This window comes from Hevea brasiliensis, chromosome 7 (assembly GCF_030052815.1).
Source record: "Hevea brasiliensis isolate MT/VB/25A 57/8 chromosome 7, ASM3005281v1, whole genome shotgun sequence".
Classification (NCBI taxonomy): domain Eukaryota; kingdom Viridiplantae; phylum Streptophyta; class Magnoliopsida; order Malpighiales; family Euphorbiaceae; genus Hevea; species Hevea brasiliensis.
In genome coordinates, this window is record NC_079499.1 from 55,104,631 (window position 1) to 55,176,719 (window position 72,089).

Below are 72,089 nucleotides of genomic sequence, written 5' to 3' on the forward strand. Positions count from 1 at the left end.
AAATATAAAATTTGTAATTACATAAGTAGACTCTTGAATGTATAAATGAGAAAGGAAAAATGTTTTGAATACAATGGTACATGTGAACCATTGTTTAGAATTGGGATCAATATGAATAACATAATGAATGGATAAATAAACCATATTAATGTATGAATGAGACATTAGTTCTCATTATTGTAAAGAGGAGAAGTATTTTGAGTACAATGGTATAAAAGGATAATTGATGTGAATTGTGATCATATAAATGATCAAATGAATGTATGAATTATGATTGAAATTTATCATGAAATAATGAAGTCATAAAGCACAATATATTAATATTTTAAAGTATCAAATGCCCTAGTATACCTAACAAGATTGGTTTTGATAGTTTGGCATGCCAATAGGGTATTGTTTTAGCAGTGCTGCGAAAGGCTTTATGCCTGTATCCATGGCTTTATGCCCGTATTCATGGCTTTTATGCCCGTATGCATGGCTTTTATGCCCGATTATGTGATATCATGGCTTTTTAGCCATACTGACTGCATACATGGTTGGCGTTCTGCGTCCCATGGTATGACGGCCCGAGGCACCGCGGTGTCCAGTGCCACCGTTATCGATCCGATCGTCTAGTATAGGTTACTTGGGCGATCAATTAAAGTATTATTCAATTCAGCTAAGTTAAGTTAAGTATAATGAAAATCGGTACAATTAAATTAAGTATTGAATGAATAAGCAAAAGAGATTAGCAAAAGAAACATAACAAAAATATAAATTGCCGAACCGCATGCACTTGAAATACAATAAAGATAGAATAAATTATATACCAGCTAGTATTAATGAAAATTTATAAACTAACCACTTCCAAAGAGTAACAAACTAGTATATAATATCGTTGATACTAGAAATACCATACCAAATTAAATTGATTCTTGAGTATCTGAATTATCATTTATTTCTTTCTTTACTTGTATATATTATTTCTGGTTATATTATTGCACCACTAAGCAGAAATGCTTAGCGCGATGGAATTGCTTCCTCGCGCAGTCTTCAAGGTAAAACCAGAGATGTCGATCGAGATTTTTGGAGTCCGGATCTGCGAAGTGTCGAAGAGTTCAAGATTGTCACCTCTCAAGAATGCATGTAGATAGGGCTCATTTTATACATGTTATGTATATTGTTCATTCCTAGCACATTGTAAATTATTTGTATATCTTGTACAAAATAAACTCATGTAATTAACCTATGAATTATGGAATCTATTCAAAGCAAGTATTTTAGTACGTGAATTGAATTTGAGTTATAATGAGATTATACTTGTGAATATTGAGATATTGAAAATCTAATGAGATTTCTGAGAAATCTGGATACTGCATTGAGATACATTATGTTTGAAAATTTTTGAGACTATTAAGTTTGAGAAATTGAGTATATATTGAAATTGTCTTTGGCGAGTTCGGAAGAATCGTTAGTCCAAATTACAGCCGACACTTTGTCGGATTATCGTTAAAATTTTTGAAATTTCCAACTTAGTTAGATTTTGATAAAAGTAAAAATAGCCTAAATCTTCAATAAAGTTTTTGAATAAATAAATCAAGGACTGTAATGAAATCAGATAAAATAGAGTGCTCCGGCACACTAAGTGGCATAACTTGCTCGGCTACACTGTAGTCGGGTAAGGGGTGTCACAGCAGTACTGCTAACAGAACCCTATTGGCATGCCAACCTATCCAAACTAATCTTGCTAGGTGTACTAGGGCATGTTACACTCTTAAATTATATAATTCTTGAAATTCAAGTTTAGATGTTACTATTCAATTCATTAGTCAACAAAAATGTTGACTTTTACATGGACAATAGGTACATTAGTTTTAATACTCCCAACATACCACATTTTGCATTCTAAAATTGTTGGTATTGGATGCCAATACCATTTCTAAGTTTAATGTTAATTGTTCAAAATTTTCAGATTTCAAGCTTTGTCTTTACTATTCCATTAGTCAATTTTGCAGCAGGAATTTGGCAAAGTGGTCAACATGAAAGTTGTTTCTTATTTTGTCTAGTTACATTTATTTTTTTGAATCACTCAATTTGGAGTTTTTTAGTTCAAGTTATGGCCCAAAAACCACAACTGGCCGGATTACAAATTTTCCAGATTTTCTAGACTGATCAAATCTATAGTATTTTGAGCAGTGACTGCAGGTCACTTTTTGAATATATTATGGTCATAATTTGGGTTAGGTTTCTTCATGAAAGTTGTAGGTCTATATCTCAACTTATTGCTGGTAAAAGTTCAGGTCAATTTGACCTTTATACACTGAGTTATGGCCAAATGACTAAATACTGTTCATTTGGTCATTTTGCCCAGGTAGAATACAGGTCACTGGGATTTGGGCAATTTTTATATCAACTTGTTTTGGTTTTATGAGCATGGTTTCTTCACCAAAGTTGTGCCATTATGTGTCTAGTTTCATGTCTGATTGGCCTTGCACCAATTGAACCTCTACAACTCTAGTTATTGCTGCCCAAACCTACTGGACTCATGCCCAGTCCTGCAGGTCACCAAGGGCAGCCTCACTAACTTTAATTCCCACTATACAAACCACTTCATTTCTGATTCACACACAGCCAAATGGTCAATAATTGACCATTAAAACTCTCTTTCACCAAATACATGAACAAGTCTCAATTTGGGTCCAAACCCTAGCTCCACCATTCTAGATTGTTGCATTACTTGCACTTCACCTTCCTAATCAATATATTAGTGTTAAGGGTAGCCACAATATCATTTTTCTAACATCTCCATTGTACGTGTTCTGTACGTTCTATTCTCCAGTGGCCAAATATCAGTCCAGGCAAGTTAGGATATCTGGAACTACACTTCGGTGATAGTGAATAGACATATAATGATGAAATAAATAAAAAGAAAATATAAGAAAAATCAAAGAAAAGTGAATGAGAGAAAATGAAGCTAAGTTAAATGAGCCGGCACTACAACGATGGGTGACCGCACCGGGAAGGCTGTTAGCAACCCAGGACCGCGAGGAACCCTCGGAATTAAATTTTAAGACATAAATAAAGGTTTATTGAAATGTAAATGATGCTAGAAATATATAAAAAAAATTAATAAATTAGTACAAAGAAAAACGAAAAATCGAGAAACAGACAAAAATCGGTGTTACCGAAAAATCGAGAATATAACCCGAAGTGGGGTATTTTGGTCAGTTGACACCTAGAGTTGCCTTTTGACCTCAATGTCAATTAAAAATAAATGATATTGCACTTAGAAAATGTTATAAAAAATTAAATTGTGACACATTATGTAAATAGTGAAAAAGGGAAGATAAATGTGTAAATAATGGAACTTGAAATAATTAAACATTTAACTTAAAGTTAGTGCTCCACTAACTCAAACCTTTGGACACCTATCTAAGCCATTTGTGGGTAGAATCACCATCTTCAACATTGAGAGAAAAACCAGCTGAAATGAAGTTCACCATGGCCGCCCCACATGCAACCTCCATGGGTGCATGATCAAGCCACCATTTTCACTTGGTTCCTTCATTAAAGCTTGCCTATTCACCTTGGAGAAGATATTGGCAACAAGAAAAACAAGATTTGGTGAAGTTTTGATAAGCTTCAAAAGTGGTAAGTGTCCAAAACCTCTCCCTTGCTTTAGTAAACCTTGTGTTTAGGTTGAGTTTAGTGAAGAGAAATGAAGAAAATCTTGAGAAATGAAATGGTCCATTTTCGGCAGCCATGATTATGTGTTGTATTTGAGTTTTTCTTACCTCTAATGGATGGAAATTATGGTTGATTAACTCAAATGGAGGATGTAGTAAGTTAAAATCTAAGTACATACATGTAGTGCTTGAATTAAGGGTGTGAAATGGAACCTTAATGCTTTGGGCAAACTGCCATGTTTGGCAGCCTATTAAACCATGAATTTGTGTGTGAATATGTAGTTATTAATAAAATATGATAATGTTAAATTGTGGGCAGCATGTGTAAGTGATATTGAAGTATGATTAAGTTGAAGTGTATATGTAATATTGACATTGAGATATGTTGAATTTTGGTGGAAGTGAATGTTGAACTTAATGGTGAATTGTGTGCATTGAGCACTTAAATGTTCTGCTCAAAATTGTTGCTGGAATTGTGTACAATATATATATGGAAGTGTCATTGATTGAATATTGAAGTAATGGGAAGGAGAAGGAATATCAAATTGGAAGTGTATGTGTTTTGTGCAGGTTGTGTATTGATGGCAGTACCTAAATTAGGTCATAAGTGCCAAACTGTAAACCCAATTGGTATGAGGCCAATGGGGGGTGAAACTAGACACTAAATAGGCCAACTTTCATGTAGAAATGTTGCAAAAATTCTGCCTAGAAACTGACCTTAAAAATGACCAAATCTGGAATAGTAACCTTGCAACTCAGATTTTTGACCATATAAACAGTAATCATTAGGATGACCATAACTCACTCAAAACAGGTCCAATTGACCTGAAATGTTTACCATGGATAGCTTAGATATAGAGCTACATTTATTATGAAGACACCAAAGCCCATATATGACCAGAACCAAGTCCAATAGCTTGCACAAGTTCGGGTACCAAAACTGTCAGGACTAAAAGTGACCTAAAATTGACCAAATTTTGCACTAAAGGTGCAATCTGTCCAGCTTTAGTAAATTGACCATATCTTGGTCTATACAACTCGGAATGACCTGAAATTTTGCCCCGCATGCAATAAGACATAGAGCTACAATTTTACTTCTTTGACCAGAAGCTAAAAACCAAAAGAAATAGGACTTTAAGCTAGACCAATCTAGCACACCAAAAATTGAGAATTTGACATTTACATACAATGATACTTGAAGCAATTTGGCAATGAATGCCAACTTATAAAAATGGTAAATTGCACTATATTGGCAGCATATTGAATTACAATATGTGACATGTTGATGCTAGAAATAACTTATTCATAGTACCTAAAAAGGTCAACATATGCATTGACTTATGAATTACATAATAGCTAGTAAACTCAAAAAAAAAATTGATGAATTAAACAATTAATTTATAATGTGCCCTAGTTTGCCTAGTTGACTAGTTTGGATAGATTGGTATGCCAATAGGATTCTGACAGCTGTTCTGTAAATGGCTTCATGCCATACTATGTTTTTACAGCTTATTATGCCGCACTATGACTTTAATAGCCTACGGCTGTACATATTGTGTATTTATTATTGGCTTATCACCAGATTGACTATATGGCTTTTTAGCCACGCTATTTGCACACCGGGAGACACTTTGTGACTGATGGTGTGATGGGCCGAGGTACTAGGTACCCAGTGCCAGTATATCTGTTTCTCCAGTCTGGTCAGTATATAGGCTACACGGGTAGTAATTAAAGTACTATTAAATTTAAATAGCTAAATCCAATCTACTGACGACAGCACCACCAAAAATTCGTAAACACTTTATTTACTTTATTTTAGTGTATATTTCTTTATATTTGGCACCACTAAGGAAAATTGCTTAGCGCGTTGCTTTTGTAACGCGTAGGTATCAGAGACACAGCTGGGGAGCCCCGCAGACCTATGACCAGGTGAGACATCAGATGTGCACAGGAGATCAGAGTCATCTGCACTGCATTGCATACATGGTAGGAGTTAGGATATCTTGTATTTTGTACTTTTATTGTGTTTTTGAAATTCGGTCTTGTATTTTGTAATATTATGAAAGCTCTAAAGTTTGTAATATCTTGTACATATTAAATAACATGGAGATTTTCTTGATATATTTAAATTATTATGGATTGTATCATTGAACTATTTAATGAATGTAAAAGTCTATTGAGTTTACTGAGAAATAGAGACTGTGAAATATTTGAGATTTTGATATTATCATATTAAATTGTTTTCAACAGGTTTGGAAGGACAGTTTGTCCGAAATATAGATGGCACCTTGCCAAATTTTTATTACCAATCTTGAAACACTGATTTTATCAAAGTATGAAAATAGTATCAGTATGATATGAATATTACATAAAAGACTTCTTAAATTCAAATTGAGCTCAGGAAATGAAACAATCACAGACTAAGTGTTCTAACACGTCGTGTAGCATGCCTTGCTTGGCTATACTGTAGACGGGTGAGGGGTGTTACATTTAGTGGTATCAGAGCACGGTTTAGGCGTTTCTGGACCTAGATAGTTTGCATATCATGCATTGCATTGTAAGTGTTAAGATAACTCTAATGCAAATCTTTTGATTTGTTATTTTGATCAGAATATGGGCTCCACATTGCAGAGAGCGGTCGATGAGGAAGTGGAAAGTCATGCTCCATCTATGACTGAACCACGAGACAGGAGGGAACCTGCTCCACCAGTACGAGGTGCACCAGCCACATTTCAGCAAATGGCTGAGTTCTTTAGACAGATGGCAGGAGTTATGCCACTACCACCACCTCCACATCAAAAATCTCATATGGAGAGACTCAGGAAGTTCGGAGCAGTGGATTTTCTAGGAAAAAGGGAAGATGATTCTGTCACAGCTGAAAACTAGTTGGACAGAACTGGAAGAGTTTTGAAAAAACTTCATTGTACTCCAGAGCAGAATTTAGAAGCTGCTGTATCACTACTGCAAGATGATGCATACCAATGGTGGGATACAGTAACTAGTGAGGTGCCACCAGAATAAATAATTTGGGATTTCTTTCTCATTGAGTTCAGAAAGAAGTATGTGGGCAGTGTATACCTGGAAGAGAAGAGAAGGGAGTTTATTACCCTACGCCAGAGATAGCTGACAGTGGCTAAATATGAAAGAGAATTTGACAGACTGAGCCGCTATGAGCTGGAAATAATCCCTAATGAGGCTGAAAGATGCAGGAGATTTGAGGAAGGACTCAATGATAACATTAAAGTAATAATTACAGCCTTGGGGATTACAGAGTTTGCCAAGTTAGTGGAAGCTGCACTGAAGGTTGAAAAAGTTAGAATGAATGAGCAGAACAGAAGGGACAGACAGTAGAAAAGAGGTCAGGGTCAGACTGGTACATCTTTTGCCCCTAGTAAGAAATTCAGAGGTTCACCTACTCAGAGTTTCAATAAAGCACCAAGTTAGGGTCCTTCACAGAGGCCCAAATCTCAGTTTGCACCAAGGAGAGGCTAGTCCACCCCTTCAATGGCTAGCTCTCCAGGACAGGGTACAAGAGACCAGCCCCAACAGTATCTGTTGCTTACCCAAATTGCCAAAAATGGCATAAAGGTGAATGTTGGAGGATGATAGGTGCTTGTTTATGATGTGGATCTACAGACCACCTAGTTTGAGATTGTCCTCGCAGAACTGCTACATCCACTCCAGTATCAACTGATAGGCCTACCCCTCCAGCTCTAAGGGGTAGAAAGTCGGGTAAGGCTGAGGCAGCTGGTACTTCACAGAAACCTGTGTCAGAATATGTGGAGAGAGCAGAAGGCAAAAAACTAGCCAGAGCCTATGCTATAAGGGCACAGAAGGAACGGGATGCTCCAGATGTCATCAAGGGTACGTTCCTCCTTTATAATACTTTTGTGCATGCATTAGTGGATTCTAGATCTACTCATTCATATATTTGTATCAAGCTACCAGTAGAAAAGGGAATACTAGTAGAGGAAAGTGACCAAAGATATCCTGGTCACAAATCCGCTAGGCCACAGTATGGTAGTAAATAAGGTGTATAAGGGTTGTCCATTGAAGATTGAAGAGAAAGAATTCTCAGCAGACTTAATCGAACTGCCTTTCTGAGTTTGATGTGATTTTGGGAATGGACTGGTTATCCCATCATCAGGCAATAGTAGATTGTAAATTGAAGAGAATCTCTCTGAAAACTACTGAGAATGAAGAAATAACAATTGTAGGTGAAAGGATAGATTTCTTGTCCAATGTCATCTCAGCTACAGTTGCAAGGAAATGGTTGAAAAAAGGGTGTGAAGCCTATTTGGCACGTGGTTAACACTAGGCAGGGTAAACTTAAGTTGTCTGATATACCCACAGTAAGGGATTTCTCTGAGGTATTTCCTGAGGAATTGCCTAGTTTGCCATCAGAAAGGGAAGTTGAATTTGCTATTGAGATTATGCCGGGTATAGCTCCGATTTCAATTGCTCCGTATAGGATGGCACCTGCTGAATTAAAAGAGTTGAAAATACAGCTACAAGAATTGCTAGACAAGGGGTTCATACGCCCCAGTATGTCACCGTAGGGAGCTCTGGTACTGTTTGTAAAGAAGAAAGATGGGACACTGAGGTTGTGTGCTGACTACCGGCAGTTAAACAAAGTAACAGTGAAGAATAAGTATCCGTTGCCTAGAATTGATGATCTGTTTGATCAGTTGAAGGGAGCCGGTGTGTTTTCTAAGATTGATCTCAGATTAGGGTATCATCAGCTAAGGGTATATTCCAAGGATAAAGCAAAAAATGATGAGTATTTGAGAATTGTTCTGCAGACTCTAAAAGAGTAGAAACTGTATGCTAAATTGTCCAAGTGTGAGTTCTGGTTGAACGAAATTGCATTCTTTAGACATGTAGTATTAGCTGAAGGGATTAGAGTGGATCCCAAAAAGATTGAAGCAGTGATGGAATGGAAGCCTCCCAAAAATACAACTGAGATGATAAGTCTTTTAGGGTTAGCTGGATATTATAGAAGATTTGTAAAGGGATTTTCCCTGATAGCTGCTCCAATGACCAAATTACTACACAAGAATATGAAATTTGACTAGAATGACCAGTGTCAAGCCAATTTTGAGAAGCTGAAGGCTATGTTGACAGAGGCACCAGTGTTAACACAGCCAATGTCTAGAAAAGACTTTGTAGTCTACAGTGATGCCTCACACAATGGGTTAGGGTGTGTACTCATACAAGAAGGGAAAGTGGTCGCATATGCTTCCAGGCAGTTAAGGCCACATGAAAGGAATTACCCTATTCATGATTTAGAGTTAGCAGCAATTATCTTCACATTGAAGATATGGAGGCATTACTTGTATGGAGAAAAATGCTACATATACACAGACCACAAGAGTCTGAAGTATCTGCCAACCCAGAAGGAACTTAATTTGAGACAAAGGCGATGGATTGAATTCCTGAAAGATTGATTGTGTGATTGACTATCACCTTGGGAAGGCAAACATAGTCGCTGATGCTTTAAGCAGAAAATCTATTGTAGCATTAAGATCTTTGAATGCCCAACTGTCCTTAACTCATGATGGAGTTATTTTGGCTGAGTTGCAAGTGAAGCCAAATCTGTTACAACAGATACAGGATGGGCAGAAGACAGATGAGAAATTAATGGCTATTATGGGCAAAATCACTGAGGGGAAGGAAACTGAATATGAAGTGAAAGAAAATGGGTGCCTGTACTATAAAGAAAGAGTGTGTGTTCCAAATGATAAAGAATTGAAAACCAGTATTCTGAGAGAAGCACATAATAGTGTGTATGCTATGCACCCAGGAAGCACAAAAATGTACCATGACCTGAAACTCCGATATTGGTGGCCAGGTATGAAGAAGGACATAGTTGACTATGTAACTAGATGCTTGACATGTCAGCAAGTCAAAGCAGAACATCAAGTTCCATCAGGTTTGTTATAGCCCATAAACATACCTGAATGGAAATGGGACCGAGTCACTATGGATTTTGTCAGTGGTCTACCTCTCACTCAGAAAAAGCATGATACAGTATGGGTGATTGTGGATAGGTTAACCAAATCAGCACATTTTCTGCCAGTCATAACTGAGTCATCAGATCTGCACAGGAGTCTAGAGTCATCTGCACTGCATTGCATACATGGTAGGACTTAGGATATCTTATATTTTATACTTTTGTTGTATTTTTGAAATTCGGTCTTGTATTTTGTAACATTATGAAAGCTCTAAAGTTTGTAATATCTTATACATATTAAATAATATGGAGATTTTCTGAATATATTTAAATTATTATGGATTATATCATGGAACTATTTAATAACTGTAAAAGTCTATTGACTTTATTGAGAAATAGAGACTGTGAAACATTTGAGATTTTGATATTATCATATTAAACTACTTTTAACAGGTTTGGAAGGATAGTTTGTCCGAAATATAGATGGCACCTTGCCAAATTTTTATTACCAATCTTGAAATACTGATTTTATCAAAGTATGAAATTAGTATCAGTATAATATGAATATTACATAAAAGACTTCTTAAAATCAAATTGAGCTCAAAAATGAAATAATCACAGACTAGGTGTTCCGACACGCCGTGTAGCACGCCTTGCTCGGCTATACTGTAGACGGGTGAGGGGTATTACAATTTTAATTCTAAGAAATCGTTCAAACTCAACCATGTTCAAGGCTACTGGAATTTTAAGCAAGAGATACACATGATGTTTACTCAATTTTCTTGTAAATTTGCATCAAATACCACTCCTTCAACATGAATTGAAAGATAAAAATCAAGTTTAGTCACTAACCTCTAATGGAGTGAATTTCAGCCTTGCAAGAGTTCTTCTTTTACACTTCTTTTTGCTCCCAAAAGATTCACTAAGATGAAATATCAATGTTTTGTATTGACACTTAGGGTTTTTGTTGAAAGAAAACTAGGGAAAATGAAGGTTTGGAAGCCTGTTAATGGAGGAGTGAGGGAGAGTATGGGTGACATTTTGAAGAAGGGAGAGGGCTGCTGGTTTGTTCTAGATTTCTGCCCTCTTTTATGTATTTTAATTGTGTTTCATAAATTTGATTGGCCAAAAGAATTAATTACCTCATGCCTACATAGGCATTAGGTAATAAATCCAATTTACTTTCTTTTTCTTTCCTTTTCTTTCCTATTCATTTTTAAATAATTTTTCATCAATATTTGTTTATATTTTATGTCATATAATTCACTTACATAAATGGACAAGTTGGTCAAAAATCATCTCTGAAGACGAAATGACCAAAATGCCCCCCGTTTGGCTTAACGAGCCAAAATTGTGTGCACCGATTGATTATATTTTCCTTGTATTTTCTTAACATTCTATTGTCATGGGAACCCCAATAATCCTTCCCTGAGCTCCCAAAAATTATTTTATGAAGTTTTCCCCGGGTTTAGGGTTGCTAACGGCCTTCACCGTCACTTCCTCTTCAGGTTACTCATCATTGGGGTTTCGGCTCGTTTAACCTTAGTGTATTTCATTTCTAAATATTTTCCTTGATTTTTATGAGCATTATTTGGTTTCTTTATAACTCCCCACTCTAGTCTAATTATAATTTCAAATATTTTAGCTGCCTAGACTGACATTAGTCGCCTGAACAGTAGACTGTACGGACTAGCTAAAGTGAGGATGTTACAACTCTTTCCCTCTAATAAAAATTTCATCCTCAAAATTTACCTGATGCAAACAGTTGAGGGAACTCTTGCCTCATCATCTCTTCACTTTCCCAAGTTGCCTTCTCAGTATTGCGGTGCCTCCAAAGCAGTTTCACCAGTGGAATCTGCTTATTCCCCAATTCTTTCATTTCTCGAGCCAAGATCCGTATGGGTTCTTCTGCATATGTCAAGTCCGGTTGGATTTCAATCTCCTCCATGGAGATGACATGTGAAGGGTCTGAGCGATACCATCTTAACATAGAAACATGGAATACATTATGGATTTTATCTAGTTCTGGTGGTATAGCTAGTCGATTGGCCACTGGTCCCACACGTTCAATGACTTCATATGGGCTAATGAACCTAGGGCTTAACTTACCCTTTCTTCCAAACCTCAGTACTTTCTTCCATGGTGAGACTTTGAGAAACACTTTGTCGCCAACTGCATACTCTATCTCTTTTCTCTTTAAGTGGGCATAAGATTTTTATCTATCTGAGGCAACCTTCATGTTAGCTTTGATTATCTTCACTTTCTCCTCAGTCTATTTCACCAGGTCTAGTCCTACCAGCTTATCTTCGCCCAATTCAGTCCAACATACTGGGGTTCTACACTTCCTCCCATATAGTGCTTCATACAAGGCCATTTGAATGCTAGTTTGGTAGCTATTGTTATATGCAAATTCTGCCTGTGGGAGGTATCTATCCCAACTTCCCTCAAACTCAATGACACAACTCCTCAGCATATCCTCCAAGATCTATCACATAATTCATATTGTTACTATCATTTCAATTTATTAATTGTGAAAATTCAATTACTTTTTAGGTTTACCTAGATTGCTCATTCCGACTGTCCATCCGTCTGAGGATGAAAAGCCGTGCTAAAGCGGAGTTGTGTGCCCAAGGCTTCTTGCAACTTTTTCCAAAATCTCGATGTAAACCTTGGGTTTCGATCAGATATGATGGAAAGTGGGATTCCATGCAGTCTAACTATCTCGCTGATATACAATTCTGCTAGCTTCTCCAGTGAATAGTCAATCCTAACTGGCAGAAAATGTGTTGACTTTGTCAATCTATCCACTATCACCCACACTGCATCATGCTTCTTTTGGGTTAGAGGTAGACCACTAACAAATCTATAGTGACCTGGTCCCATTTTCATTCAGGTATGCTTATAGGCTGTAGCAATCCTGATGGAACTTGATGTTCTGCTTTAACTTGCTGACATGTCAAACACTTAGTCACATAGTCAGCTATATCCCTCTTCATACCAGGCCACCAACAATGAAGCTTCAAATCATTATATATTTTTGCACTTTCTGAGTGCATAGCATAAACACTAGTGTGTGCTTCTTTCAGAATACTAGTCTTCAGTTCCCCATCATCTGGTACACACACTCTTCCTTTGTAGTACAGACACCCATCTACCTTCACCTCATAATCAGTTTCCTTTCCCTCTGGATTTTACCCATAATAGCCATTAATTTTTCATTTGCCTTCTGCCCATCTTGTATCTATTGTAACAGGTTTGGTCTCACTTGTAACTCAGTCAAAATAGCTCCATCTTGAGCTAAGGACAGACGGGCATTTAGTGATCTTAAAGTTGTGATGGACTTCCTAATCAAGGCATCAGCAACTACATTTGCCTTCCCAAGATGATAATCTATCACACAATCATAGTCCTTTAGGAACTCAATCCATCGCCTCTGTCTAAGATTGAGCTCCTTCTGGATTGGCAAATATTTTAGACTCTTATGGTTTGTATAGATGTAACATTTTTCACCATACAAATAATGCCTCCATATCTTTAATGCGAAGATAATTGTTGCTAACTCCAAGTCATGAGTAGGGTAGATCTGTTCATGTGGCCTTAACTTCCTGGAAGTATAGGCGACCACTTTCCCCTCTTGCATCAATACATACCGTAACCCATTATGCGAGGCATCACTGTAGACCACAAAGTCTTTTCCCAACACTGGCTGTGTTAAAACTGGTGCTTCTATTAACATAGCTTTTAGCTTCTCAAAACTAGCTTGGCACTTGTCGTTCCAGCCAAATTTCACGTTCTTGTGTAACAACTTGGTCATTGGAGCAGCTATAAGAGAAAACCCCTTGACAAATCTTCCATAATACCTAGCTAGCCCCAAGAAACTTCTGACCTCAGTCGTATTTTTTAGAGGCTTCCATTCCATCATTGCTTCTATCTTTTTGGGATCCACTCTAATCCCTTCTGTTGATACTATGTGTCCAAGGAAAGAGATTTCACTCATCCAGAAGTCACACTTGGACAACTTAGCATATAGCTTCTTTTCTCGCAGGGTTTGCAAAACAATCCTAACATGTTCATCATGTTCTTCCCTGGTCTTGGAATACACCAGAATATCATCAATAGAGACCACTACAAACCGATCTAAATATGGATAGAAGATACGGTTCATAAGGTCCATAAATACTGTTGGTGCATTTGTTAACCCAAACGGTATCACCAGAAATTCATAATGCCCATACCGGGTTCTGAATGCAGTTTTTGACATATCTGCATCCTTTACCCTTAACTGATGATACCCTTATCTGAGATCAATTTTTCAAAATACACCGGCTCCCTTTAACTGATCAAATAGATCGTCAATTCTGGGCAACGAAAATTTATTCTTCACAGTTACTTTGTTCAACTGCCGGTAATCAATACACAATCTCAAGGTTCCATCCTTCTTCTTCACAAACAGCACCAGAGCTCCCTATGGTGACACACTGGGGCGTATGAACCCTTTATCAAGTAACTCCTTCAACTGAATTTTCAACTCCCTCAATTCAGTGGGTGCCATCCTATAAGGGGTAATAAAAATTGGTGCTGTACCCGGCATTACCTCAATAGCAAACTCGACTTCCCGTTCTGGTGGTAAACCAGGCAATTCTTCAGGAATTACATCTAGGAAGTCTCTTACTGTGGGTATATCACACAGGTTTAGCTTAGCCTGCCTAGTATCAACCACGTGTGCTAAGTAAGCTTCACAGCCTTTTCTCATCAATCTTCTTGCAACTGTGGCTGAGATAACATTGGACAAGAAATCTATCCTTTCACCCACAACAGTAATCTCATTACCCTCAGAAGTTTTCAGAGAAATCCTCTTCAATTTACAATCAACTATTGCCTGATCACGTGACAACCAGTCCATTCTCAAAATCATGTCAAACTCGTGGAAGAGCAATTCAATTAGTTTTGTTGAGAATTCATGCCCCTGAATCCTCAACGGGTAGCCTTTGTACACTTTATTCACTACCACACTGTGGCCTAGTGAATTTGTGACCAGAATATCTTGATCACTCTCCTCTACTGAAACTTCCCTCTCTACGGGTAGTTTGATGAAGATGTATGAATGAGTGGATCCTGGATCCACCAATGCATGCACAAAAGTGTTGAAGAGAGAGAATATACCCCTGATGACGTCCGGGGCATCTTGCTCCTCCTGAGCTTTGATGGCATAGGCTCTGACAGGTACTCTAGCCTCTGGCCTCTCAACTAACTCGGGTGCAGGCCTCAGTGATGGACCAGCTGCCTCAGATTTACCAGGCTTCCTACCCCTTTGAGGTGTAGGAGCAGGTTTATCTGCTTGTGTTGGAGCAGCTGTAGTAGTCCTCTTTGGACAATTTTTGATCTGATGTTCTGTAGATCCACACTGTAAGCATGCACCAGTCACTCGCCAACAGTCCCCCTTATGCCACTTCTGATAGTACAGACAGGCAGAAGATGCTGGGGCTGGTCCCCTAAACACCGTCCCTAGAAAGCTGCCCACTGATGGTGTGGACTGGCCTCTCCTAGGTGTGAACTATGGTCTGGGCCCCTGGGACTGACCCTGACCTTGTGGTTGTCTTAAACCCTGAGTAGGAGGACCCTTGCTCTTCTTACTGGGAGTAGAAAATGAATTGGATTGACCTGGACTCCTCTTCTGCTGTCTTTCCCTTCTAGTTTGCTCATTTATTCGGACCCTTTCTACTTTCGATGCAGCATCTACTAATTTGGCAAAATCTGTGATCTCCAATGCTATTATTGAGCCCTTCTTCAAACCTTCTGCACCTCTCTGCCTCTGTAGGGACTATCTCCCTCCCATACCAACTCAGTCTGATGAATTCTCACTCATATTCTACCACTGATAGTTGCCTATATCTCAGACTGATAAATTCTCTTCTTCTCTCTTCTAAATACACCTTACTAACATACTTCTTCCTAAACTCTGTTAGGAAGTAATCCTAGGTAATCTGATCTGGTTGCACCTCACTGGTTACTGTGTCCCACCATTGGTATGCATCATCTTGAAGTAGGGACACAGCACCCTCCAGATTCTGCTTGGGGGTGCAATGAAGCTATTTCAGCACTTTGATTGTTCTATCCAACCAGTTTTCCACTATCATAGGGTCATCCTCCTTCTTTCCGAAGAAATCCACAGCCCCATGTTTTCGCAGTTTCTTTAAATGGGACTTCTGTGGTGCTAGTGGAGGTTGTGGCTGTGGTTGTGGTGGTGGAATTGCCCCCATTATTTGCCGGTAAAACTCACTCATTTGTTGAAATAATGCAAACTGAGGTTGGGCAGGTGCCTTAGCTGCTGGAGGAGCAGATTCTCCTCTGCCTCCAGATTCAGCCCTTGGTGGAGCACAACTCTCCACTTTGAGAAGCAGGATCCATATCCTAATCAAAATAAGAAAACAAACAGATCTGCATCAGTGTCACCTCAACACTTACAAATGCAATGCAATGGTATGCACTCTATCTAGGCCTAGAAACTCCTAAACCGATGCTTTGATACCACTAAATGTGACACCCCTTACCCGTCTACAGTGTAGCCGAGCAAGATATGCCACACAGTGTACTGGAGCACTAATTCACATTTCCATTACAATTTACCCTTTTTAATTCATTAATTTACAATTTTGATTAATCTGAATTTTTTTTGCAAATTTTATAGAAAATCCAACAGAGTGCCAGTTATAAATTGGAAAAACAGTTCTTCTGAACCTGTTTAAATGACACTTCCAATAAAATTTTCAAATCCAAAACTCTATTATACACACATCTCAACTCAATCTCAAAATCTCAACACTATTTTCAGAATTTTTCTATTCACATCATCACTTGAAGCACATTCATGAATATTTCTCAACATTTCATTTTTCAACATAATATACAGAAAATTTCAATAACATGAAATTTCATATCTTTACTTTATCACATAAGTTCAAGAGTTTGTAATTACAATAAAAACTAATACAAAATGCAAAATACAAAATGCCACCCAAAGTCCTAATGTCCTACTAAGTGCACTACAGATGTGAGGTGACTCTGGACTCAGTATGTAGCTCTGAAAGTTCACCCAGTCTGATGTTTGCTGGGCTCCCTAGCTATGTCTCCAGTACCTGCACGTGGCAAAAGTGACGCACTAAGCAATTCTGCTTAGTGGTGACAATATAAAATGAAATAACTAAAATAAAGTAAATATGCAGAATGTATGTTTACATCTTTGGTAGACTTAATTTCTGATATTTGTTACAGTATTATTCGATTAAAATTTGATAAGATTTATTATCATTGCCTGAGTAACCCCTACTAGTTGATTGGACTGGATAAACGGGTAAACTGGCACTGGGTACTAAGTACCTTGGACCATCACACCATCGCTCACATTGTGTCTCTCGGTGTGCAACAGAATAGCTAATAAGCTGTAATAATTATCAGGGATAAAAACCCGAGTATAACAACTCAATCAACATAGCCAAAGGCTATTATGTCATAGAATGGCACGTGAGGCCATAAAACACAGAATGGCATGAAGCCATATGCAGTACTGCTAACAGAACCCTATTGGCATGCCAACCTATCCAAACCAATCTTGCTAGGTGTACTAGGGCATGTTATACTCTTAAATTATACAATTCTTGAAATTCAAGTTTAGGTGTTACTATTTATTTCATTAGTCAACAAAAATGTTGACTTTTGCATGGACAATAGGTACATTGGTTTTAATACTCCCAACGTACCACATTTTGCATTCTAAAATTGTTGGTATTGGTTGCCAATACCATTTCTAAGCTTAATGTTAATTGTTCAAAATTTTCAGATTTCAAGCTTTGTTTTTACTATTCCATTAGTCATTTTTGCAGCGAGAATTTGGCAAAGTGTTCAACATGAAAGTTGTTTCTTATTTTGTCTAGTTACATTTCATTTTTTGAATCACTCCATTTGGAGTTTTGTAGCTCAAGTTATGGCCCAAAAACCACAATTGGCCGGATTACAAAATTTCCAGATTTTCTGGACTGATCAAATCTACAGTATTTTGAGCAGTGACTGCAAGTCACTTTTTGAATATATTATGGTCATAATTTGGGTTAGATTTCTTGATGAAAGTTGTAGGTCTATATCTCAGTTTGTTGTTGGTAAAATTTCAGGTCAATTTGACCTTTCTACACTGAGTTATGGCCAAATGATTAAACACTGTTCATTTGGTCATTTTGCCCAGGCAGAATGTGGGTCACCCAGATTAGGGTAATTTTTAGGTCAACTTGGTTTCATTTTATGGGCATGGTTTATTCACCAAAGTTGTGCCATTATTTGTCTAGTTTCATGTCAAATTGGTCTTGCACCAATTGAACCTCTACAACTCCAGTTATTGCTGCCCAAACCAACTGGACTCATGCCTAGTCTTGCAGGTCACCAACGGCAGCCTCATTAACTTCAATTCCCACTACACAAACCACTTCATTTCTGATTCACACAGAGCCAAATGGTCAATAATTGACTATTAAAACTCTCTTTCACCAAATACATGAACAAGTCTCAATTTGGGTCCAAACCCTAGCTCCACCATTCTAGATTGTTGCATTACTTGCACTTCACCTTCCTAATCAATATATTAGTGTTAAGGGTAGCCACAATATCATTTTAATTCTAAGAAATCTTTCAAACTCAACCAAGTTCAGGACTGCTAGAATTTTAAGCAAGACATACACATGATGTTTACTCAATTTTCTTGTAAATTTGCATCAAATACCACTCCTTAAACATGAATTGAAAGATAAAAATCAAGTTTAGTCACTAACCTCTAATGGAGAGAATTTCAACCTTGCAAGAGTTCTTCTTTTACACTTCTTTTTGCTCCCAAAAGATTCACCAAGATGAAATATCAATGTTTTGTGTTGACACTTATAGTTTTTATTGAAAGAAAACTAGGGGAAATGAAAATTTGGAAGCCTGTTAATGGAGGAGTGAGGGAGAGCATGGGTGACGTTTTGAAGAAGGGAGAGGGCTATTGGTTTGTTCCAGATTTTTGCCCTCTTTTATGTATTTTAATTGTGTTTCATAAATTTGATTGGCCAAAGGAATTAATTACCTCATGCTTACATAAGCATTAGGTAATAAATCCAATTTACTTTCTTTTTCTTTCCTTTCCTTTCCTATTCATTTTTAAATAATTTTTCATCAATATTTGTTTATATTTTATGTCATATAATTCACTTACATAAATGGACAAGTTGGTACAAAATCATCTCTAAAGACAAAATGATCAAAATGCCCTCCGTTTAACTTAACGAGCTAAAATTATGTGTACCAATTGATTAAATTTTTCTTGTGTTTTCTTAACATTCTATTGTCATGGGAAGCCCAATAATCCTTCCCTGAGGTCCCAAAAATTATTTTATGAAGTTTTCCCCGGGTTTAGGGTTGCTAACAGCCTTCACAGTCACTTCCCCTTTGGGTTACTCATCACTAGGGTTTCGGCTCGTTTAACCTTAGTGTATTTCGTTTCTAAAAATTTTTCTTGATTTTTATGAGCATTATTTGGTTTCTTTATAACTCCCCACTCTAGTCTAATTATAATTTCAAACATTCTAGCTACCCAGACTGACATTAGTCGCCTAAACAGTAGACTGTACGGACTAGCTAAAGTGAGGATGTTACAAGTAATCTCATGCATAGTAGTTGATTTCATTAGTTTTTGTAACTTCTATTATCAAGCCTTTAATTCCATATTTTCTGCATCATTTCAGGTATTTGGGTGAAGCCCGAGAGTATGGGAGTGCAAAAGGGAAGCTTGGAGAAGTCAAAAGGCTCAGAATTTCTATTGATACAAAACACACGGGCTGTGTAAGCCAAGCCACAGACCTGTGTAACCTTCTGCCAGATGAAAGCCAGAGAGCCAATGGAGAAACAAAAGTACACGGGTCGTGTAATTGGACCCATGTAATCTGCAGGGACCAATGTAAGTCTCTGCTGGGCACAAGCTTGAAGAACTTTCTGAGAACAAAGTACACGGCCCATGTAACCAGTCCTGTGTAGCCAATGCAAACCCGTGTAAGTCTCTGTGCCAATATAAGACTCCGCAATTCCACTCCAATAAGTTACACGGCCCTGGGCCGTGTAGTGACACACGGACCATGTACCTTGCGACAGCCAGTTTTCAAACTCGAATTCCCACTCATTTTTACAGATTCAAATCAGACTCCTAAGGCTTTTGGGACTCAAAATGACTTAACCCTATAATAGCAATTATAAATAGAAAGAGAAAACATCCGAAAGGAGGAGAGGATCCTTTGACAGCACTTTTAGGAGTTTTAAAGAGATTGGCATTCTGCACTCTCTCCAGCTGTCTTGAGTAGAAGAATATCAGTATTAAGGGGAGTTTTCCAACTGAAATCCCACAAGATCGAAGCTGTAAACTCTCTTTGGTTCCTTCATTCCATCTCCTTAAATGGATTTTTATTGTTTTATTTCTTCTATATGATTTATTTTTACTGTCTTTACCTTTTTATCATGATGTTTGCTGAACTCATGAGTGAGTAGTTTTTATATTCTAGATTTGGGAGAGTAATGCTTGTAATCATTGTTATGGATAAACATTAAGTTTTATTTATTGGATTTGAGATTTATTCCTTGATTTAATTTCTTGTGATCTTAATGTATGCTATGTGCTGGTACCCACTTAGTATTGATTGTAGATATTAATTGAAAGACTGAAAGGTGAAGATTAATATTAGAAAATAAAGATCTTGAAGCTAGAAATTCTGACCTAGACATAGGCTGATACCTTTGTGGAACTTCAAAATTAGTCAAAGACCTTAAGGGATTTTAATTAATTTGATCGCCATGAAGGTCGAGTTTAAGTTAATTAGAATACACCCTAGATACCTTAAGAGAGGACTTAGGATACCTTAGGACTGATTTCCATCAAGGTAAACAATTCTCAAAACTAGTAAATAAATAAGATAACATCCATAGCAAGATTCAGGTGTGAAATCTTAATTTCGGAATTGTTCCTGAATAGATTACTTCATTTTAAGTTTATCATTTTAGTGTTTAAAATAGACAACTTCCATTCCTTCATTGTTCAATAGCATAAATAGTCAAAATTACTATGTAGATTGGTACTTACTAATTAAATTCCTCTTGGGAACGATACTTTTCTCATCACTTTATTACTTGTTAGCAATCCGTGCACTTGTGGTGATTGTAAAACTAGCAAACAACTTTTTTGGCGCCTTTTTTTGGGGAACTTTGGCTTTAGTAATATCGAGCGATAGGCAATTTAGCTGATTTAGGCAATTATATTTATTATCTAATTTTGTTTGATTTTTTTTATTCCTTTCCTTTTCTCTCAGGTGCCCGATCTGGTATATTACCAGAACAAGGCCACAAGAAGAAATTTTAGACTGTGATCCTGAGATAGACAGAACTCTAAGAGCCATCAGGAGGGAAAGGAGACATTAAGAGCACTATCAAGAAAATCTTGAAATTCCAACCATGGTCAATAATAATGACAGACCAAAACTCTTGAGAGACTACGGACCTCCATCTGTCTAAGGATTTTAGCCCAGTGTCACTAGACCCACAGTGGAAGCCAATAACTTTGAATTAAAACCAGCATGGCTTCAAATGATTCAACAAAACCAGTTTGTGGGTTCACCAACAGAAGATCCACATTATCACCTCCAGTACTTTCTTGCCCTTTGTAACACATTTAAGATTAATGGAGTGTCTGATCAAGCCATAAGACTTAGAGCATTTCCATTCTCCCTTCAAGACAAAGCAAGAAAGTGGTTACTTTCTCAACCAACTGGAACGTTCACCACTTGGGAAAACCTCTCACAAGCTTTTCTAGCAAGGTATTTTCCACTTGTAAAGACTGCAAAATTGAGACTGGAGCTCAACACCTTCAGACAAAAGGAAGGTGAATCACTCTATGATGCATGGGAAAGATGTAAAGACCTGCAGAGGGAATGTCCACACCATGGCATAGAGGATTGGCTATTAGTGAAAAATTTCTATAATGGGTTACTACCCTCTACAAGGAGCACAGTTGATTCAGTTACAAAAGGTGACTTAATGGAGAAAATAGTGATACAAGCACTTGAACTTCTATAGAGGATAATTATGAGTGGTCAAATAAAAGAGGAAATGCAAAGAGAACAGCAGGAGTCCTGGAAGTGGACACCCTAAGCATGATAAATGCTCAATTTGATCAGCTCACAAGGAGGCTTGATAAAATGCAAGCCAATGCAGTAGGGATGAATAATCAACATGAGGATAGCTATGGAGGAGGATATTTAGAATATAATAACTTTAATGAACTCCCTACAGAACAGATGAACTATGTGAATAATGGAGGAAACTTCAACCAGAGACAGCCCAACAATCCATATTCAAACACTTATAACCCTGGATGGAGGAACCACCCCAATTTCTCATGGTCCAATCAACAGAACTAGCCAATAAACAAGCAACAGGGGTACAAACCACCAGCACCCCCTGGATTTCATAACAAAGGCCAAAACTTTGCATAGCCACCATCGCCTCCTCAACCTAAATTAAAGATGACTATGGAATCCATGATGGAAGGGTTCTTAGCAACTCAACAAAATAGAATGAATTGATTAAATAGCTGACTTCCAAAATGGACCAACTTGCTACCCATAACAAGATGCTGGAGAATCAAATTGCTCAGTAAGCAAGTTCTTCAAGTAAGGCTGTAGGTAAACTGCCTAGTCAACCGGAGATGAACCCAAGGGATCATTGTAAGGCAGTTACATTGAGGAGTGGGAGAACTCTAGTACAATCAGAGAAAGAACCAACAAATGAGACCTTAGAAAAATCTAAAAGCCAAGTAGAGAAAAAGGAGGGATAAGGGAAGAAAGATCAGGAAGAGGAAGCAAGGAAGAAAAAGAAGTTACCAGAGCCATACCAGCCTCCCCTACTTGTTCCTCAGAGATTTCAAAAAAGCCAAATTGGACAAGCAGTTTGGAAAGTTTTAGAAGTTTTACAAAAACTTTATATCAACATCCCCTTCACTGAAGCACTCTCTCAGATGCCATCCTATGCCAAATTTCTTAAGGAAATTCTGTCAAAGAAAAGAAAGCTGGAAGACTATTGGATAATAGCTCTAACAGAGGAATGCAGTGCCATACTCTAAAACAAACTGCCTCCAAAGTTGAAAGATCCAGGAAGCTTCTCCATACCCTGCCTCATCAGCAATAAGAAAATAGATAAGGCCCTCTACGATCTTAGGGCAAGCGTGAGTTTAATGCCTCTAGCAATATGCAAAAAGCTAGAGATCGGAGAACTTAGGCCCACGATAATCTCATTGCAATTGGCTGATTGATATATTAAATATCTAGTGGGCATACTTGAGAACATCCCTATCAAAGTGGGCTAATTCTTTATTCTAATAGACTTTGTTGTCCTTGAAATGGAAAAAGATGTTCAGATCCCTATCATCTTCGGAGGACCATTCTTGGTAACCGCCGGAGCCATCATAGACGTCAAAAATGGGTGACTAACCCTCAAAGTAAGAGAAGAAGTAGAATTCAACTTATTTGACACAATGAAACATAAATTCAAGCCTGATGAATGCTTCAAGGTTGACATAATTAACAAACAAGTTGAAGAGGAATTTCATAAGACACATCCTAAAGTTCCTCTTAAAGCATGTATTGTGCACAGCCACACATGAATGATAAAAACACAGAAATAGCAGCCTTTGTACAATAGTTAGCAGGTCATCCACCCCTACCACCCCTAGCTAAAGCCTCCACTATGGAGGAGTTAAAGGAGGAACAACCTAAGATCAAGCTCCAGGAAAAAGCCAAACAGGTAGAGTTTATACCTCTCCCATTCTCGCTAAGGTATGCATTTCACTACAAGAATTTTCCAGAACAGAAACTGAAATTAGAAACGGATTTATATCAGTTTGTAATTTGAAACGGATTTTGAAACGGAAATTGAACAATATGAATCAAATATATTAGAAACCGATTAGCAACGGATTTAAAACCGAAATTAGAAACGGAAAATTATCCATTTCTAAAGCATGCGCTGAAATTTGGCGGTAAAATAAATGTCAGTTTAGAAATCGCTTAGAAACTGATATCTGAAACCGATTTTGGTCGGTTTCTAAATCTTTACATTTAGAAACTGATTTCTTTCAGTTTCAAATCAGTTTCAAAAGGTGAGTATACTATTTATTGAATTTAAAGACCAAATTAGAAACAGATTTTTGTCGGTTTCAATTTATTTATATTTAGAAACTAATTCCTTATAATTAGAAACCGATTATAGTCAGTTTCTAATTTCTTATATTTAGAAACCAATTTATTTCGGTTTCAAAAATTAAGGTATTTTTTTATTGAATTTTAAGTCAAATTAGAAACCGATTTTAGTCGGTTTCTAATTCCTTATCATTAGAAACCGATATATTTCGGTTTCAAATATTAAGCTATTTTGTTTGTTGAATTTTAAGTCCATATTAGAAACCGATTTTGTCAGTTTCTAATTCATTGTATTTAGAAACCGATTGCTTTCGGTTTCTAAAGTTAAGGTATTTTACTTATTAAATTTGAAGCTCAAATTAGAAACCGATTTTGGTCAGTTTCTAATTCCTTATATTTAGAAATCAATTTATTTCGGTTTCAAAAATTAAGGTATTTTGTTTATTGAATTTTAAGTCAAATTAGAAACCGATTTTGTTCGGTTTCTAATTCCTTATAATTAGAAACCGATTTATTTCGGTTTCAAATATTAAGCTATTTTGTTTGTTGAATATTAAGTCCATATTAGAAACCGATTTTTGTCGGTTTCTAATTCATCGTATTTAGAAACCGATTACTTTCGGTTTCTAAAATTAAGGCATTTTACTTACTAAATTTGAAGCTCAAATTAGAAATCGATTTTGGTCAGTTTCTAATTCCTTATATTTAGAAACCAATATATTTCGGTTTCTAAAATTAATATTTTACTTATTAAATTTAAAAGCCTAATTAGAAACCAATTTTGATCGGTTTCTAATTTCTTATATTTAGAAACTGATTACTTTCGGTTTCAAAAGTTAAGATATTTACTTAATTCTAATATAATTTGTCATTTAATTTTATGATTTGAGTTTAATTTTTAACTTTACTTAATCTTATTTTTAATTGAATTTTAATTTTTATTTTAATTCCACTTTTATTTCAACTTTATAATTTTGATTTAATTTTAGTTAAAAAAAAATGAAAAACGCAAAAGTTAATCTTAACCTTTAATTTTAGACTATTAAATCATAAAGCAATAAAAATTTCCAAATTAATCTAAACCTTTTCTTTTTATAAGTCTTTATTTTTATTTTTGTATAAGCTAATTAATAATATAAAAGTTAATATATTTTAAATAAAAATAATGTATTTCAATTATAATTAAATAAAATTAATATTAAATATTTGTTAGCCCTAGCCACACAGTCGACAGTCCCTTCCATCATTCATCCAGTTCTCCACTTCTTCTCCAATAGCTGTTCAGCCGCTTCTCTTCTGCCATTTCTACGGTGTTTCTTCGGTCGCTTCTTCTTCGGTCGCTTCTTCTTCGGTTTCATCAATCTCAACACAGAATCGTTCTCAGCAATCTAGCTCATTCTTAACAGATTTGGTTCGTTCTCAGCAGATCCAGAACTAAGGTGAGTTTATCTTGCTGCAGACTTATTTTTTTCATTTACTATGCATTTTGCACATTAGTGAGATTGAACAATTGCCGATGGAATGTGGGTTCATTACATGGTGTCATCTCTAAAGATCATTTCTTAAATTTGTCAAATTGCAAACTGAATAAAAAAAAAAAAGAGACAGATTTGATGACCCCTTTTGGTGTATATTCAAGTAGAAAATCAATCAGTATAAACTGCAACCTGATATTGATTTTATCAAGTTTCTTTCCACAATGAAATCTTCATTCATTCATGTTGTGTTCTGATGAACTTTCTTTGAGGTTCCTCGAGCCACCCCAAGTTACGATGCGCTCTTGACTTTCAAAGCCTGCATTATTATGTAACTCTGTTAATTCTGCAACAAATGATTGAAAATACTAACAAGAATTTAGGTTCTTGTTGGTGCCATTCAATTCTTAAAACACTTAGGAGACCTTGAAATTTAGTCATTGCCTGTCACCAAGTACTAGCTATAGAACACGATTTCTACATTGGTTAATTTCTCTGATATCTATTATTCAAGAAAGAATTGTAGACTTACTTCTTTGTTCCAGTTAGTACGCAGAAAGACGAAAGTCAGAATGATTATTTGAAGAACACAACCAGCCAACATTCCTGACCATATGCCCTTAACACCTAGATTTATTTTGTAGCCAAGAACAGCGCCAATAGGAAGTCCTATGATGTAGTAACATCCAGTATTGATGAAGGCAACTAACAACTGCCACCCGGCACCCACTGCCACCCCTGTAAATGTCAAGAGAAAAACCTTTAGTCACTTGCAGAGGAAAAAGGAGAATGGGTTCATCCCTAGTGCTGTGGATACTGGAGAGTTTAGTTGCAATACCATGGAGCACAGGTTGGATGCTATTGAGGAAGATTGTTGCTGCCAAAAAGTAACCAAGCTTTGATGCCTCCTTCATGACTGCTGGTTTACCAGTGAACACTTTTGGAAAGTCATTCTTGGTTACCAGAATCAATGCTGTGAATACAACTCCAATTATTGTTGAAGTTAAAACGGTCACCACCACTGAGAATTTTGCTACTTTAGGATTTCCAGCTCCAAGCTCATTTGATACTCTCACACTGCAAGCAAGTCAAGTTGAATTAAAATCCCCAAACCATGTTTCTAAGTTGGATTAAATCTGTTTTCTGCTATATGCTCCAGGACAGAAGCAACTAACCTTATGGCTGCATTGAAACCAAGAGCAATCATCAGAGCCCACAGTTGCAGGTTCATGCTGCAATTAAGAAGAAATATGAGATGATAAGTAGAATACAGAAATCACATTTTTAGCTGGACTAATTTGATAAATAGGAACAGAACTCTTACCAGATGGAAACGGCATCTACTGCAATTTCTGGATTGTCTAACCATCCCACCATAAGAATCACAGCTGTAAAATACCATAACTCCAAGCTGGCATTGCCAAGAAGAGAAGAAAAGTGAAATCCTAAACATGGATTTTGCAAAAATAAAATTTGAAAACTAACCATAACATTACAGCTTATGCATTTTCGTATTTGGCCTGATAGGTTGGAAACTGATAGGTTGGTATTTTGCCTGCAATTGAAAAGGATCAAAGTTGGTGGAAAAGAGCTTTGAAGTTTGCTGCAAAGAGAAGGACTATTGCTACTTCTGGAGGAAAAAGGTACGTTCAATGATCATACATAACAATAATTAGTTCTTTTCATTGCCTTTAGTTAGGTATAAATTTTTGTCATTATAGTGATATTTATGCTAATGTTAAATTATATATTTATATAGTTATTCAACTTTATTAAGTATTCTTATCCATCAAATTAATATCTACTTTCTTGACTAGTATGGATAGAATCCTTTATTTTATGTTTTTCTTAGAATTTTTTTTTTCTTTGTTTTGCTTTAAGTTTTTTTCAGTATACTCTGTCCGAGAAAGGTTGTATTGAGAAGGTTTGATAACCAGATATAATCAGACGTTGCATGCTACACTTTTTCTTAAATATCATTGCTTGCTTAAAAATATATATATATATATATATTTCAATTCTTTTTTTAAGTTGCATTGTAATATTAATTTCTTGAAATCAATAATTTGAATTTCAATAATGTATCTGTGTTGTATAAATAAACAATACCCATCATTTTATGCTGTGGAAGGGAAATAAAAACTGGCTTATTTAATTAAATTAACAATAAATTATTTAAATTAAAACTATTATTATTATTATTATTATTATTATTATTATTATTATTATTATTATTATCTTACTAAACCAGTGTAGTTTTGGGGAAACTGGGGAAGGAGAAGGATTAGAGAATAATGGCGGGCAGGCCGCAGGTGATCCAAATTCAAAGTACGGACCACAGATAAGATACCGAAACGTTTGCGTTTAGTACGGTCAATTAGCCCACCAACTCTTATTATTAGTTTGACCATTGACCCTGTCAAGTTTTTTTTTTTAATAATATATATATATATATATATATATATATATTAAATTAATTACATAAATTTAAATGAATTAATTTTAAGTTTTTTTTTTTTGAGAATGAATTAATTTTAAGTTAAATCATATGAGGTTTTACTAAATTTCAATTTTGTTGATCATTTCTAATTTTTATGAATTATAATAATGAATAAATTCAGTTATTAAATGGAAAGTTCGAGTAGAAATTTAATATATTTTTTCTTTAAATAAAAAAAGTATTATTTAAAAAAAATATGCCATACAAAAAAAAAACCATATGTTTTAAATGTTTAAATTTATTGGTAAGAGTCAAAGAATAATTCATATATCAAATAATTATTTTACTCTCTTTTTTCTTCTTTTACACATTAGTCAAAAGAAGGGAAAAAAAAAAGTTAAGTGACTCTTCAAGTTTATTCAATTCAAATTAAAGGGTTGCTTTTGGAGCCACCATACAAATTAATGTGGCTCTAATAATAATATTGAAAAATTCCCATTTAAAATTTGTAAGTTCTAAGTAAGCTATAACCAGGGAGGTGTCTGCCTTGTGAAGTTTAGAAATGAGTCCTTAACCAAGGTCAAATTTTGCCTTGTAGGGTCTATGTAGCATCCATTATTCCAAGTTTTCGTATGCTGTTGGCAACTTTCTTTCAATTGTTTTTGGCCACCTCCCAATAATCTGGGTTTATTTGATCAGCATAATAGCATAAAATAAAATAAATAAAAGCCTTTATTACAAAAATAATTTAGATCTTTGTGCGTTTTGATGGTCTAATTTAAAACTTTTTTTTCCTTAACATGTTAGGTCAGATTTTTAAAATTAAATAATTATTTGAAAATTTATGAATTTACAATAATAATAATAATAATAATAATAATAATAATAATAATAAATTAATCATATTATTATAAAAAAATAAATAAATAATACATATAAAAAAATTATAAAAGCAAAATAAGTTTTCTTAAAAATAAAATAAAAAATTATTTTTATAGTTATTTAGTAGGCTATTAGTTGTGGATGAGTACACTCAAATAGTTCAGATGTAAATTAGCAACCAAACTTATATATTTAATTACAAATAAAAGATTGTATGTTTATTTTATTGCTATACTAATATCTATTTTTTCATGTCCTTTAATTTTAATGATTATTATGTTTTTTAATTTTATACTATTATGCCATATAGTGTAGTTATTTATTTATTTATTTACTTTTGGGTGTTAAATTTTATACAAGAATTTCTTGTGTAATTTCTTTATTTTTTTTTGGAACTACAGTCTGTCTCACTCTCTTTTGGTCACTATCTCTCGTTATTTTGTCCCTTGCTTTCAGTATCACACAGGTAAGTAATATTTTAATATGGCGTTTTGATTTGTAGATGCATGCATATCAATTTTTGAGGTGATAATTTTTTCTATTGTTGGACACTATTCTAGATTTTCTATATATCTTAATAGTTTTTTTTTTTTTTTTATATCAAATTTGTCACATAATAACCTTAGAAAACCCGTCCAATGTCCTACTGACAATTCATGTCAGTGGACAATGGATTGTCCTGTTGGACAAATTGGAATTGTATACTCTACATAGGAATAGGATGGATATAAATATGTATTATATATTTGTAGAAATTTCGTAACATCTCTCATTGTTCTCTGGGTGCAGACTTTATGTTGTGCACTTGGAGAACTAATGGGAGATGCTGCCGAAATTTTTACAAATATATGACATGTCATTATCTGTCTGTTATTGGTAGAAATGATACAATTCTAATTGGGTTAGGGCCTTACCTTTCAACGCATGATTGGGGATATGATGTAATTCTGATATCTGACATATCATTACTAATATTCACTTAATTATTACACAGCTATTAGCAAAATGGGATCAGATCGGAGATGGATGTATGCTAGGTTAAAAGATGGCCTATTGACCTCAGAATTCATAGAAGGTATTGAACAATTTATAACATTTGCTAAGCAACATCCAGAGTGGATGGATGGGGATAAACTGAAGTGTCCATGTAATCATCGAAAGTGTCAGAATCGTAATTATGTTGATGAGAATACAATTCGATTACATTTGATGAAGCATGGATTCGTGCCATATTATTATAAATGGATTCTACATGGGGAACCCCGCACAAGTAATATAAACTTGTGGATATTAATCATAAAAGATCCTTCAATAGGTATGAACCATTTGTTCTTGCTATCCAAGCTGCTCAGGTGAATTATTCCATATATCCAAGCTTAAAACGTGACAAGGATGATTGGTGGGCTGTGTTCAAAATCAAAGCGAGATCTGTTATTGATCTTCCTGAGCAAGTGAATGTCACAACCCCCCCTGCACGGGAAGAACCATTTCAAGAAGATGAAATGGAAGTCCCTTTGATTCAAATTGACGATGATGATGATCAACAACAATATTTGAATGATCAAAACGGTGTACTAGTTGAAATTAATGAAGAGGATGTTGAAGATGAAGAAGAGCTTGAATTGGACTCAGAAAGTGATGAGGAATGCGATGATGTATATGATAGTGATACTAATTAGAATTAGGTATTTCTCTTAATGAATTTATATTTCTAAACTTGAAGTATAAACTCTAACTAATTTCATCTGTATTATGTATCATAAGTTGAATGAAGCTAACTAATTAATACAATTATTTATGCAGGATGCGAGGCAACGGTCGCAGGGGAGGTTTGTTGGGTCATTCACAGTCAAGGCGAGCACTGCGAGGATGAGCCCAATGATCAACTAGACCAATCTACACAGGGTCAGCCTCAGGTTCCTTCACGATCCATTGGGAGGTCGACACCAGATCCAGAGGGGTCTACTGCTTCAACACAGCATCGAGCTACACCTCCACCGCCACAACCTATTACCCCATCTTCTGAGCCTGCAATTGGATCAACCTCTGGTCATGAAGGTCATTCAGTTGGGGCAGCACCAATATCATCGATGGATGGCCTATCACTCACTACATTTGGAAGAAAGAAAAGAATAAAGCTCATTAATGGCACGTAAGTATTTAAAATTAATTAACTTTATCTATGATTTGGTATTACATATCATTAGCAATTGAAGTACTGTGTTTCTACATTTACATAAAATCAATATATTTGCTGTCTTTCTTTTGTACAGGTTACATCCATCTGAGGAATGTGCTAAGAAGATGAAGAATATCTTCAAGGAGAGGATGGACCCAGAGGGGCACTGTTGGAAAACTATCACGCCTGAAACAAAAGAGTTTTACTGGGATGAATTTCAAGTAATAAAATAAATATTTAAATATAATTAGCTATCAGATAACTAATTTGCATAGTTTATGAAACCTCAAAAAAGAATGTTATGAACAAATATCATTTAAGTGATGAGAATTTGTGAATTAATGTAAAAGAATACAATTGAAGTATATTAATGCTTAAATGATCTATATGTACAGCTTGTGTGATATTGAAAATATGTATTGTTGTGAGTTGTTGTAGTTGGGGTGGATGTTATTTATTGTTGAGAATATATGAAGTGTTTTTAACAGGTGCAATTAATACCTAATAACTAGGCTGGATTGTCCAAAATTAAGGGGAAATGCTGTCAATTTTTTTCTAAAATATTATCATACTAATACAACTGTCTTAATTTTTATTTATTTTATACCAGAAATACTTTGATTGGCAAGAGGTGACTCCACTAGTAAAGGAAGCTTGGAGGCGTAAGGTCGCAGAGCGCTATAAGGCCCTAATGTGCAATGTCAGGAAAGGAAAATCCAAGGTCATCGTGCCTAATAGTACAATGCAAAAATGGAAGGAGGCATGGAGTAGCCCAGAGTTTAAAGCCAAGAGCCATCAGTTCACTGCTAACCGTTGTAGTGAGATAGGGGGAGTTGGGGCATTCATCTCTAGACACACAGTGGTTTCAGTTTCACATGCTACTCACGCAGATAGAATGGTAATGATTTCATATTTACTATAGGATGGTAATGATTTCATATTTACTAGTTTTGTTATTGTCTGTCTACATATTAGTAGCAAATAATCGAACATTATTATAAACATCACTAAAATCATTATATCTTTTCAGGAAGCCCAGCTTGGCCGAAGACCTTTTCCTTATGAACTTTTCCATAAGACCCACACTAGGAAAGGCACCTCCGATATGGTTGATTCACGAGCAATCAATTAAGGTAAGTGAACAAGTATTTTATGTCTTTCAATTATATGAAAAAAATGAATAAGTGAGTTTGTTTATTCAATTGCCAAGAAAAATAAATTTAAAATATGTGTATTAACTTATGCAGGATGCATTTTTGGCGCTTAAGGAGCAGTCGTCTCAACCACAAGAGGGGTGCAATGACCCTCCTATTGTAGATGAGGTCGCACTATATTATCAAGTTGTGGGGGGGGGGGGGAGAAGAAGAACAGGGTTTATGGCATTGGATCTCAAGCATCAATTTTTTACCCTAGCTCATCACATGGATCATCTTCTACTGCATCCTATTGTGCTCGATCGAGGCAATGGAGGAAGAGATTCAACAATTGCATCGATTGCAACGCTCAAGGATAGTTTGGTTGCAATGGAGGAGAGAGATCGACAACGCGAGTTGATGCTAGAGGAGAGATATAGACAACGTGAGCAGACACTGGAGGAGCGCATGCAACAAATGATGCAAAACATGATGGCACAAATGATGCAGGGTACGCAGTTTACAGCCCCAACTCCACATGCGACTCATCAAGATGATGGTAGAGAGGCTGATAGTGGTGATGAGTGATTATCTTGTTGATGACAAGTAGCTTGTTTTTTTGTTATTATGATATTTTATTTTTCCATACAGTATATTATTGTCATAACCCTTCACTGTCATATTTATATATAATATTGACTGATATTTGATATTTGATAGCCTGATATTATAAATATTATGATATTGAGCATTTAAAATTAATATTATATTATATGCTTCAATACAGGAAATAATATATTAAATAAAAAAATAAAAATTTTCTACTAGTAATTTGAAACGGATTAAAAACGAATTTTTCCGTTTCTAATCCAATAACACACAGATCGGTTTCAGAATTTAGAAACCGATTTGAAACGGAATTTCTGTTTCAAAAAAATTGAAACCAAAATATCAGTTTTTAAATTAAAACGGAATTTGAAACCGAATATAAGTGGTTTCTAAATTTGAAACGGAATAGTGGTTTGAAAATAGTTTCAGAATTTGAAACGGACGCCATTTTCCGTTTCAAATTTATTTAGAAACTTGCGGATTTAAAACTGAATATTTCGGTTTCAAATCGGTTTCTAAATGTATTTAGAAACCGATTTTCACTGATTTGAAATCGAATATTCGGTTTCAAATCTCCTTTTTTCTTGTAGTGTTTCTAGACTCAAACTCTAAATATCTTGTTATAATTAACGCTAGCCTGTCTAAGTTAGAAGAGGAAAAATTGTTAAGAGAACTTAGGATCCATAACAAGGCCATAAGGTATAAAATAGAAGACCTGAAAGGAATCAACCCCTCAATTTGCATGCATAAGATACCCATGGAAGAAAATAGTAAACCCACTATTGAGCACCAAAGAAGACTTAACCCAAACATGAAAGAAGTAGTCAAGAAAGAAATTTTAAAACTATTAGATGCAGGTATCATATACCCAATTTCTAATAATAAATGGGTTAGTCCAATACATGTAGTTCCTAAAAAGAGTGGGACAATTGTTATCCAAAATGCAAACAATGAACTAATCCCTACTAGTGTAGTCACTGGTTGGTGAATGTGCATAGATTATAGGAAATTGAACAGTGCTACCAGAAAAGACCATTCTCCTTGTTAGAAGTATGCCTTAAAGCATATCATTTAGTATGTATCTTGTACATGTTTTATTAATAAAAGGCATATTCACTTTTCTATTTACATAATATATTTATATGTAATAGAAAAAGTCCATTGATATTTTGTTAGAAATTCTATTCTTAAGTTGTTAAGAATATGAGTGACAGTATTTCTAGCACAAAGTATCATAAATTGGTTCACAGTCGAAGATACTTAACACAGGACATGACTTATCTAGAAAGATTGTATTCATGTTTGTTCCCAATGTATTTATATGAGATATAAATAAGATGGAATGGTGAGTCTCATGCCATATAACAAATATGATAGGCACTAATGCATGATAAGTAGGCCGAACCAGTGACATTTATGATAAGCACATGGAGTTTACTCTTATCAATATATTGTCATAAATCATATCAGTGCATGTAATCTTTAGACTTGAGATAACACAGTTATCTTGTATATGAAGGAGCGGAAGCATGAAAAATACAAGTTTAGATCATTGAAATTCAAAATTTTTCATCTAGGGTCACATGCATCATGCAAGATTTAATTTTATCTATTTGATTTCAATGATAAACAACATATTAAAACTCTTTTAATATATTTTGGATATACATTTGCCATATAAGATTTTAAAATTAATAGATTAATTCATTAGAACCCTAAATTAGATCAAGAATAAGTGCACTAACCTTTTGATGCACTACAGTGTGTTTGACACCTTTGGGATGCGTCTTTAGGACACCTGATGTTGTCCCTCTAGCTTTTCCACACCAAGATCACCTATGGCAGCCCTTGAACAGCTTCTAAAGCTTTTTCTATGAATTAGAAAATCAAATTTTGCCTTTTGAGATATTACAGATGTAAACAGGACACTAGAAACAATTTCTAGTATTTTTAATTCAAGAGATTGTTTGCTAATCTCTTGGAATTGATAAGAGATGAAGAAGAAGAGAAGGGAGAGTAGCCAAGGGTGGCGGCACAAAGAGATGAATGGCAGCTTATTTTGTTTTCTTTTCATAACAACACTTATGTAGCTGGGTCACCACTTAAAACCCTTGCCACATGTTACCTTCTGATTAGCTCTAGGTTTAATTAATCCAATCACATTGTGCCAAGTGTCAAACCTATATTTAATCTTGACTTTGATCATCTTACATGATTAAAAGACATATGGCAAGCTTATATGTAGTGCCATGTGTCACTATCTCATGGTGCCACATGTCACCCTGTGAAATGACCAAAATACCCCTGTGTCTTAATTTTGAGTTTTCAACCCAAAATAATTATTTCACTTCTTCTAATCAATTTATATCAAATATAAATTAATTAATTAATCTCTATTAATTAATTTCTCATTAATTCAATTCATATTTAAACAATTTAAATATAAATTTAACTTATACTATACATCCAATAACCTAGATTTGGTTTTAAGCCATGCTAGGGACTTTGAAATCTAATTGCAAACCAAATCTATTTAATTAATCAATTAAACTCTTTAATTAATTAATTAAATCATATTTAATTTGGTGATTACTTGTGCATGTGTATGACTTACTAGGCTCATCACTAATTGGTAATGAGACATGATATCAACTCTTAATTTTCTTACCATAAATGATTTCTCTAAATCATTTTATGCATCTCATAGACCATAGTTAACACCTAGCATAGCATGCCATGGCCACCCAATTAGTAATAAGGTTTACCTTAAATGAACCTATAATCATATGTTACCATGCACAATAATCTTTCTGTTACAAAATCCCAATTCGAGCTAGAGTCATGGTATATGTCAAACCCCATTGGCTATGAATATTATGTTCTCTTTTAATTTCAGTTCTTGATTAAAAAGATTTTCTTATCAGAAACTCTTTTTTGATTAAATCTATCTGTCCTGGCCTGAAACTCAAAACATCAAGAATAATTAAATGAACATAGGATTTTATCATATTTACTTAGAGGAACAGATTCCATCTTGATCAACACCTACATCCATATATAACTAGTAGGAGCCAGCACATGCCCATATACCAATACACAGTACAAGTATGAAAGCAGTATCAAACTCAAACCACCTATATACAAGATAACTATGCTATCTTAGGTCTAAAGATTATATGCACTGATATGATTTATAACAATACATTGACAAGAGTAAACTCCATGTGCTCGTCATAAATGTCACTGGTTCGGCCTACTTATCATGTATAAGTGCCTATCATGTTTGTTATATGGCATGAGACTCACCATTCCATCTTATTTATATCTCATATAAATAACTTGGGAACAAACATAATTATAATCTTTCTGGATAAGTCATGTCCTTATTGTGAAGTATCCTCGATTGTGAACCAATTTATGATACTCTGTGCTAGAAATACTGTTACTCATATTCTTAACAACTTAAGAAAAGAATTTCTAACAAAATATCAATTGACCTTTTCTATTACACATAAATATATTATGTAAATGAAAAAGTAAAAATGCCTTTTATTAATAAAACATGTACAAGATATATACTAAATGATATACTCTAGGGCATACTACTAATAATCTCCCACTAGCACTAGAGCCATTCATTACAATACCTTAGACCCATCTTCTCAATATGTCAGTCTAACTAAGCTTGTGAGAAAGGCTTAGTGAATGAATTAGCTGGATTTTCAGCTAATGTTATTTTCTGCATGGCTACATCGCCTTGCCCAACTATTTCTCTGATAATGTGATAGTGCCTTTCTATGTGTTTGGATTTCTAGTGAGACCGGGGTTCCTTATTTCTAAACAGCTTCATTTGTAGCATCTGATGCAGTAATATACTTGGCCTCTGTAATGGAACAAGCAGTCGTACCCTATTTGGAACTCTTCCAATTAACTGCACTTCCTTTACAAATGAACACAAACCTAGAGGTAGACTTTCTATCATCGATATCTGATTGGAAATCAGAATCAATATAACCATCCAATTGCAAGTCTCCACCTTCATATATCAAGAATAAATCCTTAGTTCTTCTTAAGTACTTAAGGATATTCTTGACAGCTATCTAGTGTTCCAAACTTGGATTGGATTGATACCTGCTCGTCAAACTAATAGCATATGAGATATCTGGCCTAGTACACAACATTGCATACATCAAACTTCCAATAGCCGAAGCATATGGAATCCTAGCCATTTTATCTCTTTCTTCAGGTGTCTTTGGAGACATCTCTTTAGAAAGATGGATACCATGTCTCACTGGTAACAATCCTCTCTTGAAATCAAGCATGTTAAACCTCTTTAACACCTTTTCAAAGTATAGACTTTGGGATAAACTAATTATTCTTTTCGCTCTATCTCTATAGATGTGAATCCCAAGAATATAGGTTGCCTACCCTAAGTCTTTCATGGAGAATGTATTTGACAATCATATCTTTATAGTGGCCAACATACCTGTGTCATTACCTATCAACAGCATATTATCCACTTATAAGATAAGGAAAATGATAACACTATCACTAACCTTCTTATATACACATGGCTCATCCTCATTTTTTATAAAACTAAATGACTTAATGGCTTCATCAAAACGGATGTTCCAACTCCTTGAAGCCTGTTTTAACCCATAAATGGATCGCTTTAGCTTGTGCACTTTGAAACCATCTTGGGATTCAAAGCACTAAGTTGTCCTATGAAAATGTTTTCTTCAATGTATCCATTGAGAAAAACTGTTTTGACATCCATCTACTAAATCTCACAATCATACTATGCAACTATTGCTAATAGAATCCTAATTGATTTAAGCAGGGCAACAGGCGAGAAAGTCTCCTCATAGTCGATTCCTTGCCTTTGGCAAAACCCTTTCGCTATTAGCCTTGCCTTACAGGTCTCTACCTTTCCATCAAAACCAATTTTCTTCTTGAAAACCCATTTGTTCCCTATAGGTACAATACCTTCAGGTAGGTCAATAAGATCCCAAACTTGATTCTTATACATGGAATCAATCTTGGATTTCATGGCATAAATCCATTTTGAAGAGTCTATATCTGATATAGCTTCTTCATAGGTAAGTGGATCATCTCCATGTCCATTTCTTCATTAGTAAACAACTCTTGTTCTTTTTCATGAAGGAAACCATATCTCACTAGTGGGTGAGATACCCTGGTTATTCTACGAGGAACAGCTGTAGATGTTTCATCAATAGGTGTAGATTGACTAGATGGATCTATATCCATCTGATCTGTTAGTTGATAAGAATTCGCTAATTCCAACTCTATTTGCCTTCCTTTGCCTCCTTTTTGAACAAACTGTTGTTCAAAAAATGTGGCATCTCTACTTATCACAACCTTTTGTGATGCAGGAAAATAAAAATAATATCCAAAACTATCTTTTGGATATCCAACAAATTGACCCTTTTCTGATCTGGTTTCCAATTTATCAGTGTTCAGCTTCTTGATATAAGCTAGACAACCCCAAATCTTAACATGCTTAAGACTTGGTTTTCTTCCATGCCATATCTCAGAAGGTGTGGAAGATACTGATTTTGATGGAATCCTAATTAGAATATACAAAGTTGATTCTAATGCAAATCCCCAAAAGGAGATTGGCATATCAGTATAGCTCATCATACTACGTACCATATCCAATAGGGTACGATTTCTACTTTCATATACACTATTCAGCTGTGGTGTTCCTGAAGGAGTCAGCTGGGAAACAATGCCGTGCTCTTTCAAGCATTCATCAAATTTAGTACTCAAGTATTCACCTCCACGATCTGATCGAAAAGCTTTAATACTTTTTCCTGTTTGATTTTCTACTTCAGATTTAAATTCTTTGAACTTTTTAAAGGATTCATGTTTGTATTTCATCAAATACAAATACCCAAACCTTGATTTATCATCAGTAAAGGTAATAAAGTAATGAAAACTGTCTCTAACCATTTCCTTAAATGGATCACATACATCACTATGTATTAGTTCTAAAATATTTTCAGCTCTTAGTCCTTGTCCAACAAAGGGTGATCTAGTCATTTTGCCCTGAAGGCAAGATTCACAAGTTGGAGTAGGCTTAGAGCCCAATGAGAATAAAATCCCCATTTTCTCCAATTTTGCAATCCTATCTTCTGCAACATGACCTAATCTTAAGTGCCAAAAATATTTTGAACTTGAGTTGATTTTCATCATGGCATTGCATTCTTTTATATTGCTATACTCTGGGCAGTGGAAACACTTTCCTGCTGGTAGTGGAAACACTTTCCTTTGCCTTTATCAGCTTTGATCTTTATTTTTCTGTTTGGCTATCTTCTTGGAAGATCCTGGAACTTAAGGTTTCTTTTTCTAATTGTCCATTTTCTTGTTGGACTTTCCAGCAGAAAAAGATGCAATCAAAGCTGCCTCTTTTCCTTTATTACCTGGCATATTCTTTTGGGCAATAACCAGCATGTTGAGTAAACCAGCCAAGGTGCATTCCTATTTAGTCATATGGAAATTTGTCAGAAAATTCCCAAAAGACTCAGGAAGAGACTAAAGGATCAAATCCGTCAGCAGTTGGAAATCCATGTTAAAGTCAAGATGTTCCAACTGCTCAATCAGTCGAATCATCTAGTGGACATGATCCCCAACATTCTGTCCCTCAGACATCCTCATGCGAAATAGCTGTCTAGATATCTCATACCTAGCATTCCTACTGTGCTCACCATACAACTTATAACACTCCGAACCTTCGAGTTATGAATAGTACCATTTTTGGTCCGTGACTAATACTATTCAAAGACACCTTAAAGACCAAAAATAAATAGAAAATTAATTGAGATAGGCACAATAAAAATTCTAGTGAATAAAAAAGCTAAGGACTCATCGGGTATTATAAAAAGAAGGATTATGACCCGATGAGGGGCATTTTGGTCAATTCACCTCAAGAGTTGACTTTTGACTAAAATGTCAATTAAATTAAATGAAATTAATGAATTGAATTATGGGGTAAAAATTGAAGAAAAATTCAAGTAAAAAAAATATGTAAGGGAAAATTTAAGAAATGAAAACTTAAACTTTCATTTCCATTATGACAAAATTAAAATGAAAGACTTATGGGCTTTTGATAGTTAAATTTAATTATTTAATTAAAAGAAAAAATTAAGTGTAAATGTAAAAAAAAAAGGGAATAAAAATTTAAGTTTAATTATCCTTATGACACAATTAAAATTTATAATTTTAATAAGCTAATTTTAGGGATAAATATATAAATATATATATATATATAAATAAGAATACAAATGTCTTCTGCATTTCTTTTTTTTTCATAAGAGGCCGCCACCCTCTCCTCTCTCTTCCTCTCTCTCTCTCTCTCTCTCTTTTTCTCTTCTTCTTCCACTTCTTCCCCTCATTAAGTTCCCCTCCCAAGTTTTAATTCCCTTAAATTCTCTTCATAAATTCCATAGCCCACTAAAAGAAAACATCAAAGAGATCTTTAATAGAGAGATTAAAAGCAAGGAGAACAAGAATTGGAAGAAAAGTGAAGTTGGAAAGAAATCAACAAAAGGTAATTTTCTTTTCATGTTAGATTAGTTGTATAAGCTTGGAATGAAGTTAATTTATGATGAAATTTCAAAAGAAAATGAAAGAAAACATATATGGAACCTAAACTAGGGTTTTGGCCAAATGGGAGAAAAATTAGGGTTTTGAACATTAGGGTTTAGAGACAAAAAATGAGAAGAAGTGCTTAATGATGTCTTTGACATAGTTTGAGGAAGGAAATGGCCATTTGTGACCTAATTAAGTGTGTTAGAAGTGTTTAAATCAAAGCCAAATTCGGATTGGGTATGAAGCATGACCAAAAGTCAACTTCGAGGGACCAAAAATGAAATTTTACAAGTCCAATTGGTATGGGACCAATTGACACTGAAAATAGGCACTAAATGACACAATTTTCATTTAGGAAGCATGCCCAAAAAGTGACCAAAACCTAGTGAACAAACTGACCAAACTTGAAAAACTGCAGTATGAACAGTACACATGAACAGTAATCATGTTTGGGTCATAATTCGAGCTAGGCAGGTCAAAATGATCTGAAATTTTACCAGCAGTTAGATGAGATATAGACCTAAAACTTTCATGCAGAACATAAACCCAAATTATGCCATTAACCCATTCAAATTATTGAGCAAAACTAAGTTACTGAATCTGCAAAACTGCAGAATTGCCATATGAGCAGTAAAGTTTCAATGGCTATAACTCTCTCTAGAAAACTCCGATTTAGGTGATTCTTGAACCGATGGAAACCTAAGACATAGTAGAATATTTCATATGAAGAATATTAGGCCAAATTATGAACTTAACTCAATCAAATTGTGAAACGAATTCGGGTCAACAAATCTGCCAGAATCTGGGCACCTAAAATTGACTAAATGAACAGTAAACTTTGCAAGGCTATAACTCTCTCTAGAAAACTCCAATTTAGGCGATTCTTGAACCAATGGAAACCTAAACATAGTAGAATATTTCAAATGAAGAATGTTAGGCCAAATTATGAACTTAACTCAATCAAATTGCAAAACGAATTTGGGTCACCGAATCTGCCAAAATCTGGGCACCTAAAATTGACCAAATGAACAGTAAATTTTGCAAGGCTATAACTCTATCTAGAAAACTCTAATTTAGGCAATTCTTGAACCGATAGAAACCTAAGAAATAGTAGAATATTTCATATGAAGAATGTTAGGCTAAATTATGAACTTAACTCAATCAAATTGCGAAACGAATTTAGGTCACCAAATCTGCCAGAATCTGGGCACCTAAAATTGACCAAATGAACAGTAAAGTTTGCAAGGCTATAACTCTCTCTAGAAAACTCCAATTTAGGCGATTCTTAAACCGATGGAAACCTAAGACATAGTAAAACATTTCATATGAAGAACATTAGACCAAATTATGGACTTAACTTGCTCAAATTACTGAACGAAGTTGGATCGATAAATCTGCTAGAACAAAATCTGCAGCATGAACAGTGACGTGAACAGTAATTGTGTTTTGGGCATAACTCTAGCTACACAGCTCCGAATTAAGCAATTCAAAAATGAAAATAATGTTAAGACCTAAATGAACAATTTTCATGAAGAACACCTCACCAAATTATGATCAAAACTAGGTAAAAATTAGGTTCAAAGATTGGGGCACCAAGCTGTCCCAAAACCAAAATATTCTAAAATTTTCAAAGCTAACTTGGGATGCGCGCATGTAATGAGTGCTTGGCAGCAATTGAGATTGGTATTGAGGTATTCTATTTGTGTTTTTTCAGTAGAAAAAGAAGTTGGAATGAACAAGGAGAAGTAGGTAACAATAAAGGAGAGCATTGAAGGTTTGTGCACAACTAACATTTTCTTCGTTTTTAAATTTGTAAATTGCTTGGAATGTGTTAAATTGAATGAGTTTGCTTTGAGCAAGTTTACTTTGACTGAAATATAGTTTTTCTCTTGCATTTAAGAAATTTAGGTGTTGCTACCTTTATTTGGATATTATGATGAATTTAAATGTGTTTATTGGTTTATAAATGTGATTGTTGAATGGAAAAATTTTTGGAAACTGTTTTGAAACCACAGTTAGCATGACAGTCCCTTTCGGAACTCTCCAGTAGTAACGACTACTTGAGGTTGGTAATTGATATTGATTATGTTTCCCATTAATAACGGTTAGTGGCGTAAGACTATATGAGTACTCATTAGCTAGCTAGCCCTTCTCTCATTAATAACGGTTAGTGAGGTTGAGATTGCTTTGTCGTGGTGTACAACACGGCACTGATCGTGAAATTTTGTGTCATGGCCTGAATTGTGTGTTGGTGTTGGCAACACTAATGCTTTGTGAATTGTGATTTATGAAGTATGATTTCTCATTTGCAATGTTATTCAAATAAATGGCTCTTATGAACTTAGAACTCTTGTGAAGTTTTCATGCTTAAGAAAAATGTGATTTATTATGCTTTGACAAATTGTGTTTTATCTTAAGTTTTAAAGTTATTAGTTGTGCACTACTAAGTGATATACTCAGCGATAGCTTCTTTATGCTATCGCAGGTAAGGGAAAGGAGAAGGCTACTGAGTGAGAGACTTGAAAGTAGCATTTTGGTATTGTTTGTGGGTATTTACATTAGGTATACCCTTGTGATTCCTTTGGATGTATTTTGTACCTATATGTATGGATGTACGGATATTGAGCAGTTTGTGTTTAAAAGCATTGCATTGCCATCTCATTTTGAGTTTGTAACTATTTTGTATTTTACTTTGAAACTTATGAAAATGTAACTTTTGTAATATTTAGTCTTCATTATTTCCAATGAATGTTTACATGGAATTTTAACTATTCTCATGCAGTTTTCCGCAAAAGAATTGATAAGATAAAAAGTTATGGTTTGTTTTAAAATCCTTTGTAGCATAACTAATGGGTTATCTGTAGGTGGAGTTTGGTAATTCATTAGGTATGCTATGGGAACATGTCGTGCCTTATAAGGAATAGGGTGTGGCATGTTTTAGTGGTATCAGAGCTTTGGTTTTTATACAAGTTTTGAAATTGCATGTTTGAAAATTTTTGATAAGTACAATTGCTCAATTGTCATTATTAATACATATAGTGCATTACATCATAAATATGGACTAATGGAAGGAAATCTCCTTGTGTTGATTGATCAGGGAGTAGAATTCCTTTTGATTCAATATGGAAGAGGGGGATCACACAGTAGAGCAATCAGTAGCAGCTGAGGTACAGGGGGAAGCCCCAGCTCCTCAGAATGCTAGTGGATCGGCTGCACCCATCCCACCCATGCAGTTTCCTGCTTAGTTCGCTCAGCAAATGGCTGCACTATTTCAGCAAATGGCTGGCAATATACCAGTCCAAGCTCCTGTGCAAGCACCTCCAGTGCAACCACCATCCCCAGCCAGACAATATGATAAGTTAATGAAGTATGGGGCAACAGAGTTCAAGGGTACAGTGGGCCCATTGGAAGCTGAGCAATGGTTAGAACGGATGGAGAGGGTCTTCAAGAAATTGTACTGCACAGATGAGTTGAAGTTTGAATATTCAATTTCCTTACTGCATGGAGATGCATATGAGTGGTGGAAGACCATTCCCCACAGTTTAGCTGAGCCGCCAGTGCTGACATGGGATGACTTTCTAAGGGAGTTTAGATAGAAGTATGTTCCTGATACCTATATGGATATGAAGCTGCAGGAGTTTCTCAGTTTGAAGCAAGGGAACAAGATTGTAGCCGAGAATAAGAGAGACTTTTCTCGCCTCAGCCACTATGCTGGAAGCCTACTCACTACCAGTAGAGACAGATGCAAACGGTTTGAGGCCTAGTTTGAGATTGCAAGTGGTTGGGTTTCGACATGATAACTTCTCTGGGTTGATATCACAAGCCCTTGAATTGGAAAGGATAGAACTAGAAGGGGCATCTAAGAAGGTAACCACTGAAAAAGAGAAGAGCAGTAAGCCTACAGGTCAAAGTCCAAGTAACAATTCGGGTAAGAGGAAGAGCTTTGGGGGACCAAGTAATAGAGGATCTAGTAGGGGAAGATTCTCAGGGCAGAGGCCACCTAGATCCGAACAGCAGACATCTAGGGGTTCCTTTCCTACCCGTGCTTATGAGACTTGTGGCAGAACTCATGGAGGAGTATGTTATAAGGCCATAGGAGCCTGTTACAACTGTGGTGGAAGTGGGAATTTTGCTAGAGATTGCACTAGTGCCCGTAGATCTGGGCCTCCTACTACCATTGAGAGATCTGTTCAAGGTTTTACTTCCAGAGGACAACAGACAACTAATAGAGGCAGAGGCAAGGGTAGAGGTAACACTTTTGGTAGCCAGGGCACAGTGAGCCAACCAGAGCAGAGTGGTGCACCAGTCAGGGTGTACACCATGCGCCAGAGGGATGAAGCTGAGACATCAGATGTTGTGGCTGGTACTTTCTCCATTTTTGATAGAGATGTATATGTGCTGTTTGACCCTGGTTCTACACATTCTTATGCTAGTGCCAGTATTGCATGCTCTGTTGCTATTCCTTGTGTGAAATTGGATTATGATGTGCTAGTGACTAGTCCTTTAAGACAGGAGGTTAGGGTGAATAAATTGTATAAAGATTGTCCTTTGGTGATCCAAGGAGATACATTACTGTCAGACTTAATTGGCATGCCCTTCCGAGATTGTGATATCATCTTGGGCATGGATTGGTTAGCCAGGCATCACGCCATGATCGATCAGATCAAGATCACTTTTGGTCTTCCTGAGTATGCAGATGTAGTGATACACGGGGAGAGGCAGTTATTGCCATCCAACATCATTTCAGCTGCACTTGCTAGAAAGATGATTAGAAAGGGATGTGAAGCTTATCTAGCTCATGTGATAGACACCGAGGTGGGGACTCTAGATCTTAAAGATATTCCTACGGTATGGAATTTTTCGGATGTCTTTCCGGAAGAATTACCGGGATTGCCTCCAGAAAGAGAGGTGCAGTTTGAAATTGAGACTATGCCTAGTGTGGAGCCAATCTCCATCACTCCTTATAGGATGGCACCTGCTGAGTTGAAAGAGTTGAAGGTGCAATTGCAGGAATTATTAGATAAGGGTTTCATTCGCCCTAGCGTGTCACCTTGGGAGCACCAGTATTATTTGTGAAGAAGAAGGATGGTACTCTCCGTCTATGCATAGACTATAGACAGTTGACTAAGGTGACCATAAAGAATAGATATCCTCTGCCACGGATCGATGATTTGTTTGATCAGTTGAAGGATGCAACTGTATTCTCCAAAATTGACTTGAGATCAGGCTACTACCAGTTAAGGGTGCAGGAGCAAAGTATTCCTAAAATTGCCTTTAGGACTCGGTATGGTCACTATGAGTTCTTGATAATGCCATTCGGGTTGACTAATGCTCCAGCTGCTTTTATGGGCATGATGAACACTATCTTCAGGCCATATTTGGATCAGTTTGTTGTGGTGTTCATTAATGATATTTTGGTGTACTCAAAAAATGCAGAGGAACACGACAAGCACCTGAGGATAGTATTGCAGACTTTGAGGGAGAAACAGTTGTATGCCAAACTGTAGAAATGTGAGTTTTGGCTAAAGGAGATTTCATTTTTGGGGCATATTGTATCTGCAGAAGGTATCCAAGTGGATCCTAGCAAAGTAGAAGCCATTCTTAATTGGAAGCCACCTAGAAATGTCATGGAAGTTCAGAGTTTCCTTGGTTTAGCTAGGTATTATCGAAGGTTTGTGAAGGGATTCTCCATACTAGCATCTCCACTGACCAAGCTACTTAGTAAGGATGTAAAATTTCAGTGGACTGATCGATGCCAGGAAAGTTTTAATGAGTTAAAGAGGCATTTAACTGAAGCCCCAGTCTTAACCTTGCCCACTTTAGGTAAGGAGTATACCATATACGGTGATGCTTCTCATAACGGATTAAGCTGTGTGTTGATGCAAGATAGAAACGTCATTGCCTATGCTTCACGCCAGCTTAAACCGCATGAGAGAAATTATCCTACACATGACTTGGAGCTAGTAGCCATTGTCTTTGCCTTGAAGATCTGGAGACATTACTTGTATGGAGAGAGATGTTATATATACACAGATCATAAAAGTTTGAAATACTTGGGCACACAAAAGGAGTTAAATTTGAGGCAAAGGAGATGGTTAGAGCTGATAAAAGATTATGATTGTTTGATAGACTATCAGCCTGGAAAAGCTAATGTTGTAACTGATGCTTTAAGTCGCAAGACTATGGCTGGTTTGAGGGTTTCTCCTTTGTCCATGGTGCATGAATTAAGGGCATTGCATGCCAGTTCGGAGATTAATGAAGATGGGCAGATTGTAGCTACTTGGCAAGTGAAGCCAATGCTAGCAGAACAAATTAAAGCAGTTGCATAGAAGGATGATAAGTATGTGAAGTTGATGGAAGAGGCTCGGGATGGCAAGAAAATAGAATTATCAGTAAATGATGAGGGCTTGTTGTTATATAAGGGCAGAATGTGCATTCCTGATAATGTTAAACTGAGGCAGACTAAAGGAAGCACATGATTCACTTTTTGCAATGCACCCTGGTGGAACCAAAATGTATAGAAGTGTGAAAGAGCATTATTGGTGGAGAGGAATGAAGAAAGACATTGCAGAATATGTTGCCAAATGCCTAACTTGTCAGCAAGTAAAGGCAGAACACCAAGTGCCTGCAGGGTTGCTATAGCCATTGCCAATTCTCAAGTGGAAATGGGAAAGAATCACTATGGATTTCGTGATAGGACTTCCACGTACACAAAAGAATCATGATGCAGTTTGGGTTATTGTTGATAGATTGACCAAGTCTGCACACTTTTTGCTAGTGAGAATGGATTAGAGCCTGGAAAGATTGGCCAAACTATAAATTGATGATGTTGTGAGGTTACATGGAGTGCCAGTGTCTATTGTATCGGACAAAGACCCAAGGTTCACTTCTAGATTCTGGGGCAGTCTCCAAAAAGCCCTAGGAACTAGATTGAACTTCAGTACAGCATTCCATCCACAGACAGATGGCCAATCCAAAAGGATCATTCAGATTTTGGAGGATATGCTTCGGGCTTGTGTGATTGAGTTTGAAGGGAGTTGGGACACACACTTGCATTTAATTGAATTTGTCTACAACAACAGTTATCAGTTAAGCATCGGAATGCCTCTATACGAAGCACTTTATGGCAGAAAGTGTAGAACTCCCTTGTGTTGGGATGAAGTGGGTGAGAGGAAGTTGATTGGTCCAGAATTAGTGCAACAGACAGAAGAAAAGGTTAAGCTCATTAGAGACCGACTCAAAGTTGCAACGGATAGACATAAGTCCTACATTGACCTAAAGAGAAGAGATATTCGGTATAGTGTGGGTGACAAGGTGTTCCTGAAAGTTTCCCCATGGAAGAGGACCATGAGGTTTGGTAGAAAGGGGAAACTAAGTCCTCGCTTCATTGGGCCGTATGAGGTTCTGGAAAGAGTGGGTCCATTGGCATATAGACTTGCATTGCCTGCAGAGTTAGAAAAGATTCACAATATCTTCCATGTCTCCATGTTGAGGAGGTACAGATCAGACCCCTCTCACATTTTGCCAATAGAGGAGATTGAGGTGAATCCAGACCTGACATATGATGAAGAGCCCATAAAGATCTTAGCACATGAGATGAAGCAGCTGAGGAACAAATAAATACCTCTAGTCAAAGTGCTGTGGAACCATCATTCAGGCCAAGAGGCTACATGGGAACGTGAGGAGGACATGAGGAGACAGCACCCACAGCTATTCAGAGACTGAGACCAGGTAATTTTCGAGGACGAAATATATTTTTAAGGAGGGGAGAATTGTAACACCCCGAACCTCCGAGTTATGAATAGTACCATTTTTGGTCTGTGACTAATACTATTCAAAGACACCTTAAAGACCAAAAATAAATAGAAAATTAATTGAGATAGACACAATAAAAATTCTAGTGAATAAAAAAGCTAAGGACTCATCGGGTATTATAAAAAGAATGATTATGACCCGATGAGGGGCATTTTGGTCAATTCACCTCAAGAGTTGACTTTTGACCAAAATGTCAATTAAATTAAATGAAATTAATGAATTGAATTATGGGGTAAAAATTGAAGAAAAATTCAAGTAAAAAAAATATGTAAGGGAAAATTTAAGAAATGAAAACTTAAACTTTCATTTCCATTATGACAAAATTAAAATGAAAGACTTATGGGCTTTTGATAGTTAAATTTAATTATTTAATTAAAAGAAAAAAATTAAGTGTAAATGTAAAAAAAAAAGGGAATAAAAATTTAAGTTTAATTATCCTTATGACACAATTAAAATTTATAATTTTAATAAGCTAATTTTAGGGATATATATATATATATATATATATATATATATATATATATATATATATATATATATAAGAAGACAAATGTCTTCTTCATTTCTTTTTTTTCATAAGAGGCCACCACCCTCTCCTCTTTCTTCCTCTCTCTCTCTCTCTCTCTCTCTCTCTTTCTCTTCTTCTTCCACTTCTTCCCCTCATTGATTTCCCCTCCCAAGTTTTAATTCCCTGAAATTCCCTTCATAAATTCCATAGCCCACTAAAAGAAAACATCAAAGAGATCTTTGATTGAGAGATTAAAAGCAAGGAGAATAAGAATTGGAAGAAAAGTGAAGTTGGAAAGAAATCAACAAGAGGTAATTTTCTTTTCATGTTAGATTAGTTGTATAAGCTTGGAATGAAGTTAATTTATGATGAAATTTCATAAGAAAATAAAAGAAAACATATATGGAACCTAAACTAGGGTTTTGGCCAAATTGTAGAAAAATTAGGGTTTTGAACATTAGGGTTTAGAGACAAAAAATGTGAAGAAGTGCTAAATGATGTCTTTGACATAGTTTAAGGAAAGAAATTGCCATTTTTGACCTAATTAAGTTTGTTAGAAGTGTTTAAATCAAAGCCAAATTCGGATTGGGTATGAAGCATGACCAAAAGCCAACTTTGAGGAATCAAAAATGAAATTTTACAAGTCCAATTGGTATGGGACCAATTGGGACTGAAAATAGGCACTAAATAACACAATTTTCATTTAGGAAGCATGCCCAAAAAGTGACCAAAACCTAGTGAACAAACTGACCAAACTTAAAAAACTGCAGTATGAACAGTACACATGAACAGTAATCGTGTTTGGGTCATAACTCGAGCTAGGCAGGTCAAAATGACCTGAAATTTTACCAGTAGTTGGATGAGATATAGACCTAAAACTTTCATGAAGAACACAAACCGAAATTATGTCATTAACCCAATCAAATTATTGAGCAAAGTTGAGTTACTAAATCTGCAAAACTGCAAAATTGCCATATGAGCAGTAAAGTTTCAATGGCTATAACTCTCTCTAGAAAACTCCGATTTAGGTGATTCTTGAACCAATGGAAACCTAAGACATAGTAAAATATTTCATATGAAGAATGTTAGGCTAAATTATGAACTTAACTCAATCAAATTGCGAAACGAATTCGGGTCACCGAATCTGCCAGAATCTGGGCACCTAAAATTGACTAAATGAACAGTAAACTTTGCAAGGCTATAACTCTCTCTAGAAAACTCCAATTTAGGCGATTCTTCAACCGATGGAAACCTAAACATAGTAGAATATTTCATATGAAGAATGTTAGGCCAAATTATGAACTTAACTCATTCAAATTGCGAAACGAATTCGGGTCACCGAATCTGCCAGAATCTGGGCACCTAAAATTGACCAAATGAACAGTAAACTTTGCGAGGCTATAACTCTATCTAGAAAACTCCAATTTAGTCGATTCTTGAACAGATGGAAACCTAAGACATAGTAGAATATTTCATGTGAAGAATTTTAGGCTAAATTATGAACTTAACTCAATCAAATTGCGAAAACGAATTCAGGTCACCGAATCTGCCAGAATCTAGGCACCTAAAATTGACCAAATGAATAGCAAAATTTGCAAGGCTATAACTCTCTCTAGAAAACTCCGATTTAGGCGATTCTTAAACCGATGGAAACCTAAGACATAGTAGAACATTTCATATAAAGAACATTAGACCAAATTATGGACTTAACTTAGTCAAATTGCTGAAAGAAGTTGGATCGATAAATCTGCCAGAATAAAATCTGCAGCATGAACAGTGACGTAAATAGTAATAGTGTTTTGGGCATAACTTGAGCTACACAGCTCCGAATTAAGCAATTCAAAAAGGAAAATAAAGTTAAGACCTAAATGAACAATTTTCATGAAGAACACCTCGCCAAATTATGATCGAAACTAGTTAAAAATTGGGTTCAAAGATTGGGGCTTCAAGCTGTCCCAAAACCAAAATATTCTAAAATTTTCAAAGCTAACTTGGGATGCATTAGACATGCATGTAATGAGTGCTTGGCAGCAATTGAGATTAGTATTGAGGTATTCTATTTGTGTTTTTTTAGTAGAAAAAGAAGTTGGAATGAACAAGGAGAAGTAGGTAACAATAAAGGAGAGCATTGAAGGTCTGTGCACAATTAACTTTTTCTTCGTTTTTAAATTTGTAAATTACTTGGAATGTGTTAAATTGAATGAGTTTGGTTTGAACAAGTTTACTTTGACTGAAATATGGTTTTTCTCTTGCATTTAAGAAATTTAGGTGTTGCTACCTTTATTTAGATATTATGATGAATTTAAATGTGTTTACTGATTTATAAATGTGATTGTTAAATGGAAAAATTTTTGGAAACTGTTTTGAAACCACAATTAGCATGAAAGTCCCTTTCGGAACTCCCCAGTAGTAACGACTACTTGGGGTTGGTAATTGATATTGATTATGTCTCCCATTAATAACAGTTAGTGGGGTAAGACTATATGAGAACTCATTAGCTAGCTAGCCCTTCCCTCATTAATAACGGTTAGTGAGGTTGAGATTGCTTTGTCGTGGTGTACAACATGGCACTGATCGTGAAATTTTGTGTCATGGCCTGAACTGTGTGTTGGTGTTGGCAACACTAATGCTTTGTGAATTGTGATTTATGAAGTATGATTTCTCATTTGCAATGTTATTCAAATAAATGGCTCTTATGAACTTAGAGCTCTTGTGAAGTTTTCATGCTTAAGAAAAATGTGATTTATTATGTTTTAACAAATTGTATTTTATCTTAAGTTTTAAAGTTATTAGTTGTGCACCACTGAGTGATATACTCAGCGATAGCTTCTTTATGCTGTCGCAGGTAAGGGAAAGGAGAAGGCTGCCGAGTGAGAGACTTGAAAGCATCATTTTGGTATTGTTTATGGGTATTTACGTTAGGTATACCCTTGTGATTCCTTTGGATGTATTTTGTACCTATATATATGGATGTACGGATATTGAGCAGTTTGTATTTAAAAGCATTGCATTGCTATCTCATTTTGAGTTTATAACTATTTTGTATTTTACTTTGAGACTTATGAAAATGTAACTTTTGTAATATTTAGTCTATCATTATTTCCAATGAATGTTTACATGGAATTTTAACTATTCTCATGCAGTTTTCCACGAAAGAATTGATAAGATAAAAAGTTATGGTTTGTTTTAAAATCCTTTGTAACATAACTAATGGGTTATCTGTAGGTGGAGTTTGGTAATTCATTAGGTATGCTACGGGAACATGTCGTGCCTTATAAGGGATCGGGTGTGACACAACTCTTGTAGGTGAAGGAGGATCTCACTCGCTCTCTGCATGTTCTCATGCTGCTTCTGTAACTCATTACTCATGGAAGCAAGTATGTAATACTTAGCTCTCATATCTTGCTCCTTCCACTTGTCCAAAGTTTTATGTTCCTCTTGAGTGGCCTCTGGAGGTAAGGGACTAGGAATATTTGAGTCTAGAACATATCCTATATGTTCAAAGTTCAAGACAAGTTTCAAATTTTTTAGCCAATCAGACAGATTAGGTTCTGTCAACCTATTGCGATCAAGTATGCTTGCAAGGATATTAGATGGTGGTGGTTGTTCTGTGCTCATTATTATCAGAAAATTAACTGTAGAAAATAACCAGATTAATTAGTAAATGTATCAAGTAATTAACTAAAATGATCATGGTCTTTTAATCAAATTTGTCCTCCCACTAACTTAGCGAATCCTACACTTCCATAGTAGAAAACGGAAATCCTAGTGGGATGGATTTCTAGTGGGTGATTGAATTCCTATAATTCTATTGATCATCCTCAGGTACATGCATTATTGGAATTACAATAAACTATAAGTGAGCAACTCCTTGCCCATCACATCTCATGTGAGGTTCAATCCTTTATCTAGTCCCTAATACTCAAAATCTCAGGTACATCCATTATTGACTTATCTTACATTAGTTAAGTTGATCCCATTGAGCCAGTAATTATGCAAATAATTTTAATGTCCTCAGGTACATCAAATATTGGCCACTAAACCATTTACATATTTACAACATCTCATGCTTAACAATTATTCTTAAGAAAATCTATTAAATTAATTGCATCTTATGCAAGTATTTAAAATTTCTTAAAATAATTGTCTCAATGGAGGGCCCATGTTATAATTACTTTAATTATACCATTTCCAACTTAATCATTTGTTTGGAAGATTTTGTGGTTGTGCTAATTACTATTGAGGTCTCACTTTACACATTATCCAATTAGCATGCATATATCATATGCTTGCATACATTCCCATACATCTCATACATTCATGGATAAACAATAAATATGAAATGATCATGGACTTTCTAAGGGATTCAATTCTGAGCTGCCAAGAATTGAATCAGGGCATTCCTAGGTGCATTTCATTCATTCATATTACAAGAGTTACTGAAGGAGTACATAATCAACACTTGGTATTGAATTCCTCCCACTGGTCCCACCAATGCTCTTGACCTCCTTGATCTTCTTGCAATCCAATATTACATAGTAATCCTTGGCATACCAAGGCGAATTTACAAGAACTAAATAAATGAAAGTACAACCCAAAATTATTCCAACCTTAATAATACATGCCCAAAATAAATTAAAATAAATTAATTAAATTACAACCCAAAGAAACATAAAAGAAATAAATCCAATCACATTAGTCTTTTATAGTCCATGATCATCTATCATCCATATCACTATTTAACAATTAAATAAAACATACATAAATTAAATTGAATATCTCATATTCAACTTAAAAATCCAGATTTGAATATGATTCAAACAAATTTAAAAATTTAGATTTGAATCACATTCAAATAAATTTAAAAATTCAGATTTGAATCACATTCAAACAAATTCAAAAATTCAGATTTGAATCACATTCAAACAATTTTAAAAATTCAAATTTGAATCGCATTCAAACAACTTTTAAAATTCAGATTTGAATCACATTCAAATGACTTTAAAAATTCATATTTGTATCACATTCAAACAACTTTAAAAATTCAGATTTGAATCACATTCAAACAATTTTTTTAAATTCAAATTTGAATCAAAATTTAATTGTGTGGTTAAAACACCTAATTAAACATTTTAACTAGTCATAGAATGAACCTTAGATCATACAACAATTGTAGATTCAAAAACCCAAACCTTGCACGCACCATTGGAGACCACAAAGTGTGTGCACCATTGGTGTTCATCACCATGCCGCCACCTTTCATTTGCAACCAGCAATGGATCTTTTGATCTCATGATCAAACCACACAATTAAATCATATAATAAACAATCTAAATGGCAAATATTGTGGCTTTGATACCAATTGAAAGAGCGAAAGCATGAAAAACACAAGTTTAGATCATTAAAATTCAAAATTTTCATCTAGGGTCACATGCATCATGCAAGATTTATTTTTATCTATTTGATTTCAATGATAAACAGCATATTAAAACTCTTTTAATATATTTTGGATCTACATTGGCCATTTAAGATTTTAAAATTAATAGATTAATTCATTAGAATCCTAGATTAGATCAAGAATAAGTGCACTAACCTTTTGATGCACTACAATGTGTTTGGCACCTTTGGGATGCGTCTTTAGGACACCAGATGTTGTCCCTCTAGCTTGTCCACACCAAGATCACCTATGGTAGCCCTTGAACAGCTTCTAAAGCTTTTTTTATGAATTAGAAAATCAAGTTTTGCCTTTTGAGATAGCACAGATGTAAATAGGACACTAGAAATAATTTTAGTATTTTTAATTCAAGAGATTGTTTGCTAATTTCTTGAAATTTATGAGAGATGAAGAAGAAGAGAAGGGAGAGCAGCCAAAGGTGGCAGCACAAAGAGATGAATGGTAGCTTATTTTGTTTTCTTTTCATATCAACACTTATATAGCTAGGTCACCACTTAAAACCCTTGCCACATGTCACCTTCTGATTGGCTCTAGGTTTAATTGACCCAATCACATTGTGCGAAGTGTCAAACCTATATTTAATCTTGACTTTGATTATCTTACATGATTAAAAGACATATGGCAAGCTTATATGTAGTGCCATGTGTCACCATCTCATGATACCACATGTCACCCTGTGAAATGATCAAAATACCCCTTTGTTTTAATTTTGAGTTCTTAACCCAAAATAATTATTTCTCCTCTTCTAATCAATTTATATCAAATATAAATTAATTAATTAACCTCTATTAATTAATTTCTCATTAATTTAATTCATATTTAAACACTTTAAATATAAATTTAACTTATACTATACATCCAATAACCTAGATTTGGTTTCAAGCCATGCTAGGGACTTTGAAATCTAATTGCAAACCAAATCTATTTAATTAATCAATTAGACTCTTTAATTAATTAATTAAATCATATTTAATTTGGTGATTACTTGTGTATGTGTGTGACTTACTGGGCTCATCACTAATTGGTAATGAGACATGATATCAACTCTTAATATCATCAAAACTCTTTCTTATCAGAAATGATTTCTCTAAATCATTTTATGCACCTCATAGACCATGGTTAACACCTAGCATAGCATGCTATGGCCACCCAATTAGTAATAAGGTTTACCTTAAATGAACCTATAATCATATGTTACCATGAATTAGAATCTCTCTATTATAAAATCCCAATTCAAACTGGAGTCAAGGTTTATGTCAAACCCCATTTGCTATGAACATTATGTTCTCTTTTAATTCCAATTCTTGAATAAAAAGATTTTCTCATCAGAAACTCTTTTTTGATTAAATCTATCTGTTCTGGCTAAGAACATGAAACATCAAGAATAATTAAATGAACATAGGATTTTATCCCTATTTACATGGAGGAACATATTTCATCTTGATCAACACCTACCTCTATATATAACTAGGAGGAGCCAACACATGCCCATATGCCCATGCACAGTACAAGTATGGAAGTAGTATCAAACTCAAACCACCTATATATAAGATAACTGTGCTATCTCAGGTCTAAAGATTATATGCACTAATATGATTTATGACAATATATTGACAAGAGTAAACTCCATGTGCTCATCATAAATGTCACTGGTTCGGCCTACTTATCATGTATAAGTGCCTATCATGTTTGTTATATGGCATGAGACTCACCATTCCATATTATTTACATCTCATATAAATAACTTAGGAACAAACTTGATTACAATCTTTGTGGATAAGTCATGTCCTTATTGTGAAGTATCCTCGATTATGAACTAATTTATGATACTTTGTGCTAGAAATACTGTTACTCATATTCTTAACAACTTAAGAATATAATTTCTAACAAAATATCAATTGACCTTTTCTATTACACATAAATATATTATGTAAATGGAAAAGTGAAAATGCCTTTTATTAATAAAACATGTACAAGATACATACTAAATGATATGCTCTAGGGCTTACCACTAACATAATATTCATAGCAAATGGGTTTTGACATAAACCATGACTCAGCTCGAATTGGGATTTTGTAACAGAGAGATTCTAATGCATGGTAACATATGATTATAGGTTCATTTAAGGTAAATCTTATTACTGATTAGGTAGCAATGGCATGCTATGCTAGGTGTTAACCATGGTCTATGAGGTATATAAAATGATTTAGAGAAATCATTTATGGTAAAAAAGAGTTATGATGATATTAAGAGTTGATATCATGTGTCATTGCCAATTAGTGATGAGCCTATTAAGTCACACACATAGACAAGTAATCACCAAATTAAATATAATTTAATTAATTAACTAAAGAGTTTAATTGGTTAATTAAATAAGTTTGGTTTGCAATTAGATTGCAAAGTCTCTAGCATGGCTTGAAACCAAATCTAGGTTATTAGATGTATAGTATAAGTTAAATTTACATTTAAAGTATTTAAATATGAATTTAATTAATGAGAAATTAATTAATACATATTAATTAATTAATTTATATTTGATATAAATTTATTAGAAGAAGAGAAATAATTATTTTGGGTTGAGAACTCAAAATTAAGACACAGGGGTATTTTTGTCATTTCACAGAGTGACATGTGGCACCATGAGATGCTGACACATGGCACTACACATAAGCTTGCCAAATATCTTTTAATCATATAAGATGATCAAAGTCAATATTAAATATAGGTTTGACACTTTACACAATGTGATTGGGTCAATTAAACCTAGAGCCAATCAGAAGATGACATGTGGCAAGGGTTTTAAGTGGTGACCTAGCGATATAAGTGTAAGGATGAAAGAACAAATACACAATCTGCTCATTCTCAAAAGGTGCCGCCAGCCTTGGCTCCTCTCCCTTCTCTTCTTCTTCATCTCTCATCATTTTAAAGAGATTAGCAAATAATCTCTTGAATTAAAAATACTAAAAATTGTTTCTAGTGTCCTGTTTACATCTGTAATCTCTCAAAAGGCAAAACTTAATTTTCTAATTCATAGAAAAAGATTTAGAAGCTATTCAAGGGCTGTCATAGGTGATCTTGGTGTGAACAAGCTAGAGTGACAACATCTGGTGTCCTAAAGACACATCCCAAAGGTGCTTAATACACTGCAGTGCATCAAGAGGTTAGTCCACTTATTCTTGATCTAATCTAGGGTTCTTAAAATTAATCTGATCAATTCTAAAATCTTAAATGGCAAATGTAGATCCAAAAACATATTAAAAGAGTTTTAATATGCTGTTTATCATTGAAATCAAATAGATAAAAATAAATCTTGTATGATGCATGTGACCCTAGGTGAAAAATTTTTGAATTCAATGATATAAACTTATATTTTTCATGCTTCCACTCCTTCATTGGGGTCCTCAGTGCTTTATAAAGGTATCAAACACAACTATAGTGCATCAAAAGATTAGTGCACTTGTTCTTGATTTAATCTAGGGTTCTAATGAATTAATCTGTTAATTCTAAAATCTTAAATGGCAAATGTAGATTCAAAAACATATTAAAAGTGTTTTAATATGCTGTTTAACATTGAAATCAATAAGGTAAACAATGAATCTTGCATGATGCATGAGACCCTAGAAGAAAATTTTTGAATTCAATATTCTAAACTAATATTTTTCATGCTTTTGCTCCTTCACTCCTCTCCCTTTCATCGACCAAATGTTAGAAAGGTTAGCAAAGGACTCTTATTTCTATTATCTAGATGGGTATTCGGGATTCTTCCAAATTCCGATTCACCCAGAATACCAAGAAAAGACCACATTCACTTGTCCTTATGGAGCATTTGCATATAAGAGAATGCCTTTTAGTCTTTGTAATGCCCCTGCTACCTTTCAAAGATGCATGATGGCTATTTTTTCTGATTATATTGAAAATATCATGGAAGTTTTTATGGATGATTTTTCTGTCTATGGAACTACTTTTGATGATTGCCTAGCTATTTTATCTAAGGTATTGCAAAGATGTGAAGAATCAAACCTAGTCCTAAATTGGGAAAAATGCCACTTCATAGTAAGGGAAGGTATAGTTCTGGGACATTTGATATCAGAAAGAGGAATTGAGGTTGATAAGGAAAAAATTGATATCATTGAAAACATGCCACCACCAACATCAGTCAAGGGAGTGCAAAGCTTTTTAGGACATGCAGGGTTCTATAGAAGATTCATTAAAGATTTTTCCAAAATAGCTAAGCCACTTACCAACCTGTTAAGTCAAGATGTTCCCTTTCATTTTGATGAAAATTTCCTTGGTTCTTTTAACAGGATCAAAGAAGCCCTGATCTCAGCACCAATAATGCAGCCACCAAATTGGGAGCTACCATTCGAGGTGATGTGCGATGCGAGTGACTTTGCAGTTGGAGCGGTGCTCGGGCAAAGAAAAGATAAAAAGCTCCATGCCATTTATTATGCTAGCAAGACACTCAATGACACGCAAATCAATTATGCTACCATAGAGAAGGAATTCCTAGCAATACTATTTGCAATGGACAAATTCAGATCTTACCTAATTGGGTCAAAAGTCATTGTATTTACAGATCATGCTGTAATCTGATACCAACAAGAAGGAAGCAAAACCAAGGCTGATTCGATGGATTCTACTCTTGTAAGAATTTGACCTTGAAATCAATGATAAAAAGGGATCCGAAAATGTAGTGGCTGACCATCTTTTTAGGCTGAAATTGGAGTACAAAGGAGACTTGAAGGATTTGCCAATTGATGACTCATTTCCTGATGAGTAATTAATTGCATTCTCTAAGGCTCCATGGTATGTTGACTTTGTTAATTTTCTTGTATGCTGGGTATTGCCTCCAAACATGACTTATCGGCAAGGGAAGAAATTCCTACATGATGTGAGATATAACATATGGGAGGAACCTCTATTGTATAAGAGATGTAATGATAGGCTGATACGAAGATGCATACCAGAGGAAGATATGGAAAGTATCCTTCATCACTGCCATTTATCACTATATGGAGGACATTTTGGCACCTCAAAAACAGCAACCAAGATCTTGTAAGCAGGATTTTACTGGCCACATTTGTTTAAAGATGTGAGATCCTTTGTCCTAGCTTGTGATCAATGCCAAAGAACAGGTAACACTTCAAGTAGGAATGAAATGCCACTACATGGTATACTTGAGGTAGAATTGTTTGACGTATGGGGGATAGACTTCATGGGCCCATTCCCCTCTTTCCATGGAAAAAAGTATATTCTGGTTGTTATTGATTATGTATCAAAATGGGTAAAAGCAATAGCCACACCAACCAACGATGCTAGAGTGGTCACAAGGTTCCTTAAAAAGAATATCTTCACAAGATTTGGCACACCACGAGCAATAATAAGCGATGGAGGAAGTCACTTCTGTAACTAAAAATTCAAAACACTAATGAAAAAGTATGAAGTGACTCACAAGGTGGCCACACCTTATCATTCTCAAACTAGTAGCCAAGTAGAAATCTCAAACAGGGAACTGAAGCAGATTTTAGAGAAAACTATAAATAGATCCAGGAAGGACTGGTGCATGAATTTAGATGATGGACTGTGGGCATACCGCACTGTATATAAAACCCCAATTGGCACAACACCCTTCTGACTGGTTTATGGAAAATCATAACATCTCCCTATTGAACTTGAGCATAAAGATTACTAGGCAATCCAGATCCTAAACTTTGACCCCAAAGCTGCTGGTGAAAAAAGGCTCCTACAACTGAATGAGTTGGAAGAAATCCGACAGAATGGATATGAAAATGCCAAAATTTTCAAGGATAAAACCAAAAGATGGCATGACAGGCGCATAGCAAGGAAGGAAATAAAAGGAGATCTTGTCTTGTTATTCAACACTAGATTGAAACTCTTTCTAGGGAAGCTAAAATCAAGATGGACTGGACCTTTTAAGGTCACTCAAGTCTTTCCACATGGAGTAGTATAAATGTGGAGCGAAACCTCAGGAGCATTTAAGGTCAATGGGCAGAGGCTGAAACCTTACTTTCAGGGAGAACCCATAGAAATGGGAGTCAATTACACCCTTGACAATTCTACTGACAGACCATAAATAAGCAAAGTTCAGCTAAAGACTATAAACAAGAACTTTTTGGGAGGTAACCCAAAATTTTTCTAAACTTTTCTTCTTTTCCTTTTTCATATTGATTTTTTGCTTCATACTGATTAGTATTTCATTTTGTAGGACTTCTAAAAAAAAAATGGAGTAGAGAACAAGAGAGGAGAGGAATCACCAAGTCAGAACCACAAAAGAGAAGATTGAACAAAACCAGGGAAGTAGCTCTATTGCTAATCTTTGCATCCATTTCATGTGTTGTGATAAAAAAATTTTCATTTGGGAAAAATTTGGAAAATCAAAAAGTACACGGGTAGTGTATTAGTTTCACACACCCCGTGTAACTTTCTAGAAGTCCACAAATTTCTTGCAATTTTAGCTCTGAGAGAGAGACTAAGTTACACGGGTCCATAGCCAAATTTACATGGACCGTGTAATGTTGCTAGCAGAATAGCTTGAAGACAGAAAGTTACACGGGTCCTTTTTGTACTTAACACGGGCCGTGTAACATGTCCAACAAAGCAACTCAAGAGACATTAAGTTACACGGGTCCCAGAGCTTCATTTACATGAGCCGTGTACTATGATAGAATTTGAAATTTTTAGGCAGAAATTTACACAGCCCTACATGTCAGAACCCGTGTAGTGATACACGACCCGTGAATCATGTCATAGATGCGACTCCTGGGACACAAAATGCGTGAAATGAAGAGTCCTAACAGCTCTTTAAATGCACCCCTCGCATTAAACCTGTTTATAAAGGCAAAACCCTTCATCTCCACCCCTCTTAGTCTATAAAAACCCCTCAAATCTCTCCTCCCTTCACCAAACCCTACTCTTCTCCTTCCCAAAAACTCATCAATGGCTCCAGCAAAGAGATCTGCGCGAAGAATGGGCTCTTCCTCAAGGCACGGAGGGGAATCCTCACCTTTTCCCCCTCAGCCGACACCCTAACGCCTAAGAATAAGGGCAGCCTCTCCTCAACCCTCTCAACCAGCCCATCCTCCACCGCGACCCCAACCACAAGCCGCTCCCCAATTGAAAATCTCCATTCCTTGGGGATTTCGTGATGATACCCACAAGGCAGTGTGCACCTGGCTTCACACTTAAAAAATAAACTCCATAAAATACGTGGATTTTGTGCTGCTGGAGCAAATTGGGCTGCAGGATGAAATCAATGGGCTACTCGATGGTATCAGGTGGACAAGGTTTGCCCAACTCTAGTTCCCAGCATACCGGGACACCACATTGGAGTTTTTGGGTAGTTTTAAGGCCACCTTATGGCCTACCGACAAGGAAGATAGAGGCAGAATTGAATTTTGCCTCCTGGGTGTCGACCGGGTAATGAACATAGATGAGTTCAATGCCATCTTTGGCTTTGATAGCGTCAGCCACCAAGAGATCCCTAGGAACCATATGCTCTATAACAACATCAACTTCTAGAGTTCCATTGCCCCTAATATAGAGCCGTATAACTCCAGTAAGTCCAAATCCATAGGCATCACATGCCCAGCCCTGCGCTACATGCATCGGTTCGCAGCCCACACAATCATGGGCCGTGGTGACAGCCTTAGCGTGGTAAACGCAAATGAGCTATTATTCTTGTGGTGTATGGTCACCGGGTAACGCTGTAGCACCAGTTTCTTTTTATGCAACCACCTCCGCTGCCTCTATCATCAGCCTACTGGGCACATCGTGCTTGGTGGCCTTGTCACAACCATTGCCCTCCACTTCGAATTCATTCCAGGGCATGACAGGCTATGCTCTGTCACTGGAACATCAAGAATAGATCAAACCATCTATATATCCATAGGGATATGTAAGAAGGTGGGCAACACCTACTACCTGCTGGATGCTAAAGGGAATGCCATCTCTCAGAGAGATGAAGCACAAGAAGGACCTGGCGAGACTTCGCAGCCATAGATGGAAACTCAAGAGCCCATGTTTCAGGAGTCCCCCGTTTGAGTGCTTCCATATACACCACCACCCACAAACCTGGTACTCGCATACCTACAGCGCATGGAGACCACAATCAACAACAGGATGTGAGCAATTGAGGATAGCCTCTAGGAAACCCACAACAAGTTGGACATGCTAATGGAGAGGGTCGATGAAAAGGAGCCAGCAACACCATCATCACCATCAGAGACCTTTTAGACCTAGGACTATAGGATAGGTTCTTTATTGTAAAATCTTGAATACCTTAGTCCTAGATTGCAATCATAGGTCTCTTTTATTTACTTTATGTCCAAACTTTTCAATGCTTAATAAATAATATGCTTTCTTATAATTTGTGTACATTTTCTTTAATTTTGCATATTATGTTAACATTGAGGACAATGTCCGGTTTGAGTTTGGGGGGGGGGGATTACAAGTGCGTTGCATATCATTACATGCATATCGTTACATTGTTTAAATTCAGCTATAATATTCTTGTGTATCAAAATTCCAAAAACCACAATAATATTGAAAATTTTTGAAATTTTTGAACTTTGAATTGTGAAACTTAGAACTATAACCAATTTCTAGTAAGCTAATAATTGGACTCCACGGGATAGAGGAATGAACGTATCTGGATAGGCAAAAATGGATTATAACATGTTGTCTATGAAAAACCTAATCTCTTTAGTGGAACTAGACTAGTTAAACCCCTTCATAGCCATTAATCTGCCACATTGAACTTGTGAAATTAGGAGAAAATTTTTTGAAATACAAGCAAACCTAAGAATACTTTAGCAGCTCTAGAACATGTCTATTGGACCTATCAAGGTGAAATCCTAGTATATGCTTGATGAAGAAATGATTAAGGCATTCTTTGCTATAGTCTTACTAAGCTTTAGGCACCCTTAATTAAAATGTATATCCCTTGTAGCCAACTTGAAGCCTATATTTATCCCTTAGATTTTTTTCCCTTGTTTACCCATATTATTTACCTAGCCCCTAGCCTAAACACATACCTACCCTTTTGAGGAAGCTAAATGCATAAGTAAAGAGTGTATTAAAATGCAAAAAGAAATGGAGAAAGGATGTAGAACTCAAGAAAGAGTACAAGTGTGCAATTGAAATCAAAGAAAAATTTGCCTTTCCAACCCAGCAAAAGCAATGAGTTTGGTTGGGGGGGGGGGGGGGGAGAGGATAAAAGAGACATAATAAAAAATAAAAAATAAAAAATAAACAAAAAACCCTTCCTCTCTATACAAAATCAGTGGAATAAACTTAGTATACTTGATATTTTATGCATACATGCTATCCTTATATTTGCATTCCCTATAAACCTTTCATTGGCAACCAAGTCATTATCCCTTTAGCCCCATTACAAGCATTTTAAAGACCTTTTGATCTTTTAAAAAGTGTATGCTACATTAGTGGAGATAGGAAATTGAGATATGCCTATGGAGTTGGAATTGAGTTACTTCATCACAATTGCTCACGAAAGAGGCAAATTTGGGAGAGTAAGTGTTTTTCAACTTTACCCTAATAAAATAGGTTATTTGTGACTTATTAATGGCCTTGCAAAGAGGAATAATTAGTTGAAGCACCAAAAAGGAGGTGAAGTTCTAAACAGGCAGCTATTAGAACCCTTATGCCTTGAAAGAGGGTAATTGGTATGAAGGTTGGAGGAGTTCAATTTTATGCTTATTAAATTGTTGGTTATATTCCTAAGTATCCCCTGAAATGTGTTTTAAAATAGAGTTTTGTTTTGCTTGAGGACAAGCAATAGTTTGAGTTTGAGGGTATTTGATGCACTTGAATTATATAGATGTTTTTAAGCACAATTGTATACTATCTCATAGCAATTAGGTAAGTAATCTCATGCATAGTAATTGATTTCATTAGTTTTTGTAATTTTTATTATCAAGCCCTTAATTCCATGTTTCTACATCATTTCAGGTGTTTGGGTGTGTTAGTAGTATGCCCTATAGCATATCATTTAGTATGCATCTTGTACATGTTTTATTAATAAAAGGCATTTTCACTTTTCCGTTTACATAATATATTTATATGTAATAGAAAAGGTCCATTAATATTTTGTTAGAAATATTATTCTTAAGTTGTTAAGAGTATGAGTGACAGTATTTCTAGCACAAAGTATCATAAATTGGTTCACAATCGAGGATACTTCACAATAAGGACATGACTTATCTAGAAAGATTGTAATCATATTTGTTCTCAAGTTATTTATATGAGATGTAAATAAGATGGAATGGTGAGTCTCATGCCATATAACAAATATGATAGGCACTTATAAATGATAAGTAGGCTGAACCAGTGACATTTATGACAAGCACAAGGACTATACTCTTGTCAATGTATTGTAATAAATTATATCAGTGCATATAATCTTTAGACCTGAGATAGCACAGTTATCTTGTATATAGGTGGTTTGAGTCTGATACTGCTTTCATACTTGTACTTTGTATGGGTATATAGGCATGTGTTGGCTTTTAATAGTTATATATGGAGGTAGGTGTTGATCAAGATGGAATCTATTACCCTAAGTAAATAGGGATAAAATCCTATGTTCATTTAATTGTTCTTGATATTTCAAGTTTCTGGCCAGGACAGATAGATTTATTCAGAAAAGAGTTTCGGATGATAAAATATTTTAATCAAGAACTGGAATTAAAAGAGAACATAACAATCATAGCAAATGGGGTTTCACATAAACCATGACTCCAGCTCAAATTGGGATTTTGTAACAGAGAGATTCTAGTGCATGGTAAAATATGATTATAGGTTCATTTAAGGTAAACCTTATTACTGATTGGGTGGCTATGGTATACTATGCTAGGTGCTAACCATAGTCTATGAGCTGCCTAAAATGATTTAGAGAAATCATTTATGGTAAGAAAGAGTTCTGATGATATTAAGAGTTGATATCATGTCTCATTACCAATTAGTGATGAGCCTAGTAAGTCACACACATACACAAGTAATCACCAAATTAAATATGATTTAATTAATTAATTAAAGAGTTTAATTGATTAATTAAATAGGTTTAGTTTGCAATTAGATTGCAAAGTCCCTAGCATGACTTGAAACCAAATCTAGGTTAATGGATGTATAATATAAGTTAAATTTATATTTAAAGTGTTTAAATATAAATTTAATTATGAGAAATTAATTAATAGAGATTAATAATTAATTTATTATATTTGATATAAATTGATTAGAAGAAGAGAAATAATTATTTTGGGTTGAGAACTCAAAATTAAGACACAGAGGTATTTTGATCATTTCACAGGGTGACATGTGGCACCATGAGTTGGTGGCACATGGCACTACATATAAGCTTTCCATATGTCTTTTAATCATGTAAGATGTTCAAAGTCAAGATTAAATATAAGTTTAATACTTGGCACAATGTGATTGGGTGAATTAAACCTAGAGCCAATCAGAAGGTGATATGTGGTAAGGGTTTTAAGTGGTGACCTAGCTATATAAGGGAAAGAATGAAAAAGAAAAATTATAATCTGCTCTTTATCATTTTGTGCCGCCACCCTTGTTTACCTCTTCTTCTCTTCTTCTTCATCTCTCAACAATTCAAAGAGATTTGCCAACAATCTCTTGAATTAAAAATACTAGAAATTGTTTGTAGTGTCATGTATACATCTGTAATCTCTCAAAAGGAAAACCTGATTTTCTAATTGATTGGAAAAGCTTTAGAAGCTATTCAAGGGGCTGCCATTGGTGATCTTGGTGTGGACAAGCTAGAGGGACAACATTTGGTGTCCTAGGCGCATCCCAAAGGTGCCAAACACACTGCAGTGCATCAAAAGGTTAGTGCGCTTGTTCTTAATCTAATCTAGGATTTTAATGACTTAATCTGTTAATTCTAAAATCTTAAATGGCAAATATTGTAACACCCTCCCTGTAGCAACTCTGTACATTCTACTGTTCCAGTGACCAGTGTGGGTCTGGATAGCTAGAACGTATGGAAAAATATTTAAACTAAAGTGAGGAACCATAATTAACTCAAATATTAATAAGAAAAATTTAGGAAAAATTTTAGAAATAAAATACAACCAAGTTAAATGAGCCAGTGCCCTAGCGATGGGTAACCTAATGGGAAGTTGCGGTTCTTGCAACTAGGAGCCCTAGACCAGAGGGAAAATTCATAAAATAATTTTTGGGACTCCAGAGAAGGGTCATTGAGGTTCCTATGGCATTAGAATGCCAAGAAAATGCTTAGAAAATTTTTTCAATCGGTACAGATAATTTTACTCTGTTAAGCCAAATGGAGGGCATTTTGATCATTTCGCCTTCAGAGGTGATTTTTGGCCGACTTGTACAGTTAAGTAAATAATTATTATGACATAAAATGTGAATAAAGATTACCAGAAGTGTAATTAAAAATGAGAAATGAAATAAGAAAATAAAGTAAAAAGAAAATGGAATTAAATTGGATTTATGACATAGGATGACATCATTAAAAAAGCTTCCCACCAATTATAAATTGACAAACCAATTAAAATGAGATAAATATAACTAAAATGAAGTAAAAACAAACACAAAATCTGCTACTTCTTCTTCATTTTCAGCCGGCTCCCTTCCTGTCTCTTCTCTCACCATTGTTGATCAACATTTCTCACTAAAATTCATTGATAAACCACCATAAGATTTTAATCATGCTTCACAAAACCTCTTCCTCACACCTTAAACAACATCTAGCTAGCAAAAAAGAAGAAGGAAAAAGGGAGATTTGGGAACTTGGAAGAGAGATCAATTGAGGTTAGTAACCAATCTCCTCCCTTTCTTGTTTAATTCATGTTTAATGCCATGAGATAAGTGGAAATTGTAAGAAAAACAAAATAAAATGTATGTATATTCATCCCTACAATTTTGGAAGCTTAGGGATGGTTAGGGTTTGATAAATTTTCTTCAAGCAATGGGTTTATGAGCTACCCTTGACATGAGATGAGTGATTGAACATTTAAGTGCAAGTGTAAGGCAAGTGTAATGCATAAATGGAACTTGAAAACTTGCACATTTGAACAATATTAGGGTTTGCTCATGTAATGGTTCATTAACCTTATAATGGTCAATTAGTAACCATTTGAATGTGTATAATGAGGAAATGAAGTGAGTTGAGGCTTGGCATTTGTGTATGGGTGAGCTGCCTTGGCTAATCTGCAGGACTAAGCATGAGTCCAGCAGGTTTGGGCAATTATAAATGGAATTGTAGAGGTTCAATTGGTGCAAGGCCAATTAGACATGAAACTAGACACATAATGTCACAACTTTGGTATAGAAACCTTGCCCAGAAAACTAAACTAAGTTCACCTAAAAATTGCCCTAATCTGGGTGACCTGCATTCTGCGTGGGCAAAATGACTAAATAAACAGTATTTATTCATTTGATTATAACTCAGTGTAGAAAGGTCCAATTGACCTAAAATTTTACCAGCAGAAATTTGAGACACTGACCTACAACTTTTATGAAGAGCACAAATTCAAATTCTGATCATAACCTAGTCAAATCACCAACCAAACTTAGGTTAGCAAATTTGGCAGAACCAGTTTTGCCCAGAATTTTGGATTCTGTCCAATCCGAGCAGTTATGGTGTTTAGGCCATAACTTGAGCTACAAAACTCCAAAAGGAGTAATTCAAATAGGAAATGTAACTAGACAAAATAAAGAACAACTTTCATGAAGACAATTTTGCCAAATTCCTACTGTATAAATGACCAATAGAACAGTAAATATGAGGCTTGAAATTTTGAATAACTAACACTAAGCTTAGAAATGGTATTGGCAACCAATACCAATAATTTTAAAATGCAAAATGTGGAATGTTGGGAGTAATAGAACCAATGTACCTATTGTCTATGCAAAAGTCAACAATTTAGTTGACTAATGAAATGAATAGTAACACATAAACTTAAATTTCAAGAATTGTACAATTTAAAAGTGTAACATGCCCTAGTACACCTAGCAAGATTAGTTTGGATAGGTTGGCATGCCAATAGGGTTCAGTTAGTAGTACTGCACATGGCATTATGCCATTCTGTGATTTTATGGCTTTTAGCCATTCTGACATTGTGTTGATACTTGGCCTTGTGCCTAATATTATTATAGCTTATTAGCTATTCTGTTGTACACCAGGAGATGCATATGTGACCGATGGTATGACGGCCTGAGGTACTAGATACCCAGTGTCAGCTTACCTGTTTATCCAGTCCAGTCATCCAGTATAGCTTACTTGGGCAACCAAAAATGAAAGTAAATAAATTTAATAAAATTATGAATATAACAAGTACAAAATAAATAAGATTACCAATAATGATCGAAAAATTGTCTGCAAAAGACATCAGGACATGTACTGCATATTTATTTTCTGTTATTTCTTTTTATTTTATTATTGGCACCACTAAGCATTATTGCTTAGCGCGTTGCTTTTTGCCATGCATAGGTTCTGGAGAGACCGACCAAGAGCCCAGTAGACCATAGACTGGGTGAGATCTTCTGCAGCTCTGCATAGTATCCGTGTCACCTCATCATCATCAGTGCATTGGTAAGACACTAGGTTTTATTTTGGCATTTTGTAATTAACTTTTATTTTCTCATGTGTAATCAAAACTTATGTAATGTATTTTAGTATTGATGTAAATTACGAAAATTGTGTTTATGAATGAACAAGTGAATATTTACTTATGACTTTTATATGAATATCATATGAAATGAATGAATGAGAAATGGGAGTATATTTGAGAAATATTGAGATTTTGTTGATGAAATGGACTTTGGGATTGATAGAAAATTTTGGAAGTGTTTTTTACAGGTTTCGAAGAACTATATTATCCATTTTTAGTCGGTACTCTGCCGGATTTTCTATAAAATTTGCAGAACCTTAAATAAATTATAATTTCAATAAATGACTTAAATGAATGATATTTCACGAATTATACTTCATAACTATAAAAGAAATAAATTAGGAAGAATAAAAATAGTTGAATTAAAATAAGGTGTTCCGGTACACTGTGTAACATATCTTACTCGGCTATACAGTAGACGGGTAAGGGGGTGTCACATTTAGTGGTATCAAAGCACAGTTTAGGTGTTTTTGGGCCTAGATCGAGTCCATACCATGCATTGCATTTGTAAGAGTCAAGGTGACACTAATGCAGATCTGTTTGTCTTTGTTAAATAGTATATGGACCCTACATCTCAGAGGGCAGTTGAGGAGGAAGTGGAGAGTCATGCTCCATCTATAGCAGCTGAGACTGGGGGTAGGGGAGAACCTGCTCCGCTAGCTCAAGCAGAGCCTGCTCAGCCTCCACAGGCCATGTTCCAGCAAATGGCCTAGTTTTTTAGACAAATGGCTGGGGTAATGACACCACCACCACCACCACCACCTCCATAGTAGATATCACATTTAGAAAGATTGAGAAAATTTGGAGCAGTGGACTTCTTTGGCAAGAGAGAAGATGATTCTATTGCAGTCGAAAACTGGTTGAACAGAACAGAGAGAGTTCTAAAACAACTCCACTGCACTCCAGAACAAAATCTAGAAGCTATTGTATCTCTATTGCAAGATGATGCCTACTAATGGTGGGATATAGTGTCTAGTGAAGTGCAGCCAGAAGTAATAACTTGGGACTTCTTCCTCTCAGAATCTAAGAAAAAGTATGTGGGTAGTGTATACCTGGAAGAAAGAAGAAGAGAATTCATTAAACTGAGGCAAAGACAGCTGATAGTGGCCGAGTATAAAAAGGAATTTGTCAGACTGAGCCGCTACGGAAGGGAGATAGTCCCTAATGAAGCCGAAAGGTGTAAGAGATTTGAAGAGGGATTAAATGACAACATAAAGATCATGATTACTGCCTTGGGAATTATAGACTTCACCAAGTTAGTGAAAGCTGCAATAAAAGTTGAAAAGGTCAAAATAAGTGAGCAGACTAGAAGGGAGAGACAACAGAAGAGGGGCCTGGGTTAGTATAGCTCATCTCCTGCACCAGGAAAGAAGTTCAAAGGTCCACCTACACAGAGTTCAGGTCAACCTCAAGGTCAGGGTCAGTCTCAGGGGCCCAGGCCATAGTTTACCCCTAGGAGAGGTTAGTCCACACCATCAGTGGGCAACTCTCCAAGGGCAGGGTTCAGGGGACCAGCGCCAGCATCTTCTGCATGTCCACATTGCCTGAAGTAGCATAAGGGGGAGTGTTAGAGAGTGACTGGTGCCTGCTTAAGGTGTGGGTTGACAGAGCATCAATTGAGGAACTGTCAACGCAGAACTACTACAGCTGCTCCAACACAAGCAGATAGACCTGCTCCTGCACCATAAAGGGGTAGGAAATATGGCAAATCTGAGGTAGTGGGACCATCATAGAGGCCTGCATCTAAGCCAGCAGAGAGGCCTGAGGGCAAAGCACCTGCCAAAGCCTATGCCATAAGAGCTCAGGAGGAGCAAGATGCCCCGGACATCATCAGGGGTACGTGCTCCCTCTACAATATATCTGTGCATGCATTGGTGGATCCAAGATCCACACATTCATACATCTGCATCAACCTACCCGTAAAAAAGGGGATACTAGTAGGGGAGAGTGACCAAGACATTCTGGTCACTAATCCATTGGACCACAGTGTATTGGTGAACAAAGTGTATAAGGGTTGCCTGTTAAGGGTTCAGGGGTATAAATTCTTGGCAGACCTAATTGAGTTACCTTTCTATGAGTTTGACATGATTTTGGGAATGGACTAGTTGTCACGTTATCAGGCAATGGTTGATTGTAAATTGAAGATAATTTCTTTGAAAACTCCTGAGGGTAATGAGATCACAATTGTGGGGGAAAGGACAGATTTCTTGTCCAATGTCATCTCAGCCACAGTTGCAAGAAAATTGATGAGAAAAGGTTGTGAATCCTACTTAGCGCATGTGGTGGATACTAGGCAGGCTAAACCAAATTTGTGTGACATACCCATAGTAAGAGACTTCCCAGATCTGTTTCCTGAAGAATTGCCTGGCTTGCCACCAGAAAGGGAAGTCGAATTTGTTATTGAGATACTGCCGGGTACAACACCAATCTCTATTGCTCCTTATAGGATGGCACCCACAGAATTGAAAGAACTGAAAATCTAGTTACAGGAGTTACTGGATAAGAGATTCATATGCCCCAGTGTGTCACCATGGGGAGCTCCAGTGTTGTTTGTAAAGAAGAAGGATGAGACTTTAAGGTTATGCATCCATTATCGGCAATTGAATAAAGTGACTGTGAAGAACAAATATCCGTTGCCTAGAATTGACGATCTGTTTGATCAGTTGAAGGGAGCAGGAGTATTTTCCAAAATTGATCTCAGATCAGGGTATCATTAGTTGAGGGTGAAGGATGCAGATGTGCCAAAGACTGCATTCAGGAGCTAGTATGGGCATTATGAGTTTCTGGTGATGCCCTTTGGCCTAACAAATGCACCAGCAGCATTCATGGAACTTATGAACCGTATCTTCCATCCATACATAGATCGGTTCATAGTAGTCTTTATTGATGATATTTTGGTGTATTCCAAGACTAGTGAAGAACATGATGAGCAATTGAGGATTGTTCTACAAACCCTGAGAGAAAAGAAGCTGTATGCTAAGTTGTCCAAGTGTGACTTTTGGTTGAATGAGATTGCATTCCTTGGACACATAGTGTCAGCTGATGGGATTAGAGTGGATCCCAAGAAGTAGTGATGGAATGGAAGCCTCCTAGGAATACAACTAATGTCAGAAGTTTCTTGGGGCTAGTTGGGTATTCCAGAAGATTTGTGAAGGGATTTTCTTTAATAGCTGCTCCAATGACCAAGTTGTTACATAAGAATGTCAGATTTGACTGGAATGACAAGTGTCAGGCTAGTTTCGAGAAGTTGAAGGCTATGTTGACAGAGGCACCAGTGTTAACATAGCCAGTGTCGGGAAAGGACTTTGTGGTCTACAGTGATGCCTCTCATTATGGGTTAGGGTGTGTATTGATGCAAGAGGGAAAGGTGGTCACTTATGCTTCCAGGTAGCTAAGGCCACATGAATAGAATTACCCT

General features: G+C 35.7%; 2 protein-coding genes, 1 long non-coding RNA gene and 1 other non-coding gene across 5 annotated transcripts; 2 read left to right on the forward strand and 2 right to left on the reverse strand.

Moving 5' to 3' along the window:
• Positions 1-21,519: 21,519 nt before the first annotated feature.
• On the reverse strand, positions 21,520-21,626 carry LOC131181890 (small nucleolar RNA R71). The gene has a single exon (XR_009150364.1). It is a non-coding gene; the product is annotated as a small nucleolar RNA R71 (small nucleolar RNA).
• A 3,481-nt stretch (positions 21,627-25,107) lies between these two features.
• LOC131181534 (uncharacterized) lies at positions 25,108-29,930 on the forward strand. Of its 2 annotated transcripts, none has more exons than XR_009150064.1 (3): positions 25,108-25,312; positions 25,993-26,991; positions 29,665-29,930. It is a non-coding gene; the product is annotated as an uncharacterized LOC131181534 (long non-coding RNA). The 2 variants fall into 2 exon arrangements; XR_009150063.1 differs by having other exon boundaries at positions 26,876-26,991.
• Positions 25,683-26,293, reverse strand: LOC131181533 (protein DETOXIFICATION 32-like). The gene is made up of 2 exons (XM_058150102.1): positions 26,187-26,293; positions 25,683-26,086 (listed from the first exon to the last, which is right to left on the reverse strand). Exons 1-2 carry the CDS (start codon positions 26,260-26,262, stop codon positions 25,854-25,856), a joined length of 309 nt encoding a protein of 102 aa, XP_058006085.1. The 5' UTR covers positions 26,263-26,293; the 3' UTR covers positions 25,683-25,853.
• A 242-nt stretch (positions 29,931-30,172) lies between the features above and the next one.
• Positions 30,173-32,570, forward strand: LOC110641002 (uncharacterized). The gene is made up of 6 exons (XM_058149410.1): positions 30,173-30,335; positions 30,474-30,822; positions 30,944-31,070; positions 31,460-31,747; positions 31,880-31,969; positions 32,097-32,570. The coding sequence occupies exons 1-6, from the start codon at positions 30,173-30,175 to the stop codon at positions 32,568-32,570; spliced, it is 1,491 nt and encodes a 496-aa protein (XP_058005393.1).
• The last annotated feature ends 39,519 nt before the right edge of the window (positions 32,571-72,089 follow it).

Bases quoted from the DNA above. Each gene is read 5' to 3' on its own strand.
- LOC131181533 (XM_058150102.1), bottom strand. From the start codon at position 26,262: ATGAAGGAGGCATCAAAGCTTGGTTACTTTTTGGCAGCAACAATCTTC. The intron at 26,087-26,186 runs GTATTGCAACTA...TGACATTTACAG, and splicing joins CATCCAACCTGTGCTCCATG to GGGTGGCAGTGGGTGCCGGG.
- LOC110641002 (XM_058149410.1), top strand. From the start codon at position 30,173: ATGGAAGTCCCTTTGATTCAAATTGACGATGATGATGATCAACAACAA. The intron at 30,336-30,473 runs GTGATACTAATT...TTATTTATGCAG, and splicing joins ATGCGATGATGTATATGATA to GATGCGAGGCAACGGTCGCA. The intron at 31,970-32,096 runs GCAATCAATTAA...TAACTTATGCAG, and splicing joins CCGATATGGTTGATTCACGA to GATGCATTTTTGGCGCTTAA.